The sequence below is a fragment of the Clarias gariepinus genome, chromosome 18 (assembly GCF_024256425.1).
Source record: "Clarias gariepinus isolate MV-2021 ecotype Netherlands chromosome 18, CGAR_prim_01v2, whole genome shotgun sequence".
In the NCBI taxonomy this organism is placed as follows: Eukaryota; Metazoa; Chordata; class Actinopteri; order Siluriformes; family Clariidae; genus Clarias; species Clarias gariepinus.
The window spans coordinates 8,547,634-8,619,722 of NC_071117.1; the positions used below are offsets into that span (position 1 = coordinate 8,547,634).

The following is a 72,089-nucleotide window of genomic DNA, read 5'->3' on the forward strand; positions in this document are numbered from 1 at the left end:
TTTCTCTCTCTCTATTTCTCTTCCTCTCTTTGGCCTTGTTTAGCCTAGCAGACCAAATCCAATTTTTGGCATACTGTATCCAGATTGAAATTAGATTGGAATCAGTTTGCTTTCATGTAGTATAAACAGAACAAAACTACATTGAATATGATTTTTGTAAATCCAATGTGAATCACATTCGGAGATGGTTTAAAATCAGCATTGGATAACTGAAGAGGTATCTTAATCTAGAGTCAATTATGTCACTTGCAACCTGAAACAGAAGTTCAAGTCCACACAATCATGTGGTATGGGAAATCAATGGTGAAATCTTGTTAAGCAAAAGTTAAAAAGAGCCAAATTTAATCTGATCACTTTCAAATGGCAGTGTGGACAGTCGGTCCCACAGATCAGATTTATAAAAAAAAATGGACTTGCCTGCAGCCTGAACAAGGTCTAAATAAGTAAATTAAATAATTAAGTAAATAAAGTAAGAAAGTTTGGTTAGGCTCTGGGGGAGGAACGATACCACTGGCGGCATGACCAGGTGCCATGAGCATCCACAGTGCCCTTTCAAGCAATCGAAAGTCCAAACCCATAAAGCAGACCATCAGCTTAATTGGAGCAGGTGGGAAGCCAAGAGAGAGGCCCAGAGCAACATCCGGGATCATGTACACAGCCCGAGATTGGCAACTGCTGGTGGACTTGAACAAACAACTAAGATCTCCCCAGAATATTACCATAACGCTCTTGAGACCAGACATTGTGCTGGTGTCAGAGGCAACCAAAAGCATTGTTATGCTGGAGCTCACTGTGCCATGGGAGGACAGAATGGAGGAAGCCTTTGAGTGGAAGAAGGAAAAATACCAGGGCCTTGTTGAGGAACGCCACAAAGAAGGGTGGAAAGCTAGGTGCTTTCCTGTGGAGGTTGGGAGAGGTTGCAGAGTCTTTGTAGACTGGTCCCTCTGGAGAGCCTACACAGCACTTGGCATTACAGGTGAGAGAAGGATGATAGCTATCTGTGAGAAAACAGAGGCTGCAGAGACAGCCTCAAGGTAGATATGGATTAAAAGAGGAGATCCATGGGTTAGTGCTGCTAGAGTACAAGCTGAGGTCCGATAAGCCTCAGCTTGGTCACCTGAGTGAGGCTGTATGATGTTGAAAGACCCAAATCATCCAATCATTATTTATTATACCAGTAAAGAATATAATTAAATACAGCAAATAAGTTAAGTAAGTAAGTTAGTAGGTAAGTAAATGGAGTAAGCGAAATAAAAAGTAAAATTAAGTAGGTAAAAATAGTAAAAGAATAAGTTACTTAAGTAAATAGTGTAAGTACATAAATAAAATACATTATAGTAAGTCAATTAATTAGGAAGAAGTAAATTGGTAGGTAAGCTAAATAATAATTAAAGTAAATAAGTAAGTTAAGTAAATAAGTGTGGAAGAGAGTTAAAATGATTAAAGTAAGTTATGTTCTGATCAGCTAGTGGTTCCAAAGTGTATTGTACAAGATATTCAGCCTTCAAATACAACTGTGAACAGCATCCTTACAGCATGAGAAAACACAGAGCTTTCCCATAAGAAATACTGGAAAGTCAAATTATTTGTTCCACAACCAAAAAAATAAATACATAAAAATAATTAAAACAAAATATAAAGTAAAAATTAAACAAATTAACCTGCACTTTACCTTAAAAAAGTTTAAAAAATAAATCCCGACATGTACAGTAAGTGTTTTCAATTGTACGCACAGGCATGTGTGTGCGTGTGTGTGTGTGTGTGTGTAAATCTAAAATAAGCTCCCCTCTCCCACTTCTCGTCTTACACAGTTACGCTTTCTCCATTCTTTTCACACACACGAGCACACAATGAAAACGCTGTTTTATCGGAAAAATAAAGAAATCTCTCTAATGACACTCGATTGAGCGACACACTAACAGAATCACTGCTGTAAAGTAAAAATAAAACAAATTTAAACTTTGAAAAGAATTGTGACAGAGCAGTGTTTCTGTGTAGAGCAAAGAAAGTGTGTGTGTCGCTCTGAAGGCGAAAGTAGGAGGGGTCTCACATAAGCACACACGTGCTCACAGTGTTATAGTAAACAGTACACGCGTGCATGAATGTTGATTTTACCAGTAAGAGACGTGCACTAAGACCCAGCAGGGGAGATGATTACCCACAATTTTGCAGCGCAAGAGAGAAAAAAACCGTTGGCTCAGTTGTGATCACGTGACGCTTGGCATCAAAACAAGAAGTGCTTGCGTGATACATGATACTCTGTACTTGTAAACCAAGACTTGCTCGTTTTCCAAGTCAGAATTTATAAAAAAAAATTCAGAGGTTTCACTGTATGTCCATCTTGTAAATAAATCAAATCACATTTAATCACAAGTTAAATACATATTTACAGTAGATATTTTGTAAAGTTAAAGTAAGTAAGTTAGTAAGTAAGTAGTTAAAAAATACACAAGTAGGTAATGAATAAACAAATAAATTAATGAATAACTAAATTAATGAATGAATAAACTAAAAGTAAGTAAGTAATTAAGTCACTAACAATTAAATACTGTTAGTGAGAATTAAGTAAAGAAAGTAAGTAAGTAAGGATAAAACTACATAAGTAGGTATGTAAATAAGTAACAACAAATCTACATACTGTAAGTAAGTAAGTTAGTACTGTAAGTAAGCAAGTACAAAAAAGCATACATTAATTAAGTAATTTAATAAAAAAATTATTTTCAAAATAAGTATGTACAGTAAATACCTAAAATGAGTCCATAAGTAAAGTAAGTACAGACATGGAAATGTTTCATTTATTAGACAATCATTTGCAAATCTTTAGTAAATTGGACGTGCAGTTATTAAAAAGAATAATAATAGTCTGTGCTGTCTTAATAGGTGACGCTGGCCTTTGTTTAAAGATACAAAATTGTGCAATGTCTGATATCACAGTGGGTTAAGTTTGATTGGATCTAAGATTAACAGAAGAATTCCGAAAAGCAAAACTCCACATGCATTGCATAACTTGGCAAACAGGAACAAAAAGCATGTTTTTTTTGTTTTTTTAAATCAGGTATTTTAAAAGACAAGAAATAAAGATGTTTCCTTTTCCTTTTTCATTTAAATAACAAAAACCTCAATTGAACTTTAAACAAACTGTGCTTAAGTACAGTACAATTAGAGTATTTTACAGTACAATAAAAGCATTTTTATTGTAAAGCACTGTTGTTTTTAGGAGCCAGATTATATTTTATAACTTTCCACAATAAGGGATTATATTAGGTAACATCAGAGTCAATGCACCAGAATTTATTTTTCAAATATGAAGAAAATTACACCTTTGAACAGTATATCACATACATGCGTATGTGCAAAGGCAAGTATAAATACATAAAATAATACATTTTACAAATGAAGCAAATAAAAGTCTTTATGGATAAACACAACCCACATATGAACATGTTACGATGTTTAAACTCCAATACACATGTACTGTAGTGCAACTTAGTTTTGTTCAGCCCATTACATTATATCTTGATATCCTTAGGATTTTATCCTTTAATACCAGACTTGGAAGTACAGTAGAGGTACTGTATAGTTACAGTAACAGTACACGGAGGTATAGTTTCAGTAAGTAATAGTACAGTAGGTTATTGACAGTAAACAATTATCAGGTTATTGTAAGTGATCTATTCCTAAAATAATTCACAGTCATTCTGATATGTACTTTAACAAATATTATTTATATGTTACAGATAAACATATTACACATACAGTAGCCACACCATGACCTTAGTATTTTGAGGTTCTACCTAAAAGTTTTTACATTCTGACTAGCTAAAATCTAAAGGGCTAAATTTTTTATTTCATTTCCCACTCACTTCATGCTTACTTTATTAATGGATTATAAAAAGGAATTGCACATTGTAAAACCACAACTTAATAGCCTTATGAAAGGTCTTAGTCTGTGAGTTTATGACAGAACATTAGCATTGGCATTAGCAGTGTGGTTGTTTTATATTATTTTGTTTATGAGAAGCCAGTATAAGATTTCATGAACAATTTCTGATGCATTTAACTGGTTATAATATTACAATTTTTAATTTACAAGGTTCACAAAGTCTGAGTCAAATGATGTGAATCGACGAAAAAAAAAAAGATTACTGACACCACATAAAGGATGTCCATTGTTTTTTAAAAAAAATTGGCCAATTGTACATGGATTAGCTAAGTTGTGTTTATCTCATGTTTATCCTGAATAATGATTGGATAGCTGATAAAACCAAGCTTATCTGTATGTTATATTTATAAGATAAAACCTTTAAATTCTAAAGTCACAATGTTAGTGTTAAAGAATCAATTTTAAAGCAGCAATTTTCATTAAAATATATACAAGCAATTTCCTCTTCTCACTGTGTATGTGATAAAAGTGAAGATCGTCAGGAATGTGAAGTGTTTTTTTTTTTTTTTTAAGCAGAGTTCAGGCATCACCGGTTGGTCCACATTCCTCAGGCTTATTGTTGTTTGAGTTTGCTCACATGCGTCTGTAAATGTGCAAAACGTTCCTGCAGTTGGGACACGTGTGTTGGACATCTTTACAGGAATCCACGCAGAAGGGAATCAAACAACATGGCCAAATTCTGCACAGTAACAAGAAACCATAATCATTTATCAAGTATTCATACCTACAGTACCAGTTTATAACTTTTCAACATGATGTAGTTTTTCAACCTGGAACTGAGAAAGACTTAACTGGGTGTTTTTATTGGACTCGTTCCTTGGATATTTTTGCTAAAATAATGGACATTGCACTGAAGTATATTTTCTGATTGATTTGATGTAACATTAAGTTTACCACGAATCTGTGGAGTCCAAGCCCACTGAGGCACACTGTCATTAAAGACGACCACATGTGTGTGTGTGTGTGAGAGAGAGAGAGAGAGAGAGAAAGAGAGAGAGAGAGAGCTCTAACTCACCCGAAGATTAACAGAACTCCAAAAATAGACCAGACCAGAAGACCATTTGTGGGTTTGGTCACGGTGACAATTGATTGTTGGCAGAAAGTGCACTTCATTGGAGCAGGAACATCTGTCAGAGGTTGCTGAACAACTACACAGACACACACACACACACACACAGTTCTATCATAGTGACATATATTCAAACACGTAAGACCCTATTTTATATACTATTACTATTGCTAGTACTACTTTACCACTATTTATATATAAAGTTTTGCCATTTGTTTGCCAGGATCTGTCTTCTGACATTTGGTTGTTTATGAAATGAGAAGCTACTTACTGCATCAGTAAAGGTTAAATAACTTGTTTCCAGTTAAAACATGCAACATGCAGGCTGGTTTATTTATTAGAACAAAACTGGTGAATGGTGGAGTTGTAGCATTTTGCTAAATCATCCCAAATGTATGCTAAGACAACAAAAACAATTCTAAGCTAAAAACTTTGGTATTTGGGCTTTTTCACACTTATGCACAAAAGATTTATAATTCTTCTTGTTTCATTTTAATGATTTAATTAATATACAGTATGCACACATTCCCTTGAAATAATTAAATCTAAAGTATGGTACTCTCTTCATCCATTTCCCTGTGGTTTGTGTTGATTGCACTTGATGCACACTGGACCAGCATATCAGCTGATGGTAAAGTACAGACAGGAGTTGAAAGAAACAGGCTCAAATGGACAAAATGGGTGCAGATGAAGGGGGGGGGAAAGGACATGCAGGATGATGTTCAGGTACAGTATGTCTGTAAGGTTAGATACTGGAAAATTACCTACACATGCATAACATTAATGCTAAAAATGTGCTGGGTCAAGTAGTTAATACTAGTATGCTTAATTTAAATTATATATATATATTTGTAGACTTTTGTTACGTGGGGAATCTGGAAAAACCTGGTGTCACCTGAGCCAGGTATCCATAGGTTTTCCATATTTGTAAAATTTGTATGTATATTCTGCTGTGGCACATGATTCACACATAAGCCATATTATAAAGTCAAGTCTGTGCCGTATGCAATTGTATTACAGTAGCTTAAATGTACGGAAATATAGATCCCATAAACTAGTCATATATGTGGCAAGTAATATTTTATAGATGGCTACCTTAGCATCAAAGCATTGCTAACTTTAATAGCCGATTTAAATACCTGCTTTCAGAATTTGTCGGATGCTGACTGAACAAATGTACTGCTTTAGTTTCTTATAAATTCTGTAATTTCTGGACTACATCCATAATTCATCCCCCACCCCCCGCCTCCCAAATACTGTATATGGTAAAAAGTGTACTGGCAGTATTTATAGCACCAGGTGATTTTTTTGCCCAGCCCATCCTTGTTCCTATTGCTTTGTTGATCAGAAATTAAATACAGAGACACAATACTCTACACACACATATTCCTATTTTCCTAATCATCACTCACTCACTCACTCGGGGTTGCAGGTGGTCTGGAGTCTATTCCAGGAGACTTAGGGCGCGAGGTGGGGTACATTCTGAACACAGGATTCCAAACTATGTGTTCACTTACACACTACAGGCAATTTGGGAGCACCAATTAAGCTAATCTGCAAGTCTTTGGACTGTGGAAGAAAACTGGAGTACCCAGAGGAAACCCACCAGGCACGGGGAACACATGCAAACTCCATGCACACAGACCTGAGGTAATCACTAGTGAACTGCCAAAAAGTATTAATATGACAATCAATGTAAATTTGCGACTGGTACCATGAAAACCCCAAACAATTAAGGCCATTTCCACAAGTAAAAACACAGCACAACTGTTTGAACACTCACCTACAGAGCTTACAACCATTACTGTGGGCTGGGTCTGAATGACTGGCGTTGGCTGGACCCCCGGTCCTACTGGCTGCATTATTATAGCTCCGGGCTGAACCTCTGTGGCGCTGTACTTAGGAGGAGGTGGATACATGGCGTCCTGTGCAACTGTTGTTAAGCAAGTAGCAAATTCATCCCACATTCACCACACATGGAAATTATAATACTTAAAGGCATGCAAATCACATCAATAAGAAAATAAATAGCATAACCCAAAGCAGCTAGGACAGTAACACTCGTATGGAGATACACATCATCTGTTGGTTAACATGACAAATCTTATGAGTGGAAGTGAAAATCGTCAAACTTTTTTTTCCTTTTTTTTCTTTTTTAAGTAGCTACAAGTTTTTAAAGGTTTTGGGGAGTGCCTGGGATTGGTAAAACATTTTTTTAAAGGCTGGTGTGATTTGACAAAGAATTTGGAGAGGGTGGAATGGTTACATTTATTTGGGGTGTGGGGGGTGTTGTTTAGATCTTTTGAAGGAGCATGGAGGTTTTTAATCAAACCTACTGTATAGTGTGAGTGTACTATAAGTACAGTATGAGTCAAACCTTTAGTGGGAGAGGGCAGGATTAGTTCAAAAATCTAGTGGAAGAAGGTGGGATTGGACGTTTTTGTGGATGGCAGCTTGTTTTGTGAGCAAGCAAATGATATTATATGAAAAAATATTGCTGAAGGTCAAACATCTTTGGGGCAAGCGCAGCTAGTGAGTTTTTTAGTGGGAGTGAGCAGAATTGGTCAATTTCTCTGGGAGGAGGCAGATTGATCAACCTTTTGGTGGGGCTGGGCAGGATTAGAGGATTAAGATTAGATGGCAATAGGTTACATTTTCTGAGAACTGGGTGGGATTGGGCAAATGTTTTTAGAAACAAACAGGACCAGTTGAGCCTTTTTTTTGTGGAATGGGTAGAGTTGGCTAAATAATATTTTGTGGAAGGGGTGATTTTTTGTGTGAAAGGGATGGGATTGGTCAAAGGTTTAAGGAGGAGACTTCATTAAGGAAAGTAGGCAGGATTTTTCAAACACATACCTTCACATCGATCTCTTTGTTTCTGGTATGTATACAGTGATTCAGAGCAAACAAAAGTTGTGAAACATTAACGCCTGAAGCTGAGTTATTTTGGGCACTTATTCTCTCCTCCCCTTCCATGCTACTGTATATGCTCCTAAAATAGCTAACTAAATAATAGCTAATCAAATGCTGTTAACCTGTATGGGAAGCAAATGTACTTAAAATAAGATCGTACCTGGTAGTGGAGGATAAGCAGCTTCAGCTTTGAAGTCAGCAGGACCCGGGTATGGTGGAGGAAAGTTATTCTCCATGATCAAAAGTCAAGGACCTGCGAAATATATAATAAATATAAAAATATATCATATACAGTAATATATATATATATATATATATATATATATATATATATATATATATATATATATATATATATATTATAAATAAATAAATCCATAAAGCAAGCAAACCACAATTTATTTAACTTAACCTATACCGCATACAGTTCCAGTCAACTACACTGTAACACTGTAAAACAATGCTGAAGGTGTCTGAAATATGCAATAATCTCCTTCAAACAGTTGATCTTGAGATGGGTTTGCTATTCCTGCCCTGTAAAGACTCTTATCTGAGGTGCTGTTCATTGGTGATTTCTTGACATTAATCTTATTCTAAGTAAAATGAGCCTCTCTCTCTCCCGCCCTATCTCTTTTTCATTCTCTCTTGTTTCCATGACCATCATGGCAGATATTTGTGTACACATTTGCATCAGCATGATCCTGACCAGCAAGTCTGGTGGCATTCACCTCTGTGGTGTTAAATGACAGTGCAGTTTTCCACTGTAGTCAGTCATATACAGTACATGTGTGTACACAGGTGTGACTGTGTAATAGTCAGAGGGGTAGAATGTCAATATTCATAAATCATTGAACCAGAGTAATGTTTAGGTTTAATTTTTATATGTAGGTTCGAGTTGAGTAGGGCATAAATAAAACATTCAGGAACTTTTAGAACCTCATCAAACATCAAACCTTCAACTTTTTCATCGCTCTCTCTCTCCTTCTTTCTCTCTCTCTCTCTATATATATATATATATATATATATATATATATATATATATATATATATATACATACATACATGTATATATACACATATGTGTGTGTGTTTGTGAGAAATGAACAGCACTGTGAGCAGTAACCATTAACAACACTGTTACAGTAATCATCTTCAACGCGACGATTATAAATCACCAGATTGTATTTTACTTTAGTAATGTTCTCAAAGTCAGTTCATATCACAGTCATAAATGTTTAAATAACCTGCATGAAAACAACAATTCCCTAATCCAAAGTGTATAATCTCTGTTTCTAACTTTGTTCATGAACACTTGATGCAAAAGAGACAGAAAAAGCTCCGTATTTTTATACTCAAACAAACATAGAGACCCATAACAGCAGACGAACACACCCCTACTGTACTTACCAAATTTTAAGGAGAAAAGGAGCTTGTCTCGTTCAGAGTTAGAGAAGCTTGTTGGAGTATTCACAGTGAGTTCATGTACTGTTTGAAGCAGAGAGACAGAGGGAGAGAGAGAGAGAGAGAGGGAGGGGGAGAGTGCGGGAGTGTGTTGAAGATAAGGACTTCGAGGAAGGAAGACTTTTCAACCCTCAAACTCTGTTTCTAAACTTAATGGGATTTTTTTTTTTTTTGCACTTTTATTCTGAAATCACATTCCATCTACTGATTCTCCATCTTAAAAAAATAGTGTATAGAATAGTGTGTGTGTGTGTGTGTGTGTGTGTGTGTGTGTGTGTGTGTGTACATGTACTGTAAAAAGTAAATATGTGTGCTCACACATGTGCACCTGCTCTAATGTTCCTCTATTATGGCTCCAAGGTCACACTGCAGTTTTAACCACAACCAGAAAATATGACTTGGTTTAACAAGTCCACATTACAGTCGTCAGATAAACATCACTGTTAAACATGAATGTAAACTACAGTACCATGACGTGAACATTCAATCTGACCAGAAAACCATCTCTGTAAAGAGTAGATTCATGAACATTTCTTTTCGTTTACAAGAAAAACAATGCTAACGGCTCAACACCTTCTTCATGACAAAACACACCAGCCCATTCAGCCTACAAAATGGTAAAACTTGCAAGGCGACTTGGGGTATGAAATTCTGACCCATACCCCCCATCACCCCGCCCCCCTCCAGACCCCCGACATCGCACCCAGTGTCTTTGACCAACATTCATTTTAATTACATTATTTATTTATTTTTTAGCAATAAAAGCAATTTTATGTTCCCCCCCCCCCCCTATACTGTATATTCAAGAGCTTAGGGTACATGGTGTTGAAAGGGGACATCTTGGATGGGTACAGTCCCTCCCAGGGCAAAAGTACACACCCAGTAAGAGTACAACTCACGTGTTAGGATTGTGGGAGGAAAACAGTGGTCCACAAGGAAGCCCAGGGAGGCATGAACTCAAATCAGAGGTGGGATTTAATCCTGAAACCTGAAGGTGCGAAGCAAAAGTGATAAAAAAAAGAGTCACAATGGCTCTTGAATCTGTCACCACACTGTAAAAAAAAAAAAGGTCGTAATTTTACAGAAAATAACGTTAAAATTTTATAGTAGTTTTCCTTTTTAAAAAAAACTACATACAAATCTCTGTAAAATTACAGACATTATCGGTAAGTTACCAAGTCGACTGTTTTTTAAAGTATTATTTCAATACTGAAAAATTAACTTTTTTCACATTTGTTAACAGTAAAAATACCATATTATTTTTACTGTGTTTTTTCTGTTTTTGTAAATTATGTATATCTTTATGTAAAATTACTATAATAAATTGTAATGAAATACAAAACTTATTAGATAAAGGTTAATGTCCATACTAAATTTTTTTTTTTTTTTTTTGTAATTTTGAGGTAAATCTTATTAGTTTTATAATACTTATAAAACATTTAAGTTCTAGATGCAAGTTTAGCATTTTTTCATGACTTTTTAAAAAATGACCCTTACATTATCACTTACATGTATACAGGCTATAGTATCTGCTTATATATATATATATAGTATATATATATATTTTTTTTTTTGTTTTGATGACGTTTGTTTTGAAATATCACCATGGCAATCTAGCCATCAGCTTTCCAGAATATTCTGACACAAGGACAATGTATTTGCTGTATCTGTTTTAAAGCAGCACTTTAAGTTACATTTTGCTTGTATGAAGGGGAACTATGGCGTAGTGATGGGTCGTTCATTTCTTTTTTCGCTCATTTTGTTCTTTTTGAACGAATCTTTAACATGACTCAGATGAACGAGTAAACTCGGAGAGTGATTCGTTCGTTTTCTATTGGGCGCGCATGCGCAAAGCATACACTGTTAAAAACTGCTGTTAATTCACGCGCTAAGTTTTTGTGCTCAAAAGCAGCGCATTGCTGTTGTTGTTGTTTTATGGTTGGTGAAATTATGTAGACAAAATTTAACAGGATTTTAGCGTATTTATTGCACGAAGGCAAAAACAAAACAGTACTTAACAGTATTTCGGGAACAGAAAACTGCAGAGCACACGTGGATTTCATCCATTTTTATTTCTGAGTTTTAACCAGTAAGTGCACATTTGCCTGGCTCTTTTTAAACAAAATACACCTAATAAATATAAAATTTCTCATGAGCAATTTTTGAAGGGGACACAAATAATACAGTCAAATTGTACTTATAAAGATACAGTATGTCCCCACAGTGAAAAACTTTGCCTCTATCATTATTATTGTAGCATGAAGACTGCATCATTATGGTTATTTTCATTATATTTTCAATGACAAAGCAGATTTTTCTTCAAAACTATTTATTGCATTGTTCCTCTACTCTCACTGTCTCAGAACAGACTGACTCCTGAAGCAAAAAAAAAATGCAGGAAAATATGTTTTCCATACTCATAATAACTACCTTGTTTACATTACACTTGTTAAATTAAAAGATTCTACTGTAAGTTGGTGAGCCTATGATGTTCATCTACTGAACAGCCACAACTTCGAAAACATTCAAAAAAAAGTCACTTTATACAGTACATTATTTATACATTGTATATGATTATACAAAAAATACAATTCGGACATACAGTGCTCATTTAGTAAATGCACAGCTAAACAATATGTTAATTGTGGCCATTTATGTTAAGTTACCATTATGCCAAGTCGTCACAAATAAAACAATGCATGGGAAATGGCGTTGGTCGTGTTAGTTGCAGTGCACTATGCAACAAGCTATTGTAAACAAACTAATGTTAACTAGATAAGTAATAATTTAATCGCTAATATATATCAGATTCATGGAAAATTACATTGGTATTCAGCATTTTTGCCGCAACTAATTTATGAATGAGTCTGCATCAACTACATTAAAGAGAATCGCTTTATTTAAAATGAATAAAATACCCTCTTTACTGGAGTTCAACATTAATTGTGCTGCAGCCACACGTGACTGGAACAGGGAAAGCAGGCAGTGGGCCAAACCACTGTGAAGAAAGGGAAGGGGGAACTCAGCTGGTTCTAAATGCATTTTTGCATGTTCTAAATGCAACCCTCAGATTGGGGGGGTGGCATGTCCCCTCCGCGATTTATGCCCATGGCTTCGATCAAAATTAGTTTGATAGAATAAGTCACGCGGTTGAGTACTTTCCTGTTTAAAGGTGTAGTGTTGTTGGTTCGTATTGTAGTGCTACTTTGTCCGGTACAGCAGGCTAGTGGAGATTTTTTTTAGTTACGTTTTTTTGTGGCCAAAGACTGACCATTTTGACTTGTCAGCATGTTTGCATGTCAGTTATGTGGGCAACAATGCAGTACTCCAGTAGCCTATGTGAAGCACATGAGGATTTCTTCACTGTTGCATCCAGGACTGTAACAGAAAGTTCACAAAATCTTTACAGACACCACAATGCATGTGTGGTGGTGCCTACATCACATTTGTACCCTGTAGTAGACCTTGCATGCCATGTGGACTTGTGTAGTGCCAAATGTGATACACTAACTCAGTTTTATTCCCATCTTAAAGTGCACATTAAAGAGGGACGAAGAGTGACGTGCCCCTTTAAGCACTGTGATGCACATTGGAAGTCATTCAGAGGATGGATGCTTAGATTCAAATATTAATTTCTCTTCACATTCTTGTTATGTAAACTTTTACCCACACTAATTCTAAATGTACGCATTTGTTTTTCCGGCGCTTGAAAAAGGCACCAAGGGTGGAAACGTCCTAAGCGGACAGGGAAGGTCACCCCCAAGAAGAAATCAGTCAACACTTGGGTTGCCAGTCTACTTAAGAAGCTAATGGACTTCGAGTGGGACTTCATATGAGCGAACCCACTCATTCACTGATAAACCACACACACACCTCACACATACTCATTTCTTTAATTTATATTCACTAATAATTCAGTAATTCAGTCATTCTTATTCACTCAGTTCTCTGAGTCATTTAGTTTGTTCTAATGTTATATGAATGTTGTGTTTATTCAGTTAAAAGTTGATTCTGAAGCTTAAGTTTGTTAAGTCATTCCACTTGCTGTGCTACAGCCACTAATTTTAGTAATATCTTGTGATTAAAAGTGACTTTTGTTTTTCAAAGGTATAATAAAGCAAGTTTTGAAGTTACACTGCGTTGTGTTACATTTTTAATGTTAGTGCATCGTACTAAAACATGTTTTTTAGCAAATCAATTAAATATCTAAGGAAAATAATTTCACCTTTTTTTATTAGCAGTCCATTTCTTAGTATAACATACAGAAAAAAAAAACATTACCTGTTCAATTTTTTTTTACAGCAATTTACTGTTAATGTAGAAAATAACAGCTTCATGCTGTATTTTCTAAAACAGCAACAAACTGTAAATTTCAACGACAGCAAGAAACGGTTGATGTAACAGTAACTTGCTGGCAACCGTGCTGCCAATTACTTACTGTTTTTTAACCGGACAATTTTCTTTGAGTCTTTTCGGTCCTGAGTCGTTCGTTCATTTGTCACGTGACTCCCATAGACGCTATGCAGTTCAGTACACAGCTCATTGAACGAACGGTTCTGCTAATGAGACCCTGAGTCGTTCGTTCTTTTGTGACTCCCATAGACGCTATGCAGTTATATTTACGTATGTAAAATAAAAATCAAAGAAAGTATTATACTGTTGCTTTTATTTATTGTAAAATTAAATAATTTAAAATAAAAATTAATTGTAAAGTTTAAATAAACAAGTTAAAGTTTTCACCCTATACACTACAGTATGAGCCACAACAATAACACATAGTTATCAACATATTACAATATAAAGCCTAACATCAATATTGTTTTAAAAAATTAACACACAAAACACACTGACCTGGTTCAGAGCAAGTTTGCATTAAGAAAAACAAGCTCCTGGACTTTGGATGGGCTCAGTCTGTTTCTTCTGTCAGAGATAATTTGCCCTGTCTTAGAAAAAACTCTCTCAGATGGCACAGATGTCGCCAAATACAAAGTCTAGCCTTCATGACCTCAAAGAGGCTTTTGTATACAGGGGAACTCTTCCTCCACCATGCCGGAGGGTCTGATGTGCGGGGTAAAAGTGGCTCTGCAAGATAGGCCCGCATCTCCATCATTGTATCTAAAGTATAGGAAGTGGTGGCAGAAATTGGCCTCATGCTTGCTACCCTTTCGTCAAAGTCCTCCCAAAACATGGCTGTTGCAGTGACGATTGCAGCACAATCTGGAGCAGTCACCCTGAGTTGGGTTAACATGTGCTGCAGCTGTAGTGATCCTCTTTACGGTCTCAACTGCAGCCTGTTGGTTTACAAAGGCTTGCCTTTTGAATCTTGGGTCCAAGCAAGTAGCATCAGCAAGTTTCTCAAGAAATTCAACTTTGCCAAACTTTCTGTTCATTTCAGCCATGAGGGTGTCCACTAATTCGTTAACAGGTTCTAGACAGGATGGATTTATCTGAAACCTGACAACAATCTTCTGAAGACCTCTTGTCATCAAAATGACTTTGGAGACAGTCACAAACCTATAAAGATGAACAATTATATTTAATATAATTTCTTATAACTCGTAATAATTATTTTATATAAAAAGGAGTTATTTCTACTCTCCTGCTCATAGATCTGATATTAACGTGGTAAATCTTCCCTGCTGTATCTTCCTATCTCCTCTTTCATCTGTTTTTAAAGGTGCGAACGCTCCCACGCTCACCTTCTCATTCTCTGTTCATGTGTCTCTCTCTCTCTCTCTCTCTCTCTTTATCTCCCTGCCCCCCCCCCCCCACCTTTAGACATATACATATATATATGTCTAATGCTTTTGCTTTATTGAAGGTGTTTGATTGTAATAATTTTGGAAAAAACTGTAAAATAAAAACATTTTGCTGCTACACATCTAGTGCTGTTTTAATGAATGTGTTAAATCGTATACATTTTTGGGAAAAATCTGTAAAATAATGGGGGTTCACTGCTAAACATATAGTGGTGTTGCTTTATTGAAAGTCTTTAATTGTATAAATGTAGCAAAAATCTGTAAAATAACAGTTTCACTGATAAACTTCTAGTGCTGTTTGTTTAATGAAGGTGTTTAATTGTATAAATTTAGGAACAATCTGTAAAATAACAGTGTTTCTCTGCAAATGATAAAATAACAATTTCTGTAAATTTTATGTTTTTGAGCATAATATGAACTAGAGTATTTTACCTTAATTTTACGGTTTTTGTTTGCTGCCAGTCATTTAATCGTTTTTTTATGCTTTTTTTTTTTTTTTTTTACAGTGCACGAGGAAAAGCAAAGAGCTTCCATTAGGTAGTTAGTTCACCTACACCGGAAAAGTAATGAATATTTACACAATATCACACTTCCGGTTGAATATCGGCTGATAACACAGTCGAACTGATATTCAGAACACTATTTACTATCAAGAGATTATGATATTTGCTCTACCAATACATATCCTTTCACAACTGGTAGAACCAGTTACTGACAGTTCGCGTAATTAACAGAGATGAAAGTGGTTTTAAATTCTTACCAGTATTATGTACAGTAGCTACAAGGTGAGGAAAATAAACCATGGAGGTTGTGAACAATCCTGAGAAACTTTAACTGCGATTTAAACAGAAATTTACTTTATATTTTAATTTATTTCTAACTTCTGTGTTAGTTAAATCCCAAATATTGTTAAATAGAAAGCTAGTTGGTTATGCAGGGTGTAAATTCCCTTGTTCCACACACCAAGTAGTGCCCTTGATCAGGGGTTAGAAAGGGATTTGGGATTCAACCTTACGTTAGAAACTAGTTAAAAGCTTTGTAGCTCACATTAGTCATAACAGAGATGATTTGCAATTCTACCAAAAGCGAGTGACCTAAATTCCCAAAGGCACTTCACATGCACAGACATAAATGTACAAAAAAGTGCTTTGCATGGAGGAGTGCCTTCTGGTTCAAGTGTCTGTTAACAAATGTTCACCAAGCCTGTATGGCATGTGACAGCCTGCAGTTCAGCGTTACACAAACTCAAGATGTCATGACTGAGAAAGCTGATTTGCACATGGACAAACTAAAGAACAAATGCAGCATTAGATCCCTGTGTTGCTCTGGTTCTCTGTGGAATATGTACAGTAGATGTGTAAGAAAGAGATAAAGTACTCTACAGTAGGCAGCGTTGGGGTTTGTTTTCTTTGCTGCTTAATATTAAATAAAATATAATTAAAGTTTTTATTAAATATAGAAGACAGTAATAAGTCAAGGCAAGGCACAAGTGTTTAAATTCAGCATCTTCTTTTTTTGTGCAAATTTAATTATCATAAGTAAAAACCACTGCTGACTTCTGGACACAGACAGGTAGCACACCAGGTCAAAACCAGGAAGACAGAAAGTAGATTCAGAATCAAACACAAATATAATGCGACAACAAAGTCAGGGCAGAAATAAGCAAACTAATCAGCATGACACCGAACAGGTGAATACATTAGGACAGTTAGACAAAGTGTCATGATGGACGGAAACTAAAACAAATCCGTTTAACATAAACAAAAGAAGGCGGAATAAATGCAAAACAACTAAATACAGTATGGCTGCAATAAAGATGATTTATGTAATTAAAAAATAAATAGAACAAAAGAGTTCAGGATGTTAAGTCGGTAACACTTTATTTAATAAAGACGAAGGTGTTTTCTGTCTTTCTCTCTCTTTCATTTGCCCTTTGTATGAATCTCTCTCTTTCTTTCTCTCTGCATGCATGAGAGCGGAAGAGAGAAAGAGAGAGAGATTCAATCTCTAATTACTTTTGTGGTCTTTCAGACATCGGGATTCAAACTCAATCTCCAGATGGAAGAAAAAGCGCTATTAAGTTGTGCGACTTGGAAGGAAATAAAATCCCACAGTTCCTTAAGGCAATTTAAAAATATGGCACATATAGAAAAACTAAGTATATGATACTGTGTTATGCAAAAGACTTGACAACATTCACTTATTACACAAATGAACCACATGCAGCCAGGCACATTAAATCATTTTAAAATTTCATTCTTGAACCATTGCAAATGTGGAAGTTTTCCTCTCTCTCTCTCTCTCTATGGTGCAGATTATGTCAGTGATGCTTTTTCAAAACCTGTTAAAAAAAACACGCATAACCACACACATGAAAAGTCTAGGGTAGAGGTAAATGTAAGTATATCATTTATAGGTTTAAGAAAAGGCAAAAACACTTGCATATGGCTCTTTCGGAGGTCCATACCTACAGTATATGAAATGTAATCTTATAAGAACTATAATGGGCTGCTACAGCATTATGGATGTGACCTTGGCTAAGTTTACATTTCCAGCCTAAAATGTCTCAATTCCAAACCACAGCATGGGGATTTCATACAGTAGCAGTGCTAGCAATAGCTACTAACACAGTCTGGGTTTCTTGCCCCTTCTGGATGACAGAACTGCTTGCCATCCTCCAGAGCAAAACCTAAAGTTTTAACTAAAATCACAATAAGTTTTTGAATTGGATGAGTGTGCACACAAATCTAACGCATTTTAACCCAGATGGTGCAAGCAAAGACGATGTGCCCGTGCGTGCCATTTCTAATGAAACGGTGGATAAAAGTCACTTGTCATTCTGAATGTGATCCACCCTGATATGCAAATCTGATCTGACGAACTAATCTAAATTAAGCAATGTGGCTTCGAATCTAAATGTAGCCATTCAGACTCCTATTGTTAAAGAAAAAGCCTCAGAGCATGGACAAGCTTAGTATCGGAACTCATTTGCATATAGTAACTCCTATTAGGAACTCTTAATCTCTTCATCTAAAACTAACAAATCCGCAATTACAGATTCGTGTTACGATTCTGGTATTAAACAGGCCAACTTTTATGAACATAAAACACAGATTTGAGAATGTTTTAAAGCAGATTTAATATTTGTAGTGTATCAGTATGGATTGGTAGGAGCCCTATAAATTATGCCTTTTTGGAAACAACTTTTTCATATTTTTTTATGTTTAAAACACAATTCTCAAAGTTCTTATTTAAATTGAAGCTTTTTTATTGGGATTTTATTTCCCATTTGTACACATACCAAATGTATAAGTGCATTGAATTTTTTATTTTATTTATTTATTTTCTTTTGGCAAATTTACAAAAAAATATATATATATATATTTCATAAATTTGAATATGCTTCAAATCTTCAAATTAAATAAGACGTAGGAAAACGCTTTGCATTAAAATGCAACTTTTTAACTACTTTTTAAACTAAATAAAGCTGTACATTAGAGCTTTATTGGAGTTATTCTAGAGACATTTTACAAGCAGTTTATCTCAGACTATCAATTCTCTAGTGCTCTTGCACAGACATCGTGCCCATTCAAGTAAAATAAGCAAGTACCCACTCAATTTTTTTGGATTGGATGGCTGTAGAAACTTCTATTTTCACAGTAGGTGATTTAATGAATCTTACTCATACAACTTTAAAGCCAAAGGTGCTTTTCTGTGATCTTATGTTCTCATTTCAAGTCTGACTGGTGCACACAAATGCCCCTCTGTATTCAGGGTATTTGGTTCATTCTAACTGGAGAGCACAGTGTAGTATTGGCTAGTAGACCGCTCACCAGCATCGCTGTAGGAGCCAAGCAGAGATATCATGAGCAATATCTCACATCATCCCTAGTTAGACTACAGAGGTTCATAGATGGATGGAATAAAAAAAATGTTTTTTTTTAAATAAAATTAATACTACGGCACGGAAGGGGATGGACATAATGAATGCATGATGCCTTATTGTTTTAAATCATATTAAAAATTTATTTGACTTCCAAATGATTTAACCTTTTGTCGTTAGACTAGTAATAGCTATGAGCAAACTGATGATGCACAAAAAGAAGCACTCACTTTTAGTGTGTCATAATCAGAAGTGATAGACCGAGGATTCAGAGCTGCATACGTGTTATCAGGAGGCCGGGGATGAACCTGTAAATGTTGTTAATGATGTTAATGCTTTCTCTGTAACGTATTCTGTTTCCTTTTTTAGGATGACGTGCAACATTGAAACTTAACTTACTGCAAGTGTGGAGTACACATCATTAGATGACCTGGTCATGGGTTGGAGGACAGTGTATGAGCTTTCTTCAGCATGCAGGCCAGCATCCTGCTAAGAGAACATCAGCAATTCCAGGTGTTACTCATAGCAAAATGATAAATTACCAAATATCATTGCTTAACACATGATAATCTGCTGCTAATGTTAAATTACTAACACTGAAAATAAAATGATGCTTGTCTTGGTACTGGGAAATCACAAAGCATAAACTTCCCTGTTCTGGAGCTGGAAAACTTACTGTTACACGCTGACACTAGAGACTCCTTCCATAAATAATACAAAATATTTTAATAATTCTATTATATTATTATCATAATATATTATTATTTTATATATTTTTTGCATGCATGCTTTTTTTTTTACTTATTAAAATAGTTTTTCAAGACTTTTTGTTTGTATTTTTTTCCCATTTTCAAATGCTGGCCCATTTTTTATGTTGCAAATGAATAAAGGTCAGTGAAGTTATCATATATCAAGGACAGTAAAGTTATCATATATCAATGACAGTGAAGTTATCATATATCAAGGACAGTGAAGTTATCATATGAAACAAAATGACAGTGTTGATGTTGGCTGCTGTCAAGACTGCTCCAACCACTCTTTGTTTTTGTTTTTTCCACCAGTGGCATTTTCTTCCAGAAACAAAGGAAAGTCAAGCTAGTCCTGTTTTTTCAGACAGTACATCATTTAATAACTAAAAAAAACACTTTAACCGTTTTATTTCCGTAATAAACTGCTCTGTGCTGTTGCTGACTGCCACCTCTTCTCTGTATAGTATATCATTGAGTATTTTACAATGCGTGAAACAGCGCCCCCTAAATGGTACGTGGTGAATGTGTGGTGAAACACGGTATTGCACTTTTACTTTAAGTTGAAATATTAATAAATCTGAACATGTTATCTTCATATAATTGTCAAGCTGTAATTTGTCAAAAACCATGCCAAGTTGAGTTGTTTAGGTGGCCGTGACTCTTTTATTGCTTATTATTGGTTATTGTGGCTTGCTCCCCTGGATTAGCTGCATATGTTAATTTATTATAGTAAGAAATATGGAAACAATTTGTTTGTAAGGTCATATAACTGGGTTTATAAGTCGTGTGTTTAATACATGTAGGCTAATCAATATTTTGATACGAATGTAAATTAGATGTTTTTGAGTCTGTAATGAATGCATCTTTTTTTTTTTCCCCCGATTTTTCTCTCTAATTTAGTAGTGTCCAATTCCTCCCAGTCACTAGGGGGCTCCCACATTAAGCTTCTACCACCATTGAGTCGGGAAGGCTGCAGACTATCATGTGATTCCTCCAACCCACGCAATGTCACCGACCATCTTTTCAAACTGCTCGCTCACGAATCGTTGGGGGCGGAGTAACACACTCGGAGGACAGCGCCATCCGCCCCCTCCACTTACGTGAGCTCACAGACGCCCCTGAATGGTTAGTAGAGCCGTATTAATGTGGGAGCACGAGTACCTCTCATCCCTCCCCTCTAAGAGAGCTCGGCCAATCAACAAATGCTTCTTTTATTGCTTATTGAATCTTTGCTGAACATTACACGTCTGGTTATGCATTTAGAAGGGGAGTTACATAAATGAACTGTTGCTAACTGTGTGAGAATGTGCCTGACGGTAAACACAAGCATCAGCTGGAATGCAAAGCAGCAACTTTTAGATAACAGGCATTTTATACATACATTTTATATATTGTATAATATATTTTTGTGTAAAGTAATATCAGGCATTGTAGATGTTCATCTGGCTTAAAAGCACAGACAAATGATGTACAAAATACGCACACACACAGTGAAAAAATAAAAAAGCCATGGCACTGTTTTCCTCACTTCTCCTAACATTAATCTCTCAATTTCTTCACTATGACTTCCAGCAGATGTGATAAAGAGACTTTTATTTCTATTGGTTTTACTATGCACTCACCATTCAACACATTTAGGACAAGATCTACATGTATATTGGCTGAGTGAGATCTTGAAAAAGAACAAAAGATGCAACCCAAAGTGGTGGGAAACCAGCCGGTGTCAGGAACATGCTGAGGGTTTGTGAACACCACATGCCTCTGCCTAGCAACCAGCCAGCCATGTCCAGTCTCTGGAGAACGAACTTGATGACCTCAATGTCAGGGTTAAGTTCCAGAGGGACATTTGTGACTGTAATCTCCTCTTCACCTCTCCTTTTTACCTAGAGATGCCAAAACCCAGTGGTGACAGACCACTTTATGCAACCAGCCAAGTTCTTCTTGATTCATTGCACAGACTGAACAATAAAATCGGTAAAGTGAAGGCGAGGTGGCATGCGCCTGATGATGAAGTGGAATAGCACTACCTCTCTACCACCTTAGATGCTTAAAAGACTTTACACTGTTCTCCCCTTACTAAGTAGCTTTTACTCCTGTACTGTTGAGAGCATCATGACGAGAAACATCACAACCTAGTTTGGGAAAAGCAGTGTGATCAACTGAGCGCATCATCCATACTGAGCTCCCTGACCTGCATTCTGTTTATGGCAAGCAATGCTGGACCAAGGCCAGGAAGATTGTGAAGGACCTCAGAAAACCCAACAATGGACTGTTCACTCTGTTGCACTCAGGTAAGCGCTACCGCAGCCTTTGGTCTCTGAACACAGACAACACCCTAGACAAGTCTCATATTTATATATGTACATTACATTTATGCATTTGTAAATATAAAATATATTACAATGTAACCCCCAATTTAACTACCACATCTAACCCTGGTCACCCGGGTTATAAAGGGATATACAGTAGTTATGGAAAAGATTACGTTGTGGGAAAGAGTTCTGTCACACTCACCTGCCGTTTAACTGCATTTCTCTTCCTCCTTTTTCTCGTGCTATTAAAAAAGTCAACATTTGCTTTGAAATAAGACGTCACAACCTTTTAAAAATTTACGCAAATGATGTTACAATAATGATGTGGTCTTGAAAGCAACTCCCAAAGCCCGTGTATTTTATTCTCTATATTAATGTTGAAATTTATACTATGGTTTTAGGAGCATCATCTCATAATTAAATACTTTACATTCATAGTGATTTACCTCACACAAAGAATTCTAGCTATAATAGCTCCGACTACACAGACTCCACAGACAGGAATAACTGCACCCAAACTCAGGGAAATGGAAGTGTCGGTGTTCACAGGTGGTTCGCCATCATTGCTGAGTGTCGGAGTCACTGAACTGCTCTCTAATATCTCACTGGAGGGACTGATAGACACTGAGACAGTTTTAATTAGATCTGTAAAATAAAAAAAAACAAGATATTCCAAAAGTTTAAGAATATTTAAATAGAAACTGGTCATTTAGGTGGATTGCAGTTTCGTAAATTACTTACGCAGAACATTTAGAGTAACATTTGAGTATTTTGCTCCATATTTATTGCTGGACTTGCACCTGTAATCTCCGCTGTCCTCTGACCTGATCTTGCTAATGGTGTAGGTTTTTCCTGTTCCTATAGATGATTTTTCCTTATACCAGGTGTAGGTCTTTACAGGTGGGTTAGCATCACTTCTGCATGTCAGAGTCACTGTAGTGCCCTCTGTTATCTTACCAGATGGACTGATGGACACTGAGACTCTCTTGGGAGGATCTGAAACCCATCACAATGTTTTTTTATGTTGTATTATAATACTTATTCACTGTAAACTGGAACTGAACTAAATGTGAGACTTACACATAACTTTTACAATTACTTTTTTAGAGTATTTCCATCCGTATTGGTTGCTGGAATTGCACCTGTAATCTCCACTGTCCTCAGAGCGGATCTTGGGAATAATGTAGGTTTCTGTTGTTGCTATATGTGATGTTCCTTTAAACCAGGTAATTTCTACAGGTGGGTTAGCATCACTGCTGCAGGTCAAAGTCACTGTACTGCCCTCCATTATCTCACCAGATGGACTGATGGAGACTGAGACTCTCTTAGGAGGTGCTAAGGAAATATTATTATTATTATTATTATTATTATTATTTAGAAATATCCACTACTAATTTATATAGAAACCTGTGAGCACAACTGTGTGTTGTTGGGATATTTTTATATACACCATATACAGTACACACCAATCAGCCATGACAGTATAATGCAAAATGTTAAGCACTATATTAGGTTCCCTTTGTGCCACCTTGCCATATCTGGTCCCTCTGGGCATGACTTCTCAGGTCCTCCAGTGGTATGCTGTGGTGTCTGGTGCCAGGATGCGTGCAGCAGATCATTTTGGTGCTCTGGCCTATGGGGTGCTCTTCAATACTGTAGATCAGACTGATTTGTCTGGTACACCCCATGGTGCATACCTAATAACTGTGTATACTGTGATGTAACACAAATCTGAAACTGAATCTAAATCTCTTGCTTAGATAGCAAACTGTTTAACCTTTAGACCATTGAGGTAAAAACAGTCCAGGAGGAGATGATCAAAAGTTGCATGCAGAATTTGCATCCAAATCAGCTTAAAGAAGACCGTAGTGAGGACTGTAGTGATGTGTAATACACGAATATACCATTGTAGTACTTACAATGCCTCAGGAAAGGCTTACACTGAGCCCAGGGTAAAAGAGAATGAAATGAGACTGAACGCATATTCACTTCTCTTGGGAGCATCCTCCAAAGGCCAGGATTGCAAAAGCCAGCCTTTATTATTATTATTATTATTATTATAATATTCTAATTTTAATCTATTTATAAAGATTTTACCAAATTTACAGAAACATAGGTTTATTCGATCAGAACCTGACATTTAAAATTCAACCACTTACCCACAATATTTAGTGTCACTCCATCAGAGTATTGTTCTCCATATAGATGTTCAAACTTGCACTTGTATTCTCCGCTGTCTTGATGACTGATCCTGTTAATGACATAAGACTGTCCCATGCTTATAAAAGATGAACCCTTATACCAGGTGTAGATCTGCCCAGGTGGGTTAGCCTCACTGCTGCAGTTCAGAGTCACTGTACTACCCTCCACTATCTTACCAGGGGGACTGATGGACACTGAGAGTTTCTTGGAAAGTTCTGAGGAGAAATAATAAATAAATAAAGATGGCATTATTTACATATATCCACAAATTTGCATAAACAAGAAGATGAGCAAGCCAAGGGCAACAGTGTCAAGAAAAAAACAAGGCGGAAATAGAAAAACATTGAGAGGAACCAGACTCAACAGGGAACCCATCCTCATTTGGGTGATGATAGGTAGCAGGAATAGATCTGCAGTCATACCGGCACTGGCAGTTCATGATGTACTTAACATACCATTAAACACAACCTCAGTGGCAGCTGATCCATAAGGGCAGCTGTGTGAAGTCCCACCATATACAGTATAGTACACAACAATCAGCCATAACATTACAGTGCAAAATATTAAGCTCTGTAGGTTCCCCTTGTGAGACTAAGTGAATGAAATAAGAATGAATGCATATTAACTTATCTTGGCAGCACCCTCCAAAGGCCAGGATTGCCAAAGCCAGCACAAAGGGGGCTTTTTTACTTCACAAAAATGGAAGGTATTTTAATTTCTATCAATTTATAAAGTTGTTATTAAATTTACAGAGACATACTGTAGGTTTATTCAATCAGAACCTTAAATTTAAGCCCTCTGTAGTTTTTTTTATTTGTTCCAAAATCAAACCACTTACCTACAATATTTAGTGTCACTCCATCAGAGTATTGTTCTCCATATAGATGTTCAAACTTGCACTTGTATTCTCCGCTGTCTTCATGACTGATCCTGTTAATGACATAAGATTTTCCCATGCTTACAAAGGATGAACCCTTATACCAGGTGTAGATCTGCCCAGGTGGGTTAGAATCACTGCTGCAGGTCAGAGTCACTGTAGTACCCTCCACTATCTTACCAGGGGGAATGATGGACACTGAGAGTTTCTTGGAAAGTTCTGAGGAAAAAAAATAAATAAAGATGGCATCATTTACATATATCCACTAATTTGCATAAACAAGAAGATGAGTCAAGGGCAACAGTGTCAAGAAAAAAACGAGGTGGAAATAGAAAAAACATTGAGAGGAACCAGACTTAACAGGGAACCCATTCTCATTTGGGTGATAATACATAGCAGGAATAGTTTCCTTTCAAAAGCTATACTCGATGCTGCGTGAAAACGCTATGGGAACATCTTTCTGTGTTGCCGGTTGTGAAGCATGTGTGTATCAAACATGCCAAATTTTGGCATATATAACCTCGGTCATGTGACGTCATCTGATGAAGCGCACCTGCAGGTTATAATTAGGAGTGAACTGGAAACATTCCTCAGATCTTTTTGTCTTAATGACAGCCTAGTTGTGTTTACGTGTGTGTGTGTAAACCAGCAAAAATAAGAAAGTGTTTAACTCACTGATATGGCAGAGTTATAAACGAGATGTCCCTCCGTGTGTGATAAATCCATATTGGAGGGCGATCTCCACACTTACTGTTTCGATTAAGTAGCTTCGCGCGCGGCTCGCATTCCGTAACTCATCATGGAGGTTAGAAAAGGGAGAGAGCGTCGTTGTGGCTCCGCCCCCCGGCCACCCGACAGAAACCTGTCGTTTAATGTCGAGTGCTTGGAGGCTATTTTCATCTCCGTGGAAGCGAGAGGGGATGTCTATCCTTGCCCATTCACAAGAAGCGCCAGGGCGGACAGAGGAATTTCCCGATCCGGCGGGGGCGCGAGAAAAAGGAGGGGAATCCGTCTCTCGCACACCTGCCAGATTCACGCGTAAGCCCCAGGAATGCGCTGCGGCTCGAATCTTCTCTTAACCCTTTCATGGAGTAAACTGTATTCATTCCGTGTTTTCGTGCCATCGACTTATTTATTTATTTAAATATAGTTGAGGTGGAAGCGCAGAGTTATATGATGACGCCGCAGATAGAAGAGACGCTTCCAGGCTATCTCTCTCCTGGGACATCATCCTCCCTGAAAAGCTAACAGTTCCTCCAAGCTGTGTGGAATTTCATCTTCCCTTGAGGGAAAGCTTTTCAGGCAGCAGGTCAGGTTGGTGCTCCACTGCACACCTTGGCTGTTTTGCAGGCCTACCTGGCTGACCTGCTGAAAGACTTGAGCACTGGCAAGGCTCTTAAAGATAGGGCGTTCTGGAATTATGCCAGGCCACAGACTTGTCTCTTGTGCAACAAACACACGGCTCGTGCTATCGGCTGTTTTATGGCTGCGATGGTTTCCGTGGAAAGGCACTTGTGGCTGAATCTCATGGGCATCAAGGATAAGGATCGTGCATTCCTCCTTGATGCCCCCATCTCGCATTCCAGCCTGTTTGGCGACGCCATTAACTAGGTCGCCACTAGGTTCGTGAGGCGAAGTTATATGAACAAGCCTTCGGGAAATTCCTTCCCTGCCGTGCTCAAGAGTCGGGACTGTCGCCACCCAGTCTCGACCAGGTCTGACTCTTGCGAGGCGTACCGGCATACTGTCTTCTTCACAAAGAAGTCCTGAGGCTCATGTGCCTAGGACCATGGGGGTGGCCCCCCAAAGGGGAGAGGCACATAGAATTTCTTTTGAGGATGAAGGGTTCTCCCTGGCACCCCCAGGAGGTTGGTGTTCATGCTCCACCACCACTGGAGTTTCGGGCAACATGGGTCTCCAATAAAGTGTTAGTTCTACGTTTTTTTTCCTGCCATGTTTTAGGATGCCGAACATCTAACATCTAATCTTAGGATTGAGACCCAACACCACAAAAAGCGTGCTCTTTCCTGTTCAGAGGACAACATATTTGGGTGTCACATGGGTTTTGATCGTAAGGCGGGCACAGCTGTCTCCCACTTGTGTTGAATCCATTCTCAACACCCTCAAGGAAATCAAGCTAGACCAGAAAGTGACTGTTCATCACTTTCAGAAATCTTTAGCTCTTATGGCAGCTGCATTCACAGTGATACCTTTGGGCCTTCTGCACATATGAGCATTTCAGTTGTGGCTAAGAACCTTCACTCGAGGGCCAATTCCCAATAAGAGTTACGCGCCAGGGGCTTTGTACCCTTTCTATGTGGTTCAGACCCCAGTTTCTAACTCTGGGACCCACTCTAATTCTGTCTTGATGTCACAAGATGCTAACGACAGACCCTTCCCTCACCGGACGGGGTGCGGTCTTAGATGGCTGTCCAGCCCAAGGGAGCTGGAGAGGTCATCTTCTCGCGCGGCACATCAATTGCCTCGAAATGATGGCTCTAATTCTGGCCCTAAAGCACTTCCTCCAGCAGTTGAGAGTCTACCATGTCCTAGTGCGGGTGGACACTACGGTAGTCTCCTATATTAATCGCCAGCGGGGAACGCGCTCGCGCCACTTAAATAAGCTAGCGCACCAGGTTCTGCTTTGGGCAGAGGACAAGTTCCTGTCCCTTAGGGCGATTTACATTCCAGGGCTTATCCTCCTGACTACCAGAGAAATTTTTTTTTTTTAATTACTTTTATTTGTCCTTTTTCTAATTGTTTGAAAGGCAATGAGCATACTGACAAGTTTATTTTGTTTTTTTTTTTGTTTTATTTTCACAATATGTTGTGTCCACTATACTGGACAACGGAAGTTAGTATATTCGAAAACGAACCATGAACACAACAAGGAAATTACAAAGAAAATATCAAGAATCAGTATAAACCTTGACTGGAACTAACACATCATTGTTAGTGTGGTGTTTGTATTTTGAACTTTTTTGTGGTGCTTGCGAAGCACTACTATTGTTATCTCTCAGGCTTATTCTTTTTTTTTTTCTTCTTTTTCCGTACAAAAGTTTGGTACGTAACTAGTTCCACACCGTTTGTCGTAGACCCATGAATGAGGTGTCAAATCATGCGCCTTATACAGGAATGGGGTGCTATGACTTTTCTAAGGGGTGGGTGGTTAATTGCCCCCGCCCCAAAAAGTCCCATAGACTTAACATTGAGACCAACATCAGCTATGACATCATAGATATGACATCATACTGTAGCTATGTCTATGATGCCACGGCAAGCACCACTCATATTTTCTTCAGGAAATGTGCCTCTTTAGTATGTATTTCTTGGTTATGGGGTATGATATTTCAAGAAGCGATAGCCCCTTCTCCACCAGGGTGTTCAAAAGGTTGACGGTCATAAAGTATTGTTCAAAGAACAAGTGGGTTTCTCTGGGAATAGATTTAGTCAAATAAAGAACAGCTTGTGCTCCGATGCCCTGTCCTGCTGTGATTGGGAAGGTGGTCTTGCCTTGGTACACAACAAAATCTAAGACCAGGCCATTTGGTGTGGCCAAGACAAACACCTTCAGTCCAGTTGGGTATGGTTTCCCTGGGAACATACTGGCGAACTGGCGAATCTTAAAAAAGCATGAAACATTATTAGATTTATCAGAATATATAATTTAGCAGAAAATTATAATTATAAGTAAAAAGTAAAAACCTATAGGTACTGTTAATAGTGATATATATTTAGAAGACAATGACAGGGTGTACATTGTAGTCTTGGCCCAGAGGAGACGATGACCAGATGTGGATGGTTGTTCTCTCGCTGTCTCTTTACTCTGTCTGCCCTGTCTGAACATCATCTGTGCTTTCTGACTCCTCTGACTCTGCCTCAAACTCTGCATTTTCATCTTCCTCATTTGACAACTTATTATCTGAGTTTTCACCAACAATTTGCAACAAAATTCTCTCTGCCTCTGAAAGTGACTCCCTTCCTGCTTACGATAATCACAATTTTGGTAATAATTACAACTGTCCACTAAGGAGGACATTTTTTAAATGCTCACTTATGATGGAAAAACATTTATACATTACATTAGAAAATTCATTAAATTGTTTTTTTAGAGATTCATGTAAAATAAAACAACAACATTTCAAGATAAAATTTTATCAACAAAAAAGATTAAGCACAACTTTTTTTTCTTTCCATAAAATGTCCTGGTGGTGGTAGATGCCATTTTCCTAAAGGAGAAGAAGGAAGTTCCCAAAGCCCCACCCCTATAAATCTGGTATCATTTAAAAGTCCTGAATGTCCTCTTTAAAGCACAAGAGGAGTCAATTAGGTAGCATGCTGGATATGGGAGATATTCAAGTTTACAAATGTCCTCTAGAGAGGACAAATTTTAACTGCTGGTAGTCAGGAGGATATGAATGTGGAAGCAGATTTGCTGTCCAGTCAAGCTCTGACACACGGGGAATGGAAACCCCACCCCGAAGTAGTCAGTCAATCTGGGAGAGATTTCATTTCACCTCTTTGCGGCGCAAGAAACAGCAAATGTCCCCTTTACTACTCTCTGACTCTTCCAGCTCCCCTGGGTCTGGACGCCTTGGCCCATACGTGGCCCAGATTATGCCTTTATGCATTTTTCCCGATAGCTCTGCTCCCGGGAGTCTTGCCTTTCAGACAAAATTGATCTGAGGAATGTTTCCGGTTCACTCCTATTTATAACCTGCAGGTGCGCTTCATCAGATGGCGTCACCAGACCGAGGTTATACTGTATATGACACGAACTCAGTTGCAGCTGATCCATAAGGGCAGCTGTGTGGAGTCCCACCATATACAGTATAGTACACAACAATCAGCCATAACATTACAGTGCAAAATATTAAGCTCTGTAGGTTCGCCTTGTGACACTAAGTGAATGAAATGAGAATGAATGCATATTAACTTATCTTGGCAGCACCCTCCAAAGGCCAGGATTGCCAAAGCCAGCACAAAGGGGGCTTTTTTACTTCACAAAAATTAAAGGTATTTTAATTTCTATCAATTTATAAAGTTGTTATTAAATTTACAGAGACATACTGTAGGTTTATTCAATCAGAACCCTAAATTTAAGCCCTCTGTAGTTTTTTTATTTGTTCCAAAATCAAACCACTTACCTACAATATTTAGTGTCACTCCATCAGAGTATTGTTCTCCATATAGATGTTCAAACTTGCACTTGTATTCTCCGCTGTCTTCATGACTGATCCTGTTAATGACATAAGATTTTCCCATGCTTACAAAGGATGAACCCTTATACCAGGTGTAGATCTGCCCAGGTAGGTTAGAATCACTGCTGCAGGTCAGAGTCACTGTACTGCCTTCCACTATCTCACCAGAGGGACTGACAGACACAGAGATTTTTTTAGGAGGATCTAAAACAGACAAGAAGTAAAAAATACAAATTAAACACTTATCATGTAATATCTTCCAGATTACAAAATGTAAGGAACATATATCCTGGACCATAATGAATCATCATTAACTCACACAGGACATTTAGAGACACAGCAGTTGAGTATTGACGTCCGTATTCATTTTCAGCCTGGCACGTGTAATCTCCACTGTCTGCAGATTTGATAGTACTGATGGTGTAGATATGTCCTATTCCTATATAAGATCTTTGCTTATACCAAGTGTAAGTCCGCACAGGTGGGTTAGCATCACTGTTGCAGATCAGAATCACAGTACTGTCCTCCACTATTTCACCAGAGGGACTGATGGACACTGAGACACTTTTAGGAGGATCTACAGGTAGGAAAACAAATATTAGTTTGTTGGATCACCTTTGATTTGGCAAAAAGCCTAAGGGATGGTCAGGCTTTTGGTCTGTCCGTTGGGACTAGTACTTACAATAGACATTAAGACTGACAGCAGGAGAAATATAACTTTGTCCCTGTACACCACAGCTGTAGCTGCCTGCATCCTCCTGTCTGACTGATGGCAGAATAAGCAGCTCAGAGTTATAGGGAGGGGATAATTCATGTCCATGTTTGTACCAGGTGAAATTTGGAGTGTCAGTCAGGTTGCAGGTGGTTTTACACTTGAGAGTCACCATATTTCCCTCAACCACTCTACGAGCAATCACTTCCACCTGAAGCTCTTTGTATATAGGAAAAGAAGAAAAAACATATTAAACAGAAATGTGTTGCAACCACTGTGTGGCACTGTTCATTAATTTTTAAAACAACTTTGTGGAATATTGCAAACAATATTTTTTTTTTATAACAGAGAAACCGTCCATATATCCATCAAGGAACTTTTGTAGTACAACTAGGGACCGTGTCTTTGGGCTGTACCTACAGTAGTGCAGGGGTCAACAATTTGAGTGTGTTGCCGACCCCTGACCTAGAGGAAACCCACCAAACACAGGAAGAACATGCAACTCCATGCACACAGACCCCGAGGCGGGAATCTAACACAGAATCTGGAGGTGTAAGGTGACAGTGCTAACCACTAAGCCACCGCGCTGCCAACAGAACAATAAGACTTACAAATGGAATTATTGTATAATTGTTTTTGAGCACTAAATCTTTGAAGTTTACAAATGTGCTAGACAGATGAGATAGACAGATAGGTAACTCATGTGTTGTTGTTGTTGTAATTTACATTTTTTACACAATGCTTACCCGTGACAGAAAGGTTGACTCCACCTCCACTTTGTAACGTATTCCAATTCATCTGCCTAAACACTGCGTAATATTTCCTCTGGTCCTGTTCTGTCACGTTGCTCAGTCTGAGCTTATAGTCATACCAGGATTCTTTGGCGTACTGAACCCTGCCTGTATACTCGGGGTCCAAAGACAGGTCAGAAGCCGCGTAGTAGGGAGACTCTACTTTGCTCCAGAAAACACTTTCAGCATTGTTTAAAAGGTCATTGACGTGTTTGCAGACCATAGTGACCGTAGATCCTTTTAGGGCACAAATAGACTTCTGTGGATAGTACAAAGGCAGCCTTTGTTGAGATTTAAAAACTGCAAAATAGAATACAAAATTTGTTATTAATTATTTGTATTGAGAAAAGAAGCACATCTCAGTTATAACTTTGGATAGTAAATTGGAAGTTCTAGGAGTTATGTACATGAATCAGTATAGGGTACTGATGATTTAAATAAATAAATCAGAATAAATTAATCAGAAACAGGAATTATTTAAATAAGTGAATCAGTTTTGAGAATCCATTAAATAAATTAACCAATAACAGAATAAATAGAATAAATAAATAAGTATCATGAACCACTCAAATAAGTGAAACAGTATGGGCACTAAGTCAAATAAATTACTCAGTATCAGGAATCACTCAAAAATTTAACCTCATGACTATCAAACAAACACCTTGCATCATTTTACAATAAAAATGCATCAGATTTTTTTAAAGTTAGTTATTTATTTTGAATAATAGCATAGATGAGTGGGTGGGTGAGCCAGTGAGTGTATGTTACATTTATTTAATAAAGATAATAATGTTACATATATTACAAAAAATCAATAATGTGCAAAGACATTTGTCTAAAGATGGAAGGTACGCTTGAGTAAATGTGGAATGTAAAAAGTTTGTGCAATATGGAAAGCCACATTAGCTTGTGCAACAAGTGAAGTCATAATAACGTAATGAATCTGACATCATGGAGGATGATGGATCGAACACTTGGAAGGAAAGTATTATAGGTGTGTGTCTTACTGATTAGCTTTGTTTTGTAAATTAACCACTGAGACATTTTTAATTAGATTCTCTATTCAGGTTCGCATTTCAATTTGGGAAATGTCAGACACGCTTTGGCTTTAATTAAGCGGTTAGAAATGAAAAAAAAAAAAAGACTCATATAATGCTTTAAGATAAATGATTTGCATTAGAAACCAAAATCTTGCAGTGTTTTCTTCTTTGCTGATTAGCTGAAGTACCGAAAGCTTGATTGACAGCTTAGATTATTGCTTTTAAATTAAATAAACAAAACAACAATACATTTTCTGTAGTGCTGCTATCTCTCTTCTGTTAAACAGGAGGTGTTTCTGATTAAACATAATTGTACAAACTTTCCACATGACTTTTCACGTGAGGCTCAAACTCACCGAACATTGTGACTAGAAGGAGGAGGGAAGCAGGATGTGGACGAGGGGTAAACCGTAGCGACACCATCATGGCAAAATCTAAAAAATATAAACAACAGTGAATTTGCTTTCTATTAATTCTGAGAAATCTTGACATGATCAGAATGATCCAGACCTGACGTCTGACCAGTAGTGACCTCATTTGACCTTAGGTAAATTATACATTTTACAGTTATAATATAAAGTGTATGACATATGATGAAAGGGTATAATCTCACCTTGTTGTTCAGCACCTATCGATGAATGAGAAATAAAGAATGGGTCGTGGGATTTTAATCTAAGTGGAATAAACCATGATTTCTACATTTCTTGTATGTTTCGCAACTCTCTTTGTCACAGGAAGTAACTGCAGCACACAGGATGATGTGAAACAGTGGCTCTGCTGTGGATGACGCTGTATCGAAATTTAGTAGTGGATTTTTGTAGTGAATTCTTAAGGATTTTAGAACACGTTATAGCACGGGGCCAAACTGTCCAATAGATCTTCCTGAATTCTCAGCTCTTTGGGTTTTTTTTTGTGCTTGCTAAATCACATTTCTTACTTTTGACATTTTTACTTCTTTGTTTATATTGTTTTTCTGCACATGTGATTATGACCTTTAGCAAATACAGATGTACTTTACTGACTTTACAGTAAACACTATCACGCTGATCATTTCCTCGATGCCTGTCCCAGAGTCTAATTATGTTTGCTATGGAACTTTGATTCAAGCATAGGCACTAAGACTCCACCACTTCAACATCAGATTTCCTGACATTATGCATTACAGGAACTAACAAATTAGAACCAGAATCAATAAACTCACCATATATATTTTAATATAAATGCATTCTGTGTTTGAGGGTAGAATTTTCCTTTCCTTTTTTTAAATTATTTTTTATTATTTATTATGTTTTTATTATTATTATAAATTTTTTATATTTTTAAAACAATCTGTCCCAGAATATACAGCATATTACATTTTTATGTACAAATATATATATATATATATATATATATATATATATATAAAGGTTTTGTCTGTGCATTGGTTAAAAATCGTTTTTTCAATAATTAACTTGACGTTTCATACATTGGCGGACCAGAAACAAGTCTCAGAAAAATGTTCTGTCTTTCAGTCTTGAAGGAAATGAAGTCAAAAAGTTGAGTAAAAGTGATGTTATGATCAGTTATGTGCTGGATTTAATAATCTACTATAAAATAATTCTACTAATGCGCTCCTGTCTCAATGTAAACAAACACCTGCACCAATAGATATTAATTAAAAAAAGATAAACGATGAATATTTCTACTGGGATTAGTTCATATTTTAACTGCTGAAATAACAGCGCTGAAGTGGTACAAGTGAATTTTAACACGCTGAATTCGTTTTAAGACAAAACTTACTTTCTTAATTTTCTAAAACTTAATTTCTCGTATCTGATCTCATCTGTGATTTATTCTCTGATTCAACCTACATATGCTTTTAGCTTTAATTTTTAAACTATTTCTACCAACTCTTTAACTGTCACTGACAGGTACTAACTACATTTTATACATTTAGAGTTTTACTGTCCATACATTACCCTGACAAATAACACAAGCAAGCCATTCAATTATTGAATTTTTTTATTTATTTCTATGACATTCATTTTAGATGTTGAAAATATAATTTTGTAAATAAAAAGTAAATACTCTTATATTTAGTATATTGTCAAACACACCTGAGAGATTAGTTGACCTTTAAACACACCTGAGATGTCACTACTAAGGTCATTCATTTTCCCTACAGGATTCAAACTTTTATTTTTATTTTTATTCTGCAATAGCAGAGATGTTACAATTATTGCTATTCAAAAAACACTTACAATGCATGAGGTAAGAACAGAACAATTAAGCAACACTTGTAGTCGTGCTGTTGTACTAAATATCAGCTGATTTGTTTGTTTATGCAATCATTTTGCTCTGGCATTACATATCCTTCCGTGACTGGCAGAGCTGGTGACTGACTGTTAGTGTAAACTGCAGAAGTGAAAGTAAGTTTAAATTCTTACTGCTACTATGAAGCTAAAATGTGTGCAGAATAAACCATGGTGGTGGTGGACAGTCCTGAGAAACTCACAAGATTTACTTTTTATTTTCACTTATTCCATTTTAGAATATCAGTTCTGTTAACTGGGTTAAATCCCAAATAACGTTCAATTTAAAGCTACCACACTATGATCCACAATCCCTTCTTCCACGCATTAAGTAGATCAGGGGTTAGAGTGAGACTTGGGATTCAGGCTTGTGTTAAAAGTTAACTTTTTGGCAGGCAGCTGCTCTCTCCTCAGTAAGGGGGACCGCACTGACCTTTTTCACCCAATACTGTGACTGACAGTGTAATTAATGATTGTTAGAACATCTGTAATGAGTGCTTTTATGCTTTATATCACAGCACTCGTCCACTTAGATTACTCGATTGGAACCTATTGTTGTGTAATAGGTTTTATGCAACAACAACAACTACTACTTAAGAAATAATGAGCTTTAACCATGTTTAGCCAGACACATTTTGTTTTGAAAGTGAAAAAATGGAACTCTTCAAACTCTTCACAACTGGACCAGATTTTGCATCTTTTCTCCCACGGGGTAGTACTGATGATCTTAGTGATGACTTATTGTCTAAAAAACACACAAGAACACACCCACACATACTTATGAATGGCATAGAGGTGAAAAAACAAATAATAATATAATGTCAAAATGGATGTCTAGTGGTTGCTTCTAAGCTTCCTCAGCGCATCTTGTCTTTAAACCCACTTTAAACCTTTTGGGTTTTTTTTGTTTGTTTGTTTGTAATGGTATTAAAGAATGATGCTGATCTGTACAAATATAAATTATGCAGTGTCAGACCTAATGACCATGAAGAACAATATGGCCTCCCCAGTAAAGTTAAAGAAGCTGGATGTAATGTTCAATATTTTTTAATAGAGATGAATGTGTTCGTGAGACTTCACTTACTGCAAGTGTGCTGTACGCATCGTTGGAAGACCTGGTCGCCGGGTCGAGATTGATGTATGAGAGTGAGTCAGGCTCAACATGAAAGTTATCATTCTGCAGAGAGAATATTTAAGAGCAACACTAATGAGTTTTTTTCACACTTTAAGTGAACCACAAAGTGAAGCAATCTCCAGTGTTTCAACAATACAAGCGTTTTGTAATACTCACTTCATATTCATGGGTAATCACATTGCTCTTTTCCCTTCTGCATCTGCATTTAAAAAAACTGCTTTGTTTATACAGTACTGTGCTGAGCCCAATTCATATTAAATAAAATTATATCATGTGGAATAAATGAAAGAAATTAGAACAAATGTTTAAATGCAAAGCGCCGGTGTCATGCCAACATGCCAACAATTCATGTGTGGGGTTGTTTCTCAGCCAAGTTTTTCTAAGAACACAGCCACGAATAAAGAATAGTACAAAAACAGTACTGACATGACACAGGACTCTGAAGGTAGTGGCTTCTTTGCTGCCCTTCTTGAAAAGTATGATGGGGAGCGCTACCATGAGTCCTGTGTCATCCCAACAGTAAAGCATCCTAAGTTCATTCATGATAGATAATCGGCACACGAACGAAACATGAAAAAATTTGGGGTCCATGGCCAGGAACCTCCCCAAACTTTAATCCCATTGAGAACTTGTGGACTATCCTCAAGGGGTAAGAGAACAAACAAATACCCACAAATTTTGACAAGAATTGATTACGCAGACATGGTCTTGCCATCAGTCTGGATGTGGGCAAGTTGATTGCCAGCATGCCAGGGCGAATTGTAGTAGTCTTGAAAAAGAAGGGTCAACCCTGTAAATATTGACTTTATGCATAAACTTCAGAAAATTGTCAATAAAAGCCTTTGACACTATGACAATATGAAATGCTTGTAATTATACAGATCAGAAAAGCAAGAACAGCAGACTTTCTTAAACGTTTTTTAAAAACCTTTGGTCCAAGGCTGTATATTCAAATATCAAACATGATATCAAAAACAAAAATGATACAGATAGATACCTCTTACAGAAAAGTCCGGCTATAAAAGCTCCGATGCCACAGACTCCAAGAGTTATGCCAAATATGCCAAGTATCATGAAAACAGACCAGGATGCATACTCTAAGAGATAAAAAAAAAACAATCACTCCGATAAGACATGGAGAAATCTTAACGATATTAAACAGTGATCAAACATCTTACCATTTAAAATAAGAGGAACCGCAGCAGCTCTCTGAGTCCCGTATTTATTCTGAGCCACACAGTAAAACCATCCACTGCTGTTGGAGCTCAACGTGAAGCTGTAACTCTGTCCAGATCCTACAGGTGAGCTTTCATTCACCTTATACCAGGTGTAGAGCTCCACAGGTGGGTTAGCATCACTGCTGCAGGTCAGAGTCACCGAACTGCCCTCCACTATCTCACCAGAGGGACTGATGGACACTGAGACATTCTTAGGAGGATCTGTAAAAGAAAAAAAAAGTAAAACAGAAGTGTACGAATGGCACAAGTTTTTATCTGCTTTTACATTTAGGCCTTGTTTACACGGGCGTTAAAATCGAGCGTTTTTCTTGCGTTTGTAGCGTCCGGTGAGTGCGGATCAAGCGGCGAGTGTTTTCTACACATCAATGAGAGTGTTCACACGGGCTTTGGTGATGTGCGTTTGTCCGGCTGCGCGTTTATACGGCATTAAAAAAACGTTGCATGCAGCTTTTTCTTGGCGTTCAAAACCCAACCAACGCAAGGAAACTGCTTCTAGTGCGTTTTCTTCGCGTTAGGCTTAGGAGGACTGGATATATCCCATGATCCTACATGCTATACATAGGGAAATGCGGAAAAAGGCAAAATAAAAAAATTAATTGTTGAAAAACTTATGCGGAAATTTTCGCATTTCTTCATAAACCACAAAAAAACGTCCTTTAATCCGACGTTGTGCAGTCAACCCAGTGAACCCAGTAGCGGCGGGCTTTCATATCCAGTTCCCGACACTGCCCCCACAGGTTAACACACAAACTACAATTTGGGCTGCAGGCTGACGTTAGACAGAGACAAACGAACGCCGGTGTAGCGCCTTCAACAAAACGCAACATAAACGTCTAGGACGTTCAGAGCACGTTTGTTTATTCACAAATTTAATGCCCGTGTGAACAAGGCCTTAATGTCAGTTTGTTGCAGTGACCTGTGCTTTCTGTTCTGATTCTGTTATCTAATATGTTACTTAGTCTATGTACTTATATTTACCTATTTCTACAAATCGAATTCTGGAAAAGTTGGGACATTTTTTAAATTTGAATGAAGTAAAAACTAAAAGAATTTCAAATCACATGAGTCAATATTTTGTTCACAATAAAATTTAAATAAAATTTAATAAAAGTTTTTTGGGGTGCATGTTCCCCCAACGAAGTTCCTCATTCCTTGTACTTCCTGTTTATTTTACTCCTGCCTCTTTTTTTGATTTTTTGGCATCCTTGGTTTTATGCTGTCTGGCTGTATTATGACCCCTGACATACATTTACATTTGGGCATTTGGCAGATGCTCTTATCCAGAGCGACTTACATTTTATCTCATTACACATTTGAGCAGTTGAGGGTTAAGGGCCTTGCTCAAGGGCCCAACAGTGGCAACTTGGTGGTTGTGGGGTTTGAACCTGGGATCTTCCGAACCGTAGTCCTTAACCACTGAGCTACCCCTTTCATGATTGTTTGTAGGTTATAAAATCACATGATCTGACTCTATACTCATATCTTGCCATCTTACAGAAAATTGAGAGTGGATGTCTTTCGGTTGGTGTTACATGAGTAATCAATCACTCACACAAAACATTTACGTTGACTTTATCAGAGTATCTCTCTCCGTATCGGTTGCTGGCCTTGCACTTGTACTCTCCACTCTCCTCAGACCTGATCTTTTCAATTGTGTGGGATTTTCCTTTGCCTTTAAGTACTGTTCCTTTAAACCAGGTATACTCTGCAGGTGGGTTAGCATCACTGCTGCAGGTCAGAGTCACTGTACTGCCCTCCACTATCTCACCAGAGGGACTGATGGACACTGAGACTCTTTTAGGAGGATCTGAAAAATACAACAAAACAAAGATGGAAAATGGAAAAGACTACGCAAGGTAAGGAAGTTAGTCTACATAATCTAGTGCTGTGAATGATTATTAACTCACACAGGACATTAAGAGACACAGCAGTAGAGGACTGATGTCTATATTTATTTTCAGCCTGGCACCTGTAATCTCCACTGTCCACAGAGCTGACACTAGTAATGGTGTAGGTTTTTCCTGTTCCTATAGAGGATTTTCCCTTATACCAGGTGTAGAGCTCCACAGGTGGGTTAGCATCACTGCTGCAGGTCAGAGTCACCGAACTGCCCTCCACTATCTCACCAGAGGGACTGATGAACACTGAGACATTTTTAAGAGAACCTGAATAACGCAAAACATAACAAAGAACAAGATGTTTAGGATAGTATATAGGGTTCATGAATGTCTGCACATTTTATAAACTCTAATCAACACTTACTCAAAACATTTATTGTGATTTTCTTTGAGTATTTCTGTGCATATCGATTGCGGGATTTGCACTTATACTCTCCATTGTCCTCAGACCTGATCTTTTCAATTGTGTGGGATTTTCCTTTGCCTTTAAGTACTGTTCCTTTAAACCAGGTATACTCTGCAGGTGGGTTAGCATCACTGCTGCAGGTCAGAGTCACTGTTCTGCCCTCCACTATCTCACCAGAGGGACTGATGGACACTGAGACTCTTTTTGGAGGATCTAAATCAGACAAGAAGGAAATATACAAATGAAACACTTTCTTTTAGATTACTGGGCGTATCCTAGACCATAATGGATCACCATTAACTCACACAGGACATTCAGAGACACAGCAGTAGAGGACTGATGTCCGTGTTTATTTTCAGCATGGCACATGTAATCCCCACTGGCCGCAGAGCTGATAGTATTGATGGTGAAGTTTTTCCCTGTTCCTATAGAGGATTTTTCCTTATACCAGGTGTAGAGCTCCACAGGTGGGTTAGCATCACTGCTGCAGGTCAGAGTCACCGAACTGCCCTCCACTATCTCACCAGAGGGGCTGATGGACACTAAGACATTCTTTGGAGGATCTGAAAAGACAAGATGGAAAACAATACAAATGAAACACTTTGAGTCTTTTATACATTATAGAGGGTAAGGAAGTTATGAAATTAATTAAGCAATATGACACAAATCCATACTGTTGTAGTGAATATTAGCATGATTGTGATGTAGTTGTAGGCATGAGCCTTATTACTGAAGATACAGTACATGGTGACTATTGTATTTATTCCCCTTTTTACGGCTGTGGTAGGGCCGCTTTTTAAAAACTAAAAAACTACAGGCAATTTGGAAACACCAATTAGCCTAATCTGCATGTCTTTGGATTGTGGGGGAGAACGCACCAAGCACAGGGGGAACATGCAAACTCCACACACACTGACCCTGAGGTGGGAATCGAACCGGGACCCTAGAGGTGCAAGGCAACAGTTCTAACCACTAAGCCACCGTGTTAGATGTTAGTTAGCTTTGTAGTGCATCCTTAAATAGAACAAGACAAACAGTTTAAAGGCATTTTGGAAAAAACATAAAAGCAGTTGCTAAGGAGACCGCACATTGTTTAAGATGACATAACGTTATCAGATGTGTGTTCTCGCTAAAACTTCTTCTGTGACTGGTTGTAAATGTGGGTTTTGGGAGGCATCAGCTCTGTCATCAGTACAGCGGACTATACAGACTTACTTTCACCCATGCTGCGGACGTCAGTTAGTGTAAATAATAATTGTAGAACATCTGGGATGCCGAGTGATACATTATAGTGTATACAGTATACAGTTAAACATTATAGTGCTGTAATGCTCTACTGTACAGTATATCAGCTTAGGGGAATGCCTCTTGTTCAATCAGATCGTGACTTATTGTTGTATAATAAACAACATTTTAAGAATCACCATTAACTCACACAGGACATTCAGAGACACAGCAGTAGAGGACTGATGCCCGTGTTTATTTTCAGTCTGGCACGTGTAATCCCCACTGGCCGCAGAGCTGATAGTACTGACGGTGTAGGTTTTTCCTGTTCCTATAGAGGATTTTCCCTTGTACCAGATGTACTTTTTCACAGGTGGGTTAGCATCACTGTTGCAGGTCAGAGTCACCGAACTGCCCTCCACTATCTCACTAGAGGGACAGATAGACACTGATACACTTTTTGGAGGATCTAAAAAAAGAAAAAAATACAAATAAATCACTTTAAAATAGCTTTCAGATTATTAAGAGTAAGGAAGCTATATCCTGGACCATAATGAATCACCATTAACTCACACAGGACATTCAGAGACACAGCAGTAGAGGACTGATGTCCGTGTTTATTTTCAGCCTGGCACGTGTAATCTCCACTGTCTGCAGAGTCAATAGTACTGATGGTGTAGGTTTTTCCTGTTCTCACAAAGGCTGTTTCCTTATACCAGGTGTAGGTCTCCACAGGTGGGTTAGCGTCACTGCTGCAGGTCAGAGTCACCAAATTGCCCTCCACTATCTCACCAGAAGGACTTATGGACACTGAGACATATTTAGGAAGATCTGCAGGTAGAAAGACAAACAGAACAATCAAGCATTTGAATTAGAAGATTCCTGATTCAAGGGTGTTCGAACACATCGTTTAAGAGATAAATAATCAATATAGACTTACATTGGACATTAAGAGTGATAGCTGGGGAGCGATAACTTTGTCCCTGTACTGCACAGCTGTATCTGCCTGCATCCTTCTTACTGACAGATGTCAGATGGAGCGGGTTAGAGTAGGAGATGATGGAAAAGTGGAAATATTCCTGTTTGTACCAGATGAATGTTAGTCTGCCAGTCAGGCTGCAGCTGGTTTTACACATGAGAGTGACGTCGTCTCCCTCTGTCACACTACCAGGAATTATCTCCACCTCAAGTTCTGTGCATGAGACGCAAAAAGGAGAAAACTTACATTAGACTAAAGTTTCCAGTTTCTAATTCAAAGGTTTTTTTTTCTAACCTTAAACGCATGACAGTGAGGCAATGCTGCCTGTAGGTGGCGATATTTACTTGTCTTGTTTTCAAATTACAAATTGTTAAAATCTGGCAGTGCCTGGCTAAAACAATACAGTTTCAAAAGGGTCAAATTATTGATGTGCATCAAGTGAGTGAAATTGGGTTAAGAACTGAGTCAGCTGTCAGGAGCATCTAATGATGAATAACTTCATAACCGAGTGAAATGAGGCTGGTTACTTCCTATGAAATAAAAGCTTAAAACCACTGAGTCTGATGGATGCTGGGGAGCTTCCCATAGTGCAAAGAGCACATAAGGCTGTGAAAGATCTTATTACCTTCCTCCTTCATCAGTGACTCATTGCAGCATACAGTATGATCCTACATTTGATAGAATCTTTCCACTAAGCCGTCTGCTTGTGGGTGGTACTCAGAAGTCCTGATAATGTGTACTGTACCTGAAGCAACTGGTATAAATCTACCAGTTAGACGGAGAGAAAGGGCAAGCCCTGGTCCATCAATATGACTTCTGGGATGCCTTTCTAGATAGGAAGTTACATAGTCTAATACCAGAGGAGGGCAAAGTATACACATCGCGTACTTACAGTAAATGTGGAGATTACCAACAAATATTACTCAAGTTCTCCATTTACATGTACACTTTAGGAAAAGTAAAAAAAAGTTATTACATTAGCTCACAGTAGGGTTTTTATAGCAAACCCTCAACAGGAACACAGATAAACACACTCCCCAGTTGTGGATGTGGTGTTTTTCGACACTTGTTGTCATGTAGTTAAGTAGGAGTACATGTGTTTTTTTCTAATATGTAGTGGAGTAAAAGTAAAAAGAAAAGTATATGTGAAAGATGTATTTAAGTACAGTAACAAAGTAAATGTACTCAGTCACCTTCCACCTCTGTCTAATACTATGCTAGCTACTATGCTACGTCCAAACTTTGACAGGTGTTCTTGTTAAATCCAACATTTTTAAAAGTTCATATTAAATCCTCTTAAATGTTGTAGATTAAATTGAACAAACGTGACAGGCTGCAAAGTGCCTAATGATACCATTTGTAAAATGGTTGTTTATGTAAGAACCTCAGCAGCAACAACATTTCCCTGTCTGTTCCAACCACTTAGCATTAGCATCAGCAGTATATTTAATCACCGTCCTGATCATCTGTCATCATCTGCACCTGTTTCTTACTGGGACATGCCTTAATGGTTTTTTCTTTTTTTTATGCTTATTGTTTTTTTTTGTTTTTTTTTTTGCTTTTTTGTCTGTTTTTTGTTTTTATGCTTGAATGATTCATACTGTAGGTCTCTGTAACAGACAAAAACATTCATCTGACACTGCTCAGGTACAGTACAGGACTGAACATGAGCATCTAAAAGGTCCATCAGGAAGCCTGGGAAACTATTATTTAAGACTACATTGAAAATACAAGAAAGTCTGGAGCATTGGAAGCAAACGTTTTAGAAATAAGGGGGGCCAAAACTTTTGTGGTGAAATGAAGTTACTTTTAACACTTAAGAAGTTGATTGTTTTATTCCACTTGTATTACAAGGCATTTACTTCATTAACGAAAAACATGTTTTACTTATCAAGTTATAAAAAGATAAAGTGCTTTATTAACCCTGAAAGAAAATTAGATCATAAATTAAGTTTCTTATATTTAAATTAAGTTCCTTATATTAATGTTATGAAACGTCTGCACTCGTTGGTTCCATCTTTTTATATGCGTTATACAGTTCTGTAAATGTACATACTGTAAATATGCCTGTGCAAGCATGTGTAATCGTACAGCTGATGATGCTTACCTGTGACAAAAAGAGAAACATAAACCATTTGTTGTGGCGTCGTGATGTGATATATCCTCTGGTCCTGTTGGGTCACATCACTCAGTGTGATGCTACAAAAATCTGGTGTAACAAATTGAATCCTGTGGCTGTTCCAGGGGTCTAGAAACAGATTGCTCCAGAAACATGTTTGATATGGACAAGTTGTATAGGTTTTGTAGCAGCTCAGCATCACCGTAGATCCCGTTACAGCACAGACAGAGTCATGTGACACACTACACCACTGCTGAGAAACAACAGCTCCTGCAACACCAAGTGAAAAAAAAAAACCACACATTAACTACACAATCCTCAGAGTGTAATATTTTAATAACCGAAAGTTAAAGGTCATGCCCAGGTGTACTGAGGTATTGCAAAAATGCAGAAATGCAAAAGTGATGGTCAAGGTTTTTTTCTAAGCATGAAGAGCAATTTTGCTGATCTTTGAAATAGCTTTAAAAGTGGCCAACAATGTCAAATCTTGAAAAAAGAAACTTATTATGCCACATTAGTATAATATATCCATCCATCAATCAATCCATCTCTGTAGTCCAACTAGGGACTGTTGTTTTCGTTTGTATTTATTCCCATTTTACAACTGGGGTAGGACCTCTGGTCAACATTCCCTCTCATTCACAAACACTACAGGCAATTTAGAAATGCTAATTAAAGTGTAATCCCTAGTGGAGGAAACAGGAGTACCCGGAGGAAACCGACCAAGCACAGGGAGAACATGCAAACTTCATGCATGCAGACCCAAGTTGGGAATCGAACCCATGACCCTGGAAGTGCAGGGTGACAGTGCTAACCACTGAGCCTCCATCAGCATACAGTACTATTTTATCTAATTGTGAAATAATATGGTACAACAAGCACGTACATCACTTTTAATCACACATTTAACCTGTGTTTTGAAATCAAGCTGATATATACAGTATACAGTATGTTCTATACTGAAGGTTAAGTATATATACACTAGTACAGAGTCTGTGTCTGAATTTTATTTTGCAAATTAATCAGGTTTAATTAGAACGCAATTAATTTCAAGAACAGTTGAGTCAAGTGTTTGGCTTCAGTCAAGCGAGTGAAATTCACAAGCTTTTAAATAAATATTTCCTCATTAGATAATGAGTCTGTGTGTAAACGTTCTTTGAATGACACATTTGCATTTTAGTTGAAGCAACAAAAAAAATTATCATGCTTAACCTGTTTTGACTCACAGCTTATATCCTAATGAGATATTTATAAAATTCAAAAGGAAGGAAAAAAGAAAAGGAAAAAAGAAATGAAATGAAAAGAAACATACTGGAGTGCAGAAACCTCTATTCTGTTAAGCAAGGTGCTTCTCATCTAAAATAATCATACACACTACAGACTCAAACAGGTTGAAAGACTTTCCTCATTAGGATGTGAGACTCACCGCTCATTACGACAAGCAGGAGAAGAGAAAAAGCAGGAGGACGAGGATGACCAATAAATTGGAGCAGCAGCATCACATCAAAGTCTACAAACACAAAAGTGAGATTTCTTATTTATTCCCGATATGTTGACAAAAAGTCATGGTATCAAGTGTGTGGTGTATCTTACCTTGTTGAACTCGGAGCAGTCCATGTGAAATAAGAGAATTAGCTCTGTGCCCATTTCCACATTTCTTTTTAAACTTCCTCCCACAAACCGATGTGTCATTACAGTATGTAAGCGTTTCGATGGATAAATAGTTAGACAGAGAGAGATGGTTGAGTCACCCCTCACTTTTGTACACAGATTTGGAACAACCTCAGCAGCATCCTCATCTCCCCTCTCATCTGTTCCAACCACTCAGCATTCAGCATCAGCATCATAACTAATCACCGACCTGATCATCATCTGTCATCCATCATCTGCACCTGTTTCTCACTGGGTCATGCCTTAGGTTAGATGTTTGTTTTTTAATGCTTTAATTATTCATAGGTCGCTTTGTGGCTTAACAAACAAACAAAATACATTCCTCTAAAACTGCTTAGGTACAGGGACTGGACTGAAAATATATGAGAGCCAAAAACTTGTAAAAACATGAGCGGCAAAAAAGTCCTTCAGGAAGTCCAGTAAACTATTCTTTACTTTCTTGTTTATTCTCTATAGCTCTATTCCTCAAGCATACATTAAAAAAATACAAGAAAGTCTGAAGCTTTTGAAGCAAAATATAAATAAATAAGGGAGCTCAAGACTTTCGCACAGTACTCCACTACAACCTTGAGAGAGAGAGAGAGAGAGAGAGAGAAGGCAGTATAGAAAGTCAGAAAAGAAAGATACTTTTTACATTTAAAAAATAAGCAAAAAAAAATGTCTGTTTAATTTTCTATTAAAAAGAAAAACTAAAGTGTCCCGAAGAACAAAAAAGAAAATTCCAAGAATTGGTATAACCGTTTTTTTGTTTGTTTGTTTGTTTGTTTGTTTGTTTGTTTGGGGGGAGGGGGGTTATAAGAATTATCATTTCTGTGTCTTTGAAGGCGTCTTTAATACACAGCTTTTCTTTTCATGTGCCTGACTTCTATATATTGTTATAAGTTATATATTCCTGAAGTGACATCATGGAGAAGGTGTGGTTACTCTCGAACTGGAAACTGACCCAAAAGCCTTTCTGGTGGAAGAAATGACTCATGCTTTGGGTTCTTCATACATACAGCTATAAGTAAATGTCCTGTACTGTATATCTCACACTGTCTATGTCTGTACAGTATGATGCATATCTGCTTAAGCTCTACTACTGTAATAAAATAAGCCTACAAGTCATTTGGGGTCCTGTGTGTATGCTTCCACTTAAAGAGGAAACATCCAACTGATGGTGAAAGGCAGATCCTTTCATTCAAAACAATTTGTTACAGACAGGATGTGATAAAACTAGCCTTTAGGAAAATTTCACTTTATATGTACTCTGTTGACTGAAAAGGTTTAGGGAACTGTTGTGTTGCTGGGGATTTTGTAAAAAAAAAAAAAAAGAAGAAAAATGGGAAAACGTATATAAAAATATAAGTCTCTATCTATCTATCTATCTATCTATCTATCTATCCATAGAAACAGGATGTTCATGAGGGCTCAGTAATGAGCTACTAAGAATGATCTTGGGTAAAACCCTTACACATATGTGTTTCTTTTCATTTTTTTTTTGGCAGAAAAATAACAACAACATTTAAAATCCAACTATTTCCCAACAATGTTTACAACATGGTATTCCTCCAAAAACCAGAAACAAACACACTGATAAACAACGCCAGTACACGTAAGCTTGTGTCATCCTAAATAATTACTTTGATCAGACAATACAGTATGCCCTGTCCACTATGTACAAGCCAGATGGTGTCATGTCTGTTTTTTTTTTTTACTGACAGAATATAAAAATAAAAAAGGATGTGCACTAATCCAGATGGTCACTTGCGTAACTTTCCTCAGAACTGAGTTGTGCTGCTAAAATAGAAAATAGCCACACAAAACTGGGAAGTTTGTGTATGTTCTGTTCCATCTATAAATCTGTTGGGCTCTGTGCATGACACCCAGGTTCTTCCATTCCAACCTTAACTCCTTAACACCACGTCTTCATAGAGCTCGCAACATATCAGACAGAACTGTTTAATCACCAACACGTTATTGTGGGTGCAAATCACAGGATATTAACAGGTTCTGTCATACTTAAATCAATCCATCTGGTAACACCTAGTACACAAGATGGGCACACTTTTTTCTTATTTTTATGTTTGATATGAACAAAGGCGCTGCTTTTGAACAAGCAAGGCCGATGACTACATAAGGCCCTTGGCCAGTAGACTTATTTAGCTATACAGTATAAATGAAGGAAAGATTTTGTCTCTTCAGTGGTCAGTGCTCATTCTTTCAATTATATCTCTACATTTTGTACATTGAAGGACCCGAAAGTAGTCTTTTGCCTGTCTGTCTGTCTGTCTGTCTGTCCGTCTGTCCGTCTGTCTGCCTGTCTGTCTGTCTGTCTGTCTGTCTGCCTGTCTGTCTGTCTGTCTGTCTGTCTGCAGATAGGTCCAGCCAGAATTTTTCACAGCATCATAAAAAACTGGCTGGACAGAATTTAATGAAACGTTTGCAGTACTTAGATCTCTGCCAGAAGTTTAACCTGCACCAAGTAAAATCAAAATGTTGAGGTAAAGTGATCTACTTTAAAATAATCTACTAATGCGCTACTGTCTCAATATAAACAAACACCTGCACCAATAGATATTAATTAGAAAAGATAAACTGAATATTTTTACTAGGATTAGTTCATATTTTCACCTTTGCTTGAAATAACAGCGCTGAAGTCAAAACATCATCTTTATCCGATCTACTTTTTCCATTTCTCATCTGTGATTCCCCCTCTGATTATCGAACAGGGAGTGTATTTGGCTGACAATAAAAGAAGTACAACTTAGTGTAAACAAGGCGTAAACATAAACCTTTCTGTATCATTGAGTGTAATAAAATAGAATGACAGTAGATTCAAAATCTTGACATAAACTAGGTGCATTTTTTACAGTTTCCTAGTATTTAATCTGAAAATAATATATAAATATTATATAAATATATAAATATATAACAATATCACTGATTACATTAAAGCTGATCAGCTTAATTTTCGCTTTAATGTTTTAATTATTTCTACAAACTCTTCAAACCCAGCGACTAGTTATTCATAAGTTAATTGTAGTGAATGCTGATTAGAGATATTGAACTAATCCTGCCTATAGCGCTCCAGTCTCCTCTGGATGTGAACATTACCTGAAGCCCTTACTCTGTACCTGTATGAGGTCATACTGTACACTGATGTCACATGACTGGCTGAGGAGCCGAATGTAATGAGCAGGTGGACAGGTGTTCCTATTAAAGTGGACAGTGAATGCGTGTGAAAGAGTACTCTTTCAGTGTGTGTGTGTGTGTGTGTGTTATTAAACTTGACTGAGGCGTGTGTAACACTGTGTTTTGTAATGGCCTCTGTGTGCAGGGGAAGGTCAGCGTCTGGTGTCCATGGAGACGGCTGGTTGCTAGGCAACCGCTCAAACACAAACAGTGGCCAGTACCTCCCCAGGTGTGTGTGGTGATATCAGTGTAACCCTGAGTTCTCTACAGATCACCTCTCTGCGGTATTTATTAATCTCCGGTTATCCCGATGTCTGCGGAGGTTCTGTCCGCGCGGCCCCGCTATGACCCGGGGGAGGAGGAGGAGGACGAGGCCCCCGGCCAGCAGCCCCGTTACTCCGGCGCTTCCGTCGGGCTCGCGACGGCCGGTTACCGATCCGCTAAGTACACCCCGGCCGAGTGGTTCGCCAACAACCGCGCGGCGCTCAGCCGGGCCGCCGCCGACAGCGCGAGCGCCGCGCAGGTCCAGCGGGTGTCGAAGGCGCTCCGCGCGGAGACCCAGGACACCGCCGCGCTCCGCCAGACCGCCGTCACCGGGCACCTGGGCGCGCGCCTGCACGACATCCACTCCCGGAGCTCGGAGCTCGAGCAGCACATCGCGCGCCTGCTGGCGGACACCGAGCGGCTCGCGACGCTCAAGCGCAGGCTGGAGAGAGCGCTGCATGCGACCGAGGTCCCGTTCGCCATCGCCACCGACAACCTCACGTGCAGGGAGAGGCGCTCCGGGCCTGACCGCGTGCAGGACCGGGTGGAGGAGGAGCTTCTCAAAGTAACCGCGTTACGGAGCCGTTATTACCGTTAATGTCAGATTAGTAACATTAATTTCAGGTTATTAACATTACTGACCAGTTATTTAAATTCTAGAAGAGTTATTAACATTACTGACCTGTTATTAATATTATAAAAGAGTTAATAACATTACTGACCTGTTATTAATATTATAAAAGAGTTAATAACATTACTGATCTTTTATTAAAATTACTGACCTTTTATTAACATTCTAGAAGTCATAACATTACTGACCTGTTATTAATATTATAAAAGAGTTAATAACATTACTGATCTTTTATTAAAATTACTGACCTGTTATTAAAATTACTGACCTGTTATTAACATTCTAGAAGTTATAACATTACTGACCTGTTATTAATATTATAAAAGAGTTAATAACATTACTGACCTGTTATTAATATTATAAAAGAGTTAATAACATTACTGATCTTTTATTAAAATTACTGATCTGTTATTAAAATTACTGACCTGTTATTAAAATTACTGACCTGTTATTAACATTCTAGAAGTTATAACATTACTGACCTGTTATTAATATTATAGAAGAGTTATTAACATTACTGACCTGTTATTAACATTACTGACCTGTTATTAATATTATAGAAGAGTTATTAACATTACTGACCTGTTATTAACATTACTGACCTGTTATTAACATTATAGAAGAGGTATTAACATTATAGAAGAGGTATTAACATTATAGAAGAGGTATTAACATTATAGAAGAGGTATTAACATTTACAAATTGAAACCTTTACGCCACCTGGTAAATTATGTATAACAGGAAGTGGAGCTTATTAAGAGCATCCAGGCTCTGCTGAAGAAAACTCTGGATCAAGCTGTCACTCAGATCAGGTGAGGAAGAACATTAACATAATGCCTCCAGCTACTTATTTTTACTTTTTAATGAAATTTTTCTCAGAGATGTTTCTCCATTGTCACTGGGGTGATGGCTATGGAGTCTAATCAGAGCTAAATTATACATTGTGTGTGTGTGTGTGTGTGTGTGTGTGTGTGTGTGTGTGTGTGTGCAGGCTAAACCGGAATGCCCAACAGGTCCTGGAGCTTGACTGGTCTGATAAACACGAAGCCTACTGTTTGGATGATGAGTGTGGACGATATCGCAACACCAGCACGAACACACAACATCATGAACACACGAGTACCTCGGCTACAGCACAACACCAGTAAGACACACACACACACACACACACACAGTCAGTTGCTCTTTGGGTTATAGAGCTAAATGACCCACTTTTCCTCTTCCTGTGTGTGTGTGTAGAGTGTGCGATGTAGACGAGTGGATAAGGTTCACCCAGAGCAACGTGGCTCAGGCTGAGCGTGAGGAGGAGGCGAGTGTGGCGCTGTGTGTGTTGTGTGAGCATGTTCTGCAGGAGACTGCTGTGGACCTGCAGGCACAGAGCCAAGCCGTGAGCCAGGCCTTCATACAGCGCTGCCAAGAGCTCACACACGCCAGGAGCCAGCTCGAGCTGCAGCTTAAACAGGTACCTCACACACACACACACACACACACTAAATTATTAAAGTATTTTAAACTATTCCTATAGCTAGACCACAGGTATGTACAGGTACAGAAGTGAATGCTTTCACACCTGCTGGTAGAAATGAATTGCTTTGATTTGTTTGAGTTTGACTTCAAACTGAACAAAATTAAAGACAGAGCAAAATTGATACCATTGTCTGAGAGTCGTGCTGAGCTGAAGACAGTGAGAAAACATTCAGAGATACAGCAGAATAGGGTTATAGGTAAACTGTCCTTAACTTAAAAGTGTGTAGAAATCAGAAACACTGCTTAATCACAGTAAACATATTGAACACAAGCAACATGGAGAGCATAGAAACAATAAAGAACATGAAGGACACAAAGGACACAGAGAATACAAACAACCAAAAGAAGAACCATGTAGAACCAAAAAAAAACTCAAGGAGCACACAGAATTCATGAAAGCTGACGAACACAAAGAAGATGGAAAGCACAGAGAACATGGAGAACTTAGAGAACACAGAGGAGCTGGAGAGCAATGGAGAAGACAGAGGACATGGAAAACAATAAAACCCAGAGAACACTTAGAACATAGAAAACATGGAGAGCAAGGAGAACAGAGAATTTGGTGTGCATGGAGAACACAAAGAACTTGGACAGCATCTCCAAAACATGTCGTAAAGACTAGGGGAAACATACAGTAGATAATGCATAAAAACACGGAGACTGCAAAGATCAATGAGAACGTAGAGAACGCGGAGAACACAAGGGACATGGAGAGCATGAAGAAGACAGAGGACATGGGGAGCATAAAGAAGACAGAGGACATGGAGAGCATGAAGAAGACAGAGGACATGGAGAGCATGAAGAAGACAGGACATGGAGAGCATAAAGACACAGGGGACATGGAGAGCATGAAGAAGACAGTGGACATGGAGAGCATAAAGACACAGGGGACATGGAGAGCATGAAGAATAAGGAGATTATGGAAAACAAGGCGAAGAATAAGGGTTTCACAGAGAACATGGAGAACGCAAAGAACCTGGAGACTTCTGATCTGACACTAAATACATAATTACATATTCATATAAGTCGTTAGATTAAAAAAAATGTTAAATCATCTTTAATAAATTTCTTGTTTAGGAGCTCAGGATGATTCAACAGATGCCACCTCACTCTGTCTTACTGTAAAATGTTTTGTGTATTTGTATACTTTTTGTTTACTTAACTCTGTGTGCGCGCTCGTGTGTGTGTGTGTGTGTGTGTGTGTAGGTACTGGAGCAGATCGGTTCTCAGGAGCGGAACATCAGCGCTCTGCAGCAGGCCGTGTTTGATAAAGAGGCTCCTATGCGTGTGGCTCAGTCACGACTGCACTCCAGGGCACTGAGACCCAACATGGAGCTGTGCAGGGACCAGCCTCAGCTCAGGTGTGTTCACACACACACACACACACACACACACACACACACTGTTCCTATGCTATATTTAATGTAAGAAAATGAATAATGTGTGTGTGTGTGTGTGTGTGTGTGTGTGTGTGTGTGTGTGTGTGTTTGTGTGTGTGTGCGTGTGTGTGTGTGTGTGCAGTCTGCTCGTTGAGGTGGAGCAGATCTCGGCCGATGTGTGTGCTCTGCAGCAGCAGCTACATGAGGCGCGTGACTCTCTGGCTCGGCTGGAGGAGAGCAGGACGCTGCTGGAGAAGGACATCGGCTGTAAAACACACTCGCTTCTCATCGACCAGGAGAAGTGTATGAGAAACCGCATGCTCTACCCCACTGTGGTCACACTATCTGGATACTGACACACACACACACACACACACCAAAAACAAACAAAAAAAAGAACTGCCAACTTTTTAGAAAAGTGAGATTCTTTGGTTTGGTTGGCAGCTTTGGTCTCTCTCTCTCTCTCTCTCTCCCACATACACACACACACACACACACACACATACACACACCAGTGCATTTATAAAGGATTTGATTTGCTGTGTTATCTTACATTTACTTATATTTTAAATATAAATGATGTGTTGCCTTTAAAAACTCTATCAATAACACCAGAAGAGCTCCCCGAACGTAGGACTGACTGCAGGAGTCCATGCATCTGTATGAATTGTTACCAGCCCAGATGTTCCTATAAGGACCTCGCACATTGGGGTAACACCAGGTTAATTGTCCTGGGCCCAGAGTCAGGGGTGGATGCGATTGGACACCTTTAAATATTCTTCTGGACTTGCATACTGACACTAAAATAGTCTTTCTGGAATACATATTTGTGCAAACTTTATCTAGTATTATGGAGGCCCATAAAAGTGACCAGCATGCTTTTTTCGATGTGCAAATGCATTGTGTGTGCATCACGGCCAGTCAGCAACCTGAGCACCGTGGTACTGGTGGATCAATAGAGGCGGATCAATCAGCACATAATCACATCATCAAATCATTACATCTCTACGCCATAAGATCATTACATTATTACATCACCACACCATCACATAACATCAGCACACAATTACATCGTCATATCATTACATCATCTCATCATTACATAATCACACTATCACATTATTACTACATCTTTAAATCATCATACCCTCACATTGTCATTACATCATCACATCAACACACGATCACATCATCAGACAATCACATCATCCCATTATTACATCATCACATCAATACATCACTACTGTACATCATCACATCATCTCATCATTACATCTGGATGATGCGATGGTTGATCACTATCACATCATTATATCATCACAGCATTACATCATCACATAGTCACAACCTCACATCATTACTTTTTCACATCAACACATCAAGTGTTACAATGATGTATTACAGTACATCATTACTTCATTGAATGATCACATGATTACATTATTAGATAATTAGATTAACATCAAGCTTAAAAAATAAATCATGGTAGTTCAAGCTTGGAAAAGAAGACGCTAACATGGCGCTAGACAGATGCGACTCACAACTGTGTGTTGCTGTATGTGTACAAAAAAATATATTTTTTAGAAGAGGACAGACTCCTGTTAGTGTGTGAATGTTTAAGGGATCAAGATGAGAATACAGTCCTTCAGAGCACTTTGTGTGATTATTATTATTATTATTATTATTATTATTATTTGTGTGTAACAGAGAGAAAAATAAAGATGACACAAACTCTCTCCAGTGTGTAATGTGTACAGAAATATAATATAAACAGTCGACAAGGGTTTATTTATAAGGTTCTTTGTATAGATTATGGTGTAAATGTAAAATAATTAGATCCCCTTCTGTTAGGGTTTAGAGTACAGTAAGGTGTTCAGGTGATCAGAACCTTTAAGAGACTGCAGAAGCCCCTCTCAATGGGTCACCTCACAGGTGTCGGGATTCTGCTTCCCTCCGTCTGATCCTTTTCTTCTACAGGTCCAATTCTTCAGGGATCACCACACCAGAAGCACTCCCTGACATACCTACAGACAGACAGAAAGACAGACAGATAAAAAAAGAGAGAAAAGTCCAATAAAAAGAAAAATCAAATAATTGGAGCGAAAAATAAAAAGCAGACAGTTCTGTGTGTGAACTTGAGGAGGCAGCACAGGGTAGCTTTAGGTGCACAAAGACAATGTGTGTGTGTGTGTGTGTGTGTGTGACAGAGAGAAAACGACGTGTGTAAAAAACATGTGGTGTAATAACACAATTGCATTTTATTCCTCAGTGAAAAACGTGACAGTTTTTAATCTGTTTATAGTTAAGTTTAATGCTGTGGAACATCCATTAAAGCTGTGAGTTCCTGTTCTGCTGGAGGTTACAGCGGCTATAAACACACGTTCCCTTTCTCTTTAAATTATTATGAGAACACAAACACAGACTGTCATGGTGCGAGGCGAGCCAAACCAGTGAACTCCTCTTAAAGCTCAACCTGGAGACTCCTTCCCTAAAGACATACAAAAAAAAAACAGATACCCATAGTTTATATATAACAATGCACTTATTAATAACCCCAGATACCCATAGTTTATATATAACAGTGCACTTATTAATAACCCCAGATACCCGTAGTATATATATAACAATGCACTTATTAATAACCCCAGGTACCCATAGTTTATATATAACAATGCACTTATTAATAACCCCAGGTACCCATAGTTTATATATAACAATGCACTTATTAATAACCCCAGATACCCATAGTTTATATATAACAATGCACTTATTAATAACCCCAGATACCCATAGTATATATATAACAATGCACTTATTAATAACCCCAGATACCCATAGTATATATATAACAATGCACTTATTAATAACCCAAGGTACCCATAGTTTATATATAACAATGCACTTATTAATAACCCCAGATACCCATAGTTTATATATAACAATGCACTTATTAATAACCCCAGGTACCCATAGTTTATATATAACAATGCACTTATTAATAAACCCAGATACCCATAGTTTATATATAACAATGCACTTATTAATAACCCCAGGTACCCATAGTTTATATATAACAATGCACTTATTAATAACCCCAGATACCCATAGTTTATATATAACAATGCACTTATTAATAACCCCAGATACCCATAGTATATATATAACAATGCACTTATTAATAACCCCAGATACCCATAGTATATATATAACAATGCACTTATTAATAACCCAAGGTACCCATAGTTTATATATAACAATGCACTTATTAATAACCCCAGATACCCATAGTATATATATAACAATGAACTTATTAATAACCCCAAATACCCATGGTTTATATATAACAATGCACTTATTAATAACCCCAGATACCCATAGTTTATATATAACAATGAACTTATTAATAACCCCAAATACCCATGGTTTATATATAACAATGCACTTATTAATAACCCCAGATACCCATAGTTTATATATAACAGTGCACTTGTTAATAAAACATTTATATAAACCTATGCAGCACCATTTGTTTAATAAATGAGAGAAAACTAATTGTTGTTCATAAAACCAGTTTTTAAATATTTTGCATCACTTTTTTTTTTTTTTTTTGCATTTTATATTTTTCTTTTCTATTCTGAACTATTTTCCATAAAGTTTTGACTGTTCCTATTAAAATTAAATTTTGATTCCTTCATGTTGATTTTTTTAAATTGAGTTTATCTCCTAATTCTCTTTTCTCAATTCACAATCTCTTAACAGTCGCCTCTTGTAATTGAATTTAATTACGCCCTTATGCATTGTGGGGCTTTTTTTGTTTTTTTTTTCATTGTAATTTTGTTTTTTAACTTAGAATTAGCTTTTTTTTTACTTTTTTAATAATAACAACTCAAAATTTTTTTACAGTTGTCTTTATTTTATTTTAATTTTTACAATTTTTTAACAAAAATGTTTTTTTTATTCACAATTCTGACTATTTTTTATTTTATATTATTTTTTTAAATGTTACTTTATCCCTTACCTACAGCACACTTTTTTGCACAATTGTTGTATTTTTTATTATTATTATTTATTTATTTGCTTTTTTGCCTTTATTCTCATACATCTGAGTAGCTTTTGCATAATTCTGATCTTTTTTGCAATTTCGAATTTTTGTGAGGCTAAAAAAAGACTTTATATTTTACAATTTTTATAACTGACATTTTGCTCATGATTCTGAATATTTCTCATAATTGCAGCTTTATTTTACCCTCTTGTGAGTTTATTTCCTCATAATTCCAAATTAACTTATTTTATTCAGTTTTTTTTCAACATACGTTTTTCGCATTTGTAACTTTTATCATAATTATAACTTTATTTCTTGCAATTCTGAATTTTTTCCTTGCAAATTAAATTTTACTTTTGCACCAGGGCTGGTGGTTATTAACTTAATATGCTCCTATCGTTCAGTGCTTTCAGACTGGCTTCTGGCCATCTGCATACGCAATAAAAACCCGGGTCTAAGCGCCATGGTAGGATTAACATTTTTTAATTAAATCCATGTACTGGAAACTTTCCTCATTAGCAATGCTAAAGTATATGGAAGGACAGGATGACTGAGTGCGAAAGAGAGAAAGACGACAGCATTTAAGGTTTGTGCTGTGGGCTTGTAAGAGGGAAAAAAAAGTTACGTAATATAATCTGAGTATAGACATGTATAAAAACCTTTTACAGTGACCACAAAGGGGCGTGGCCTGCTTGACATTCCCTCACCTTGACCTTGCTTTAACTCCGTGACTGAGCTCACGTCGCTGAGCAGAGACGTTTTATTAAACGTGTGGAATAACACCATCCCTCTCGTTACCTGGAGGAGGACAGCGTCGGTGCTGAGACAGGTTCCTCTCAGGATTCCCACAAAGATCTTTCCTCTGGCTCGCTCGTTACAGATCACAAAAACGTCTAAAACTACAGAACAGAATCCTGTGGAAGTTATTTTTAACAATTATGACCTTTTCTCCACAATTTCGACTTTTATCTCAAAATTCAATTTTTTTCTCCACATTTCCAGTTGTTTGCTCACTTTTTAGCAAACAACATTTGAGACTTGTTGACGTACAATTTTACGAAACGATTATTATTCTTTTTTTGCAATAATATTTGTTTACAGATTTTCATATCTTCCATATTACATTCTATATATCATATGTGTCTACATTATACATATATACATTCTTATACATTTTTTTACATTTATGACTTTTTTCCTAACTGACTCACAATTCTAACTTAACTTTTTTCCAATTCTGACTTTCCTATATACTGCAAATTGTTGTTTTTTTTCTTCGAACAACTGTAACTTAATTTCATGAATTTATTTACACAATTCTGACTTTATTTCTTGGATTCTGGCAGAATTGATAGTTAGACTAGAGGGATTGCAGAACGTTTTAAGCTACTCTTCAGGGATCTGAACCTTAACTCAATCCCATGCCATTGTTAAGCTACTCTGAGCTAGTTCTCAGTGGTTATGTCCATTTTTATTTCAATGTGTTAAGCTTTCTGGGTAACATACAGCAGAGGATGGGATTGGCACAAAAAAAAAAATGTCAGAACAGATGTTAGAATTCTGCGAAATAAAGTCACAGTTGGTTACAATCGCAATTAAACATTTTTGAAACATTAAACATTCACTCGTCCTGGATTCAATCCCGATGCAACACCTGAGAGCTGAGAACTGGCCGTGCTCTCTGGGTGTCAATCACAGCAGCACCAGCAGCATGTGCCTCTCTGAGCTTGTATACTGTATACGCGGAAGAGATTTAGCATGAACAGCAGGTCAGATAGTGTGGATAGCCTTCAGTCTTACCCTCACTGATAGGGGGGAACTAGCAGGTAACCAGTGGGACGGGAGGTGCTTGGTAACAACGCACGCTCTTAAAAGTGCCTCTAAAGCTCTTCACTTTTATGGCATCGAAAATCTGTCATAAGCGTCCACTCTCACAACTTCCTTTTTACAGCAGGAAAATAACAGCGGTTTGTTATGGGAATAGACCCTGGATGAAACGCCAGGGAACCATGTACACACACACACACACACACACACACACAGTGTACACACAGAGAAACATTCACACACTGCTAGGTGCAATTTAGAATAATGCGTATAATAAAAATAGCAGCAGCAGGCTGTAAATCTTTTAAAATTGTTTGTACAAAAGGTGGAGAGAACGAGGAAGGGAGCCACAGAGAGACAGAGAGACAGAGAGAGAGAGAGAGAGATAGAGAGACAGAGAGTGAGGCTAAAAGACAGACAAACAAGAAGATAGATGATAAGTGAAGAAATTGGATTAGTGTTGAATTTTTTTTTTTATGTTAATTGCTTAGGCCAAGAAAAAAAAAATTCCAAACGAGTTCATTGAATAAACACCTCACAGCTCTTTCTGTGTGTGTGTGTGTGTGTGTGTGTGTGTGTTAGGCGGGAAAGAATTGCAGGAAAGGACTAAATAAAAGCTAATCTCCTTAAGGATGTAACTGGTGTCGAAAATGAAAATTGATTTCCGAGAGTGCGGAGTTAAACGCTGCGCTTTTATCAGCCGAGGTTTATGAGAGAGAAGTCTTTCTGCTCGTATCTACTTCATGACCTCTGTCCCATTTTAACCACATCATTTGTTCTATTTTTATTATATATTATTTCTACTATTAAATTTTTATTTTTATTCTTATTGCTGTAAATGATGTAAATGTATTTAAATTTTATTACTTTTTGTAATATTGGGGTCAACAGCAGTCGTACAGTATAAGCATTCCACTTCGTATCATTCTGACTGTGTATGACTGTGTATGTGACGAATAAAATTTGAATTTGATTTTTTTCTCTCTATCAGTAGTTCATGTTTGAGCACGTTGGAGGGAGAATGGAAAAAATGGAGGTAAAGCAAAGACAGAAAGATATCTCGATGTTGTGGGAGGGGAGAATAAACAGAATGGGACACGTGACAGACATTACAGTTCACCCCCCCCCCCCCCCATCATCTTTGGTTCCTTAGTAACCCAATAACTGTGTGCAAGCTAATCCGGAATTAATGTAAGTATTTGTTATATAAGTATTTGTATAATGTAATGTACATCATTTAGTTTTAAAGTAATTAAAAAAAACACTCTAATTGAACAGAATAACGTACAATGGAAAAATAAAATGGTGCATTCATTATCTTAATTATGTGTTTTTAAAAGCAAATTTCCAAATATTTTTTTTTGTAAGTGAGCCCTAATAATTTAAATTGTCACATTTAGGCATAATACTGTACATGTGCTACAGTACCAGTCAAAAGTTTGGATTTATTTTTCCACATTCTAGAACAATACTGTAATTTTTTTTTAACTATGAAATAACACACATGACATTAGGTAATTAGGTAAAATCAGCAACAACAACAACAACAACAACAACAGTCAGTTTTAAAACACAAAGGTCAGCTGTTCTGGAACAACTTGTTCTTGCAGTATTGTCAAGTGTGTTTGCAAAACCCATCAAGCACCACGGTGGAACTAGCGCTCATGAAGACCTCCGAAAGTTACCTCCGCTGCAGAGGAGAAGTTTAAGTAGCAAATACATCTCAACAATAACTGTTGACAGGCGTTCAAGGTGTCTAAAATATGCAATAAAGCGATTATTGGACGCCTTCAGGATTGTTTTACAGTGTAGAAAGAAATAAAAATCAGTAAAGACCATGGAGTTAGAAGAGGTGTCTAAACTTTTGACTGATTTATATTTACAAGGCCATCAAATAATTTTTATTTTATCACTTTAATAGAGTACATATTATGCAAAGTTCACTTATTTGTAATTAGTTGTAATATTTGTAGCTCATTTAACGTAGACACTGAAATGGTGCTTTTGGAAAACGAGTGAATTGTCTGAGCGTTATCCAAAGCGTATTTATATTAACATATTAATGAAATAACTAAGAATACATCTTTATTCAGTTTATTTAGCGGCTATGCACGGGTATTAGCAGACATAATGGCTGGGGTGTATATGAAGGTGACCTTGTCCATGTGTCATACAGAAACAAACAACCTCTCAGGGGTGAACTGTTGTCTTAATATGTAATGTATTGCTTTGCTGAAAGATCTGTGACTTTACCACATTTCCAACCAAAGCTACTGTAGGAACCAACGCCGTATTATTCGGATCATAGCTTATTACATTGCTGGTTTGGACATTTCGTGAACAGATCACGGAATGTTAAACGTACATATAAGAATCAGCTGGAGGACCAATATGCAACTTATTAGGAAAACACAACATGGGCTCAGAAATACCCCCAGAAAACATTGTCGGTGAACACAATCCACCGTGTCATTCGCCGTTACTGGCTAAAACTCTATAGTTTAAAAAAGAAGCCATATCTAAACATGATCCAGAAGTGTAGGTGTTTTCTCTGGGCCGAGGCTCATTTAAAATGGACTGTGGCAAAGTGGAAAGCTGTTCTGTGGTCAGACGAATCAACAGTTGAACTGGGACGCCATGTCATCTGGACTAAAGAGGACAAGGACAACCCAAGTTGTTATTAGCGCCCAGTTCAGAAGCCTACATCTCTGATGGTGTGGGGTTGCATGAGTGCGTGTGGCATGGGCAGCTTACACATCTGGAAAGGCACCATCAATGCTGAAAGGGATATCCAAGTTCTAGAACAACATGTGCTCCCATCCAGACGTCTTCTCTTTCAGGGAAGACCTTGAATTTTCTAACATGACAATGCCAGACCACATATTACATTAATTACATCATGGCTGCGTACAGTAGGAGAAGGATCCAGGCACTGAAATGACCAGCATGCAGTCCAGATCTTTCACCCATAGAAAACATTTGGCGCATCATAAAGAGGAAGCTGCGACAAAGAAGACCTAAGACAGTTGAACAACTAGAAGCCTGTATTAGACAAGAATGGGACAACATTCCTATTCCTAAACTTGAGTAACTTAATTATTAGTATGATAGTAGCCAGTAAATGAGATTATCCATCTTGATTAGGTTTTGGACCTAAAAAGGGTCAAGGTCACAGCAAGGTCAAACGTCATGTTATTCTTCCATGGTTGCCATACAAAGCTGTTACGTACATGTTCAGATTTACAATCCCTTGCTACACTGATGCACTTTTCCCAGCGTTTCACTCGAGTGTGGATACAATCAAGGTAGAGAGTTTTCACATCTGAAAGACTGGCCTCCCAGGAACTCCTTTAATGCACCAAACAGGTGGACATGGCTTGGAGTGAGGTCAGGACTGTATGGGGGATGTGACAATAACTCGCAGCCGAGTTCCTGTAATGTGCAAGTGGTCTTGGTGAATGATTGTGTGTATGGTTTCCACAGACAGATGCGTTTCTTCTACAAATTGCCGTGAAGTTATCCAGGACTCTGACTTGCCTCGGCCAGGATCGTCACAGACGTACGGCCTTCTTTAAAATGTTTGCAGCATTAAACTGTTTTATTGCAGCTAAGAGTCTCATCACCGTATTGTGATTGACATCCTCTGTAAATGTCAATCTGTTTAACGCATTCATTCATGAGAAATGTCAAGTCCCGGTTTGACTTGAATGCAGCTTTGTGGAAAAAAGTTTGAAAAAGAACTTTATATGGCTCAAGAGTGCGGAAACCTTTTTGCCCAATTATGGTGGATTAGACTGAGACTTGAGCTGCTGTTGAAGCCACTGGAATCGATTTTTAATAATAGCTCCAACTGTGGAACAGTTTTTTAATTTACTGGTTAATTAGCAAAACTTAATAGCTGTCCTCTCAGTTAGTGATCACGACCACTTCAATACCAACTCCTAGTGTTTGCACACACTCTCTTTTCTCTCGCTATTGACATTTCCTACCCACAATCAACCGCCCCCTCAGGCTCCAGCGCTTTGAGAGAAAGGATTGGAAACATTTCGCTACCTTAATTTACTTTCATTGTTTCATTTGCGCGCATATCCGAGCTGCTTCGCGTGAGGACGTGTGGAAAGAACAGGAGGACAGAGGGGTCAAATCCAGACGTATTGGGCAAATGAGACAGACCGCTGTTGTTCATCAAAAGGGTTTTCTGACCATACATCTCACACACACACATACTGTAGACACACTCGCACGGATACACATGCACACCTTTAGCAAGTATTTGTAATTTTTAAAGTGATTAGAAAAAAACGCAGCTGAAGCTGTTCTTTAAACCAGACTCTAAACTATAATCGTGTCGTTTATAAATAAAAAGGAACCAAACTTAATAACGAGATAAAATCCTAAAAAAAATCTTATATTCATCAAAGACATCAAAGACATGACTATGCAAATTAATTCAGTAAACATGCAACACGTTACTATAATTAAAGCATCTTATTATTGCTTTTTCAATGATTAAGATGCGTTTTAGTGCACTAAATCATTTTATCTCACACACACACACACACACACACATTATCAGGAAACTTGAACAGGGAGAGGTGAGGAGGAGGATGAGTGAGGCACGGAGACCTGAGAGAAAGAGGGAGAGAGAGAGAGAGTATCTGCCCTGTTGCAAATCCTCTTGAGCAGCAATTAACACATTTTAACAACTCATTAATGTATTTTTTCTCTCAACCAGTTTTCAGCTGTTCACTGTGTAAATGGCCAGATGTGCACAGATGTGGGTTAATTCTCCAAATAGCCGTCTGACTGCTGAATTCACACGCCGTCTCGGATAAGGTCTGTCAGTCTCAGTGAAGGAGGCGTGGCCTCTGTGTGTCAGTCTCAGTGAAGGAGGCGTGGCCTTTGTGTGTCAGTCTAAGTCAAGGAGGCGTGGCCTTTGTGTGTCAGTCTCAGTGAAGGAGGTGTGGCCTCTGTGTCTGTCAGTCTCAGTGAAGGAGGCGTGGCCTCTGTGTGTCAGTCTCAGTAAAGGAGGTGTGGCCTCTGTGTGTTAGTCTAAGTCAAGGAGGCGTGGCCTTTGTGTGTCAGTCTCAGTGAAGGAGGCGTGGCCTTTGTGTGTCAGTCTCAGTAAAGGAGGTGTGGCCTCTGTGTGTCAGTCTAAGTCAAGGAGGCGTGGCCTTTGTGTGTCAGTCTAAGTCAAGGAGGCGTGGCCTCTGTGTGTCAGTCTAAGTCAAGGAGGCGTGGCCTCTGTGTCAGTCTCAGTGAAGGAGGCGTGGCCTCTGTGTGTCAGTCTAAGTCAAGGAGGCGTGGCCTCTGTGTGTCAGTCTCAGTGAAGGAGGCGTGGCCTCTGTGAGTCTCAGTGAAGGAGGCATGGCCTCTGTGTGTCAGTGAAAGAGGCGTGGCCTCTGTGTGTCAGTCTCAGTAAAGGAGGTGTGGCCTCTGTGTGTTAGTCTAAGTCAAGGAGGCGTGGCCTCTGTGTGTCAGTCTCAGTGAAGGAGGCGTGGCCTTTGTGTGTTAGTCTAAGTGAAGGAGGCGTGGCCTCTGTGTGTAAGTCTCAGTAAAGGAGGTGTGGCCTCTGTGTGTCAGTCTAAGTCAAGGAGGCGTGGCCTCTGTGTGTCAGTCTCAGTGAGGGAGGCGTGGCCTCTGTGTGTCAGTCTCAGTGAAGGAGGTGTGGCCTCTGTGTCAGTCTCATCGAAGGAGGTGTGGCTTGTATGTGTGTGTGTGTGTGTCAGTGAAGGAGGCGTGGCCTGAGGATCATTCTTTTAGGAATGTAAAAACTCTTGGAATTAGAAAATGTCAGAATGAGAAAGCTGTAAATCAGCTGAAAGATTTGACTTTTTAATGACTTTTATTAAGGTAAAAAAAAAAATCAAGTCTGATTGATTTGAAATCTTAAAGCAGTATCTGTGTGTGTTTTTATCTGGATTTGTGGAACAGCTGTAATGTCATATTGATTTCAACTTCTTTTTATTTTCCTTCCTGTTTCAAAAGAATGTAACTGATGTTGTTTTTATAATGATGTTTAAACACCATGTCTCTATAAATCCCCGCTGTGTGTGTGTGAGTCTGCATACCCAGATGACGTCCTGATGATTTATGACTCAGTATAATTATTTATTCTCTCTCTCTCTCTCTCTCTATGCCAAGCTGAAATTATCTTCGAACAAATACATGCTTTAAACACAAGTTTCATGTCTCTATCATGTTTTAAGTTTGTAACAAGTTTGTGATATTTGTCCAGTTTTATTTGGTGTCTGTTACAAGAGCAACACCGCTGTTGGACGGAGATGACACACGAGCAGGTGCAAAGAATGACAGGGGACGAGAAACACCTCCACAACCCGATACACCACATGCCTGTCTTATCTGATCACTGCTGTCGTCATCCAGCCCTCATACACATTCTTTACACACACACACACACAAACCAAGCTGGAGGTCTATCTTTTTTTTTTTTTTAAACATTCAGAGTAACATTTTTCACCTGGACAAGTGACAGGCAGTGACGGACATACAGGTGGAGATAATAAAGAAAGAGAGAAAGAGAGAGTTACACAGCACGCTGCTCACCGTATCTCATCTCTACACATGACAACACTCTTGTCTTTCTCTTTCACTATTATCGTTCTGTCTCAGGTGACCTGACACGCTCAAGGCCTTTGACTCAGGGCTCTCACAGCTGTGTGAGTGTGAAGTAAACTAAACGAGCCAGACGGCAAACCTGAAAAAGCAAGCAGGGAGCTATAGGAGTACACCCTGTATGGACACCAGAGAACCACACACACACACACACACACACACACTCAACAGTCCCACAGTTGACACTTTATTTTTCTTCCCAACAAATTTATTGTGTCTCTTTGTTTTTGTTTTTTTTTTCCTTTTCGACCGAACCTTACTCCCACATCTGACATGTTTAGATAAGCACGTAAATGAGCCATGGTGTGTTTTCTAACAGACAGGCATGACAGCTTGGTGAAAAGAAAATCAGATCTCATCTAACGCAGGGTCACGAGAACAGATCAGATACAAATCAGACATGTGACGGGGGCGGATCAGACAGCCTGTCACACTGAGTTCACTGAATAAATAAAAGAAGGAAAGAAATGGATTTTTTTTTTTTTGTTGCAAGAACATGTTTGGTATAGAGTCCAGGGTTCGATTCCAGTCTTGGGGTCTGTGTGCATGGAGTTTGCATGATTTCCCCCGTGCTTGGTGGGTTTCCTCCGGGTACTCCGGTTTCTTCCCATGGTCCGAAAACAATCAATAAACATTAGAGTTCCCAAATTATCCAAAGTAAGTGTGTGCCCTGAGATGAATCGGCATGCTGTCCAGGGTGTACTCTGCCTCCTGAGGCCCTCGCCATCCTGTGCACAGGAGAAGTGGTTTAGAAGATGATTTAATTAATTAATGCTCAATATAAAGTACTCATGATGGATAGGCTGCGGGGTGTGTGTGAGGCTTAAGAGGCCGTGCCAATCTTATTATTGCTTTATAATATATAAAGCATACATATACTTTATAAGCATACACATACTTTATTATACTGTATATATATATATAGAAAAAAAAATTGACACCCACTCACAAGATTGAATATGAATAAAGGTCGCGTCTTTAATGGTGCAAAAGCAAAAACTTCACAGAAAGACATTAGGATGTTCACAGATCAGCCACAACAATAACAGCACACAACATAAACACACTAACATTGATTTTCAATTATATTCTAGTAACCTGGTGACAGGATCACTGGAGCTCAAGACTTACAGTACCTATGCCTGTGGGCAAACCAAAGACCCGCCTATCTGGTCCAATCCCACAAAAAGGTCAATTGGTGGGAAAAAAATCAATGCCGGTCACGATAAAGATAAGAAACTAGACTTTTAGACACCTAGTACACCAAAGTCTGATGGGGCCAAAGAGTTCAAAACCACTGATCTGTCATCCAAACTCACTAATGTCCTCATTCCAAACACCACAGCAGACGCCCTGCAAAGTGCCAAAGAGCAGCACCGCCCAGGGGACAAAAGGGATGTGTGCAATACTGGTCTTGATGTTGTGCATTGTAATGTTATGGCCGTTAAGTGTAAATATGAATATATGCAGTATATACAGATGTATGACATTTGGTTTTTTTTATTATTTTTTTTTTTATTTCTTTCCATCATATGACAGCTACCAGCCAGGGAGAGTGAAGTGCTTTCTTGAAGACGCACGCTTCCTTCAGTTAAACCATCAACTGCTGTTTAGAAACAGTTTCACCCTCTTGGAGGGTCGGCACAGGCATATGTTGCATTATAATCAGATGTGAATTCGTAAACAGGTGTTGCGATTTGGTCTTTCGTAACTTGAGGTCTGAAGTCTTCCTTTTAAAAGGTTAAAAATTGTTTAATTTTGTCAAGTTTTAGCAATTGTAAGATTTGTCTTTTAATATGTTTTAATATCACTATATCAGATTCGGCCCTGATGCCAGTAAAATGGACTAATACAGTACCACTATAATACTGTGTGTTATTCACGTGGTGTAAAACCACCTAGCTTGACTACTCTTCTGGATCAGCTGTTCATAGAGTTGCAGATTGTTCAGTCCCAGGTAGTTCACTTGTAACTTACTGCTGGGGCATTTTATTTAGTACAAATAAAGGAACCATCATCAATCGTCTGGTTATTGAGTGCAGACGTGAGTCAACAACTCTATGGACAAGGATGAATACCAAGCTATAACAAGTGAACTTTGACACACAAAGTCACGCTGTAAACCCACAGCAGCGATGTTTTGTACACTGAACATAAAGGAAGCGCTCAGTGTGATAACTCTTTAACAGGCTGGAATGGTTTAAAGTGGATACTAAATTTCAGGGGGGGGGGGGTTGGAGGGGGGGGGGGTTATTATTAAAAGTAGAGTGCTGTGTTTTTGACCGTAAAGTAGCAACTGACTTTGCTGTAACCTCTTAGGTGTTGAAAAATATGATAATTACTCAAAAAATTTCAACATCTGAATAGGACATGCAGATGTTGAGTTCTGAAAGATGTTGAGAAGGAGAAACTGTGACTGGATAATAGTGCACACTGGGACCTCTCATATAATGCCAGACTGCCATAACACTTTGACCATTGTTGCCATATGTCCCTGAATAACATCCCATTCCAGATTCTCCCCTTACAATACAATACACTTTTCTGGGAAGGCTTTCTACTAGATTTTGGAGCCTGGCTGTGGAAATTTGTGTTCATTCAGCTATAGGAGCATTAGTGAGGTCAGGCAATGGTGTTGGCCTAGCGGTAAGCACTGTTCCCATTCATCTCCAGGGTTTAATTCTCACCTCTGGTTCTCCCCATGCATGGTAGTTTGGGTTTGGGTTCTCCAGTTAGCTCCCACAGTCAGAAGACATGTAGAGTGAGTGTGTCTGCTTGTATGCCCTGTGATCGATTGGCACCTCGTCAAATTGTGCCCCAAGTCTACTGGGAGAAGACGCCAGGCCTCCCACTGCCAAAGGTGTTCAGTAACCTCAATATCATTCACTCCAAGCTTAACACACCATTTCTTCATGGACATTGTTTGAACCAGTTTGGAAAAGGCTTGGACCTCTGACTTAGTTTCACTTTCTGAAGTGAAACTGTAATGCTACTGGGCACAAAGATTCATTCTATACGATTGTGGATTCATGTGCTGGATAAAGTACCTTGTACGTTTTGTGCACTGGTCTGGCCATAAACTTCGTGATCTTGCACTCTACACTAAATATACATTTACATTATACATTATGTGACTGGGACCATATATAACTATTATCTCTCCTCTTCTACACATGTCGTTCCTGAGCTGACAGTGATCCAGACTCCCTCTGCCCTCTGGACCTGTCTGACCCATCCTGGTGCCCCGCTTCTGGTTGAAGATCCCGTCACATGTACAGTATGCCCCGTGTGTCTCTTTCATGTCTGGGGATGATTCTCTCTACCTAGAAGACGGTTCTGGCCTCGACTGATGTTGACAGCTGTTTCTCTGAGGACTTGACTTGGCCGCAGTTGCTCGATAGTTCAGGACTGGAATTTCCTACGAGTTTACCTGAGCCTCCAATACAGTAACTACTTGGACTCCATATTAATATCATTTAACATCACCTGTTATACTAAACAGCCTGCCACCTACTGTAACACACAGTATGCGTGCAGATCAATCCCTGCTATCTGTTATCACCCAGATGAGGATGGGTTCCCTGTTGAGTCTGGTTCCTCTCAAGGTTTCTTCCTATTACCATCTCAGGGAGTTTTTCCTTGGCACTGTCGCCCTCGGCTTGCTCACCAGGGACAAACTGACCATTTTGATTCATACACATTCACATTCCTTACAAACTTAAATAATTCTTTTGATTGTGTAAAGCTGCTTTGCGACAATAACAATTGTTAAATGTGCTAAACAAATAAAATTGAACTGAATTGAATTGAACATTGCATTTGCTCCCCAAAAACAAACGTTTGAAAAATGTGAGCTTTTGTGAAATATGTTATAGACAAAGATTTTTACAGAATCCGTTTGTTGTAATAATAATAAAAATAATAATAATAATAATAATAATAGGCAATATTTTTGTAAGAACATTGCATTAATTGTGGGAAAAAGATCATTCCGAAACAGGGAAAATACAGAGCTGTAGGAAAAGAGCTTGCTCTTCAATCTGGCTGTTAGAGAAGCACTAAGTAACAGGGAAAAAAACATACTGAATCTATAAATCTTTCTTTCAATCTGCTGCTCGTCCAGCTGGACGTAGACGTTCTTGTCAGCAATGTTCTTTGCTGTCAGATTGCAAAACCACATGTTTTAAATATGCCAGAAGTGTCGAAACATTATGGGAGTTGGTAGAAACTTGTGTGTGATGTCATAACTCAGACTCATTTAACTCTTTCATCATAAATGCTTGGTAAAATATTTCAAACTAAAGAGGTACAGGAGACAGCACAGTGAAAAGATCTCTGAAGTGTTTACAACAAGTGTTTATATGAATTGAGGGATCATTTTAAAAAGATAAATGTTGGCTATTTTTGCTTAGTTAGGCAGAATATACTGTAATAATATCAGCTCTTGTTTTATCATCAGTTATTTTTTTAATGAAACTTGCTGCACATTCAATTTAATTCAGTTTTATTTTTATAGAGTTTTTCCACAGTGGTCACTGGACCTAAGCAGCTTTACATAAATAAATGAATGAATAAATAAATAAATAAATAAATAAATATTGGGGGAAAACGTGGGGAAAAAAAGGATAAATTCGAATTATTAGTTTGTCCCTGCTGAGCAAGCCGAGCGTAATGGAGACAAGAAAAACGCACTGAGATTGGAATAGGAAAAAAAACTCTGATTGAACCCAGACACAACAGGGAACCCATTCTTATTTGAGTGATATGTGATAGCATGAACATCCATCCATCTAGGAACCTCTGTAGTCTAACTAGGGACTGTGGAGGACAATGTTGATGTCCATTATTCCCATTTTTGCAACCATGGTAGGACCTCCAGGTCAACATCCACATGCTCATTCACACACTACAGGCAATTTGGGAATGCAAATTAGCCTAATCTGCATGTCTTTGGATTATGGAAGCAAATGGGAGTACCCAGGGGAAACACACTAAGCACTCCACACACGTGAACATGAACCTCAAGGCAGAAATCGAACCCGGACCCTGGAGGTGCTAGGTGACATTGCTAACCACAATGGTACCGTGCCATCAATATGACCATAAATCTGTGCTATATATATTTGTTATGAGTTCAATAAGAGGAAAGATGTTTAATCTTGTTTGAAGTTGATATAAAGTCTACTTTCACTGATGGAGGTTTGGGTACAAAACTCTTTGAGGCATGTTATGTCCTTGGACGTATTTGTTTTTGTTTTTTTCTCGTAATTAGTCTTAACCCACTGAGCAACTGCAGTCACAACCCATTACAGAAAAATCCATCCCAGTCCAAGACTTTCTTCATGGTCGAATGTTAACATTTCTGTTTAATTTTATGTATTGTTAATAAACTTTCTAATAATAGAAAATGTTACAAAAAGGTTTTGCTTTTAAAGTTCAAAAAGTACCACCTCTGGGAAATCTGAGGCTTATTTATTTCATCACTGTAAGAAATTTAATGTGATACATGAACTACCACGTCTAGCTGAAAGAGAAGAATCTTATTTCCTGGCCATGTTTATGGTATTTCTTATCTGGAGGTTGTATATTAGATTTCTTTAGTTTATCATTAGCTACATTTACTTAACATACCTGTGTGCTTAGTGTTATGTTAGCTACGACTCTGTACTAGTGTACTAGAAGACAAAGAAACATTGCAACTGAGCTTCTGGATAAGGGAAAACAAAAAGTTTATTAACATGCTCTTGCTTTTTTAGAAAGAAAGTGTGTGTAACTCAGAAAGATGCTATTGATCTAAATGTGTGTAACTAATTATTTGTCATTCATGCTTCTGTACAAACAGTATGTTTCTGATCGGCAAGAATTACTCTAGTGCATCCTAGCCTCAATAATGGCTTTGTGTTTGTTTAACTTTTATCCAATGTCTTCAGGCCTGAGTGAAAATTATCATGCAGGAATGTCACTTTTTTGGTTGGCCAAACTGGAAAATGCAGCTGTGTTTATGTTTTTAAGCACAAAAAATACGACAGGGAGAGAAGGTCTAAATCAGTCAGACTGGTGAAAGATGAGTTTTAGTGAGCTAAAGGGAAGAAAGAGTGGTTTAGATTACCATCAATAAAAGTTGTGAAAGCCTTGAATTGACAGATTTTCTGAGATACATGCTAAAATGTTTTTTTTTTTTACTTGGTCTTCTTTCAGACGGTTCAGTTTGGATGAGTCAATGTCCACTCAGATTCCAGTTCTTACCTGACATGACTCTGATGTGGTCCTCTGCTGTTATCCTCTGCTCATCCACCTCAAGTTGTTGGTAAGTTCTGTGTTCTGAGATGCTTCACTATTCACCAGACTTGAGCCTTTATATACTTCCTTTGAGCTTAAACTAGTCATGCCAGTCTCTTCAGACCTATATTCAACAGGTGCTACCCAGTAGCCTGCCTATTCTTCTCAGAGAATCACTGCCAACTAGCCTGGTCAGTTTCTTCAGGTTTCTTTGGCACTATTCTAACCAGTCTGACCCCTCTCCAGAACCAGCTTGAATGAGTCTGGACAGTCTACTTAGACCTCTATTCCACCAGCACCAACCAGTCTGGCTAGTCTCCTCAAACCTCTCACAAACCAGCACCAACCAGTCTGGCCATTCTCTTCAGACCTCTCTAAAACCAGCTAGAACCACTCAGGTCGCTCTCTTCAGACCTTTCTCAAACCAGCACTAACCAGTGTGGCCAGTCTCTTC

The 72,089-nt window shown here is 38.1% G+C and overlaps 3 protein-coding genes across 3 annotated transcripts; 1 reads left to right on the plus strand and 2 right to left on the minus strand.

The window, feature by feature from the left end:
- Positions 1-4,186: 4,186 nt before the first annotated feature.
- LOC128506815 (cell death-inducing p53-target protein 1 homolog) lies at positions 4,187-9,416 on the minus strand. The gene is made up of 5 exons (XM_053477409.1): positions 9,333-9,416; positions 8,086-8,178; positions 6,796-6,945; positions 4,959-5,091; positions 4,187-4,622 (listed from the first exon to the last, which is right to left on the minus strand). The coding sequence occupies exons 2-5, from the start codon at positions 8,159-8,161 to the stop codon at positions 4,517-4,519; spliced, it is 465 nt and encodes a 154-aa protein (XP_053333384.1). The 5' UTR covers positions 8,162-8,178; positions 9,333-9,416; the 3' UTR covers positions 4,187-4,516.
- A 7,325-nt stretch (positions 9,417-16,741) lies between these two features.
- On the minus strand, positions 16,742-45,638 carry LOC128507023 (sialoadhesin-like). Its single transcript, XM_053477643.1, has 21 exons — positions 45,632-45,638; positions 42,048-42,299; positions 41,681-41,938; positions 41,319-41,576; positions 40,189-40,446; positions 39,842-40,096; positions 39,487-39,744; positions 39,132-39,386; positions 37,520-37,780; positions 36,773-36,778; positions 30,689-30,946; positions 30,316-30,573; positions 25,130-25,387; positions 24,249-24,506; positions 23,170-23,424; positions 22,831-23,085; positions 22,536-22,734; positions 22,292-22,331; positions 19,428-19,517; positions 19,259-19,336; positions 16,742-17,486 (listed from the first exon to the last, which is right to left on the minus strand). The coding sequence occupies exons 1-21, from the start codon at positions 45,636-45,638 to the stop codon at positions 17,466-17,468; spliced, it is 4,038 nt and encodes a 1,345-aa protein (XP_053333618.1). The 3' UTR covers positions 16,742-17,465.
- Positions 45,639-49,315: 3,677 nt separating this feature from the next.
- On the plus strand, positions 49,316-53,594 carry tekt4 (tektin 4). Its single transcript, XM_053477415.1, has 6 exons — positions 49,316-49,879; positions 50,687-50,757; positions 50,937-51,089; positions 51,185-51,407; positions 52,679-52,833; positions 52,994-53,594. The coding sequence occupies exons 1-6, from the start codon at positions 49,361-49,363 to the stop codon at positions 53,205-53,207; spliced, it is 1,335 nt and encodes a 444-aa protein (XP_053333390.1). The 5' UTR covers positions 49,316-49,360; the 3' UTR covers positions 53,208-53,594.
- Positions 53,595-72,089: the final 18,495 nt, after the last annotated feature.

Coding starts and splice junctions, on each gene's coding strand:
- LOC128506815 (XM_053477409.1), bottom strand. CDS start 8,161: ATGGAGAATAACTTTCCTCCACCATACCCGGGTCCTGCTGACTTCAAA. Junction 6,946..8,085: donor TGCTTATCCTCCACTACCAG/GTACGATCTTAT, acceptor GCTTAACAACAG/TTGCACAGGACGCCATGTAT. Junction 4,623..4,958: donor GGAGTTCTGTTAATCTTCGG/GTGAGTTAGAGC, acceptor GTTACTGTGCAG/AATTTGGCCATGTTGTTTGA.
- tekt4 (XM_053477415.1), top strand. CDS start 49,361: ATGTCTGCGGAGGTTCTGTCCGCGCGGCCCCGCTATGACCCGGGGGAG. Junction 49,880..50,686: donor TGGAGGAGGAGCTTCTCAAA/GTAACCGCGTTA, acceptor TATGTATAACAG/GAAGTGGAGCTTATTAAGAG. Junction 51,408..52,678: donor TCGAGCTGCAGCTTAAACAG/GTACCTCACACA, acceptor GTGTGTGTGTAG/GTACTGGAGCAGATCGGTTC.
- LOC128507023 (XM_053477643.1), bottom strand. Junction 39,745..39,841: donor AATCACAATAAATGTTTTGA/GTAAGTGTTGAT, acceptor TGCGTTATTCAG/GTTCTCTTAAAAATGTCTCA. Junction 37,781..39,131: donor AGTCAACGTAAATGTTTTGT/GTGAGTGATTGA, acceptor TTTCTTTTACAG/ATCCTCCTAAGAATGTCTCA.